General features: G+C 37.4%; 4 protein-coding genes and 1 long non-coding RNA gene across 11 annotated transcripts; 2 read left to right on the top strand and 3 right to left on the bottom strand.

The window, feature by feature from the left end:
- Positions 1–4,694: 4,694 nt before the first annotated feature.
- LOC118436783 lies at positions 4,695–5,307 on the top strand. Its single transcript, XR_004835702.1, has 4 exons — positions 4,695–4,858; positions 4,927–4,988; positions 5,049–5,185; positions 5,277–5,307. It is a non-coding gene; the product is annotated as an uncharacterized LOC118436783 (long non-coding RNA).
- Positions 5,308–10,847: 5,540 nt separating this feature from the next.
- Positions 10,848–14,193, bottom strand: LOC118436659. Of its 2 annotated transcripts, XM_035855172.1 has the most exons (3): positions 14,146–14,193; positions 13,901–14,070; positions 10,848–12,916 (listed from the first exon to the last, which is right to left on the bottom strand). In XM_035855172.1, the coding sequence occupies exons 2-3, from the start codon at positions 14,051–14,053 to the stop codon at positions 11,546–11,548; spliced, it is 1,524 nt and encodes a 507-aa protein (XP_035711065.1). In that variant the 5' UTR covers positions 14,054–14,070; positions 14,146–14,193; the 3' UTR covers positions 10,848–11,545. The 2 variants fall into 2 exon arrangements, with proteins under 2 accessions (XP_035711065.1, XP_035711064.1); XM_035855171.1 differs by having other exon boundaries at positions 13,901–14,172.
- A 524-nt stretch (positions 14,194–14,717) lies between these two features.
- On the top strand, positions 14,718–16,373 carry LOC118436800. Of its 2 annotated transcripts, none has more exons than XR_004835710.1 (3): positions 14,718–14,868; positions 14,985–15,062; positions 15,931–16,373. XR_004835710.1 is itself a non-coding variant. In XM_035855409.1 (3 exons), exons 1-3 carry the CDS (start codon positions 14,845–14,847, stop codon positions 16,325–16,327), a joined length of 405 nt encoding a protein of 134 aa, XP_035711302.1. In that variant the 5' UTR covers positions 14,718–14,844; the 3' UTR covers positions 16,328–16,373. The 2 variants fall into 2 exon arrangements, 1 of the variants encoding a protein (XP_035711302.1); XM_035855409.1 differs by having other exon boundaries at positions 16,025–16,373.
- A 2,131-nt stretch (positions 16,374–18,504) lies between these two features.
- LOC110854720 (venom serine carboxypeptidase) lies at positions 18,505–23,738 on the bottom strand. 2 transcript variants are annotated; one of them, XM_022103181.2, is made up of 6 exons: positions 23,455–23,738; positions 22,703–22,886; positions 22,460–22,606; positions 22,111–22,355; positions 18,770–19,205; positions 18,505–18,702 (listed from the first exon to the last, which is right to left on the bottom strand). In XM_022103181.2, exons 1-6 carry the CDS (start codon positions 23,689–23,691, stop codon positions 18,611–18,613), a joined length of 1,341 nt encoding a protein of 446 aa, XP_021958873.2. In that variant the 5' UTR covers positions 23,692–23,738; the 3' UTR covers positions 18,505–18,610. The 2 variants fall into 2 exon arrangements, with proteins under 2 accessions (XP_021958873.2, XP_035711366.1); XM_035855473.1 differs by lacking the exon at positions 18,505–18,702 and adding an exon at positions 20,165–20,217 and having other exon boundaries at positions 19,056–19,205.
- Positions 23,739–31,936: 8,198 nt separating this feature from the next.
- Positions 31,937–35,210, bottom strand: LOC110854649. 4 transcript variants are annotated; one of them, XM_035855334.1, is made up of 5 exons: positions 34,973–35,192; positions 34,844–34,846; positions 34,708–34,771; positions 33,704–34,284; positions 31,937–32,689 (listed from the first exon to the last, which is right to left on the bottom strand). In XM_035855334.1, the coding sequence occupies exons 3-5, from the start codon at positions 34,759–34,761 to the stop codon at positions 32,080–32,082; spliced, it is 1,245 nt and encodes a 414-aa protein (XP_035711227.1). In that variant the 5' UTR covers positions 34,762–34,771; positions 34,844–34,846; positions 34,973–35,192; the 3' UTR covers positions 31,937–32,079. The 4 variants fall into 4 exon arrangements, 2 of the variants coding, with proteins under 2 accessions (XP_035711227.1, XP_021958807.2); XM_022103115.2 differs by lacking the exon at positions 34,973–35,192 and having other exon boundaries at positions 34,844–34,866; XR_004835680.1 differs by having other exon boundaries at positions 33,673–34,284; positions 34,708–35,210.
- Positions 35,211–72,089: the final 36,879 nt, after the last annotated feature.

The following is a 72,089-nucleotide window of genomic DNA, read 5'->3' as shown; positions in this document are numbered from 1 at the left end:
TAACCGAAATCATAACCGAAATCATAACCGAATCATAACCGAAATCATAACCGAAATCATAACCTAAATCATAACCGAAATCATAACCGAATCATAACCGTAATCATAACCGAATCATAACCGAAATCATAACCGAAATCATAACCGAAATCATAACCGAAATCATAACCGAATCATAACCGAAATCATAACCGAAATCATAACCGTAATCATAACCGTAATCATATCCGTGCTGTGATTGGTTGAGCCAGAAAGCCGGCAGCCAATCAGAACGTAGGAATGTCACGGAAAATTTGACGGAACGGACTTTTCGAAATTATAATATAGATTTTTGGGAAAGATGAGAATTTTGGGGTCAGGTGAGATTTTTGGGGTAAGGTGAGATTTCTCGGGTAAGTCGAAATTTTTGAGGTACTTTGAAAATTTTGGACAGCTGGATGGCTAGGGGGTGTGCCGGACGGCTGGATGGCTGGACGGCTGGACGGCTAGGGGTGGTCGGCTGGACGGCTAGGTGACACATCATGCCTTGGACTGGAGATATATGCAACAATTCAGCAACCAATGAGTCTAAGAGTACTAACTCACCTTTGGAAATATTGCTTACTAACAAAATTCGGACTATTTCGTTCAGAAGCAGAAAGAGAGACCACTCTTTGTAACATGGGTCCAAGAAGTCTCCAAAAATCGAAGGAAGGAAAAGGACCTTGCACATGTTCTGTGACGCCTTTTGTCCAGATTGTGTTCATGAAGGACGGTTTAATTTGTGAAGGTCGACTGAAGGTGAAGGTTTTATTGTAGGGTAATGTCGCCCGAAATTAAACGATTCTATTCTATAATTCAAGGTGTCAATAGTCATCTTCTTAGAAGAAATTCGATAGTTAATTACAGCATGAAATAAATCTATCACTTAGAATTCCCCTAATCAGATAGTTCCAAATTAGTGTATGAATTGGAACAAAATCAGAATGTTTCTTTCGAACTTCTGTATTTTAAAATACGAAGTTGTTCACTATCCCGTCAGAAAAAGTCCAGAAACTGTTTGCCTTACACAAAAGTCTTGAACAACCAGTGGAGTCAATGCTTCCACAAAATTATTTCCAAACTCCAATCTTAACGATGTCAGCGATTTTTGCATCCTCATCTCCAACCTTGTCCTGCCTAGCGTCTTACATTCCAAAATCCACTTCGTGCTCACATTGTTTATTTGGGCGGTCGCCGAAAAAAGGAATATCGAAAAGGTCAAGATAGTTAGATACGTTTGGACGAATAAAAACGCCACAAATTTGCTGATCTGTTCCGAATGAACTGCTTGCATTGCCGTGTAGCACAGCAAAATTTGCACACCTGGCATTACCAGGGCCATGATGAGAAATAGGCGCCCTTTTGTGCAATAATTTAGTAGTTTCTCGTATACTTTTAATTTCTTGTAGGCTATGATACCTATTAAAAAATTGTTATCAGAAAGCATGCGCTACTAAAGCATAGTACTCAGCACGGTTTTTTCAAGCTAATCGGAAGTTTCGCGATTATTTCAAATCTCAGGGCGCTATTACTCTCAGGTACGACATTAAGTAGACCCATCCTATACAGATATATGGAGAACCTTCCAATTGACGCACTTACTGGGATGACTATGTTTAGCCCAAATATTGTTATACTAACAGCCTTTCTAGCCAGTCTATCCACATCTTCATTACCCCATGAACCCCAATGAGATGTGATCCAATGTAAGGTAATGTCTTTGTGACTAAGTACTGCAGAGCCCTGTTAAGCTTCATCGTCAACGACGACACCAGCCGTTCATTCCTAATTATCCGAATATGCCGTAATAATTAAATACGACGCTAACATCTTGCCGTGTCGCGTGAAAAAATCGTCCTGAGTACTAAGCTTTAGCCCAGATAGTGCCGACATGACAAGTACCTTCGACAATGCTTCCCTTGGATTTCCAACTCTTCAGAAAGGCTTGACATGACATCCATAAAAATGAGATTCCTTGCAACATTACGGTCAAAAAGTAATACAGAGAGCCGACCGTCATCTGCTGAAATAGGATGAATTCAACCAGCCCCAAGAATACCTGAATCACTCGTTTTGTCAAATTCCATTGTATACAGCACAAGAAACTGTGGTTGGGGCAGCAAAGTAGAAAACTGAGCAGGATGGGTTGACACGGGCTGAAGTAGGTGAGGGCAACGACAACGCCAGAAATTAAGTGGCTTGTCAATTCCGCTGATAAATAAAGAAACCGGACGCCTAACTGGAGTTTGGAGGTTCTTGGGCCTAAACTTATGGAAAAGAATTCATTATAAAATGATCAAATTAGATTCCGCTAATGCTCCACACTCAAAATGATGTACATAGATGGAAACTAAATTTTTGGAGAGTTGTGAGTATGTATGTATAAACAGAGAATGCATGCATACTTACCATACTTTTCGACGGGTTGACGGATCAGATAGTTCACCAGGTGCACGGCCCCATGATCGACTGGGATGTCCAACCTGATAAGGAAACTCATCGCGTACGATGCCATAGCTATGGCAGCCTCGGCCTGCTCAAGCAGGTTTAACTCGTGGCTAAAAATGATGAATATCCGAGCCAATACTGCGAACGCATTAAGCAGTAAACTCCAGCGGACCACCCTTTGTGCCTTCGGGTCCCTCACGACTATCTGGTCTTGATTCGTGTCCCATTTTACGGGTAAACAACGATACATGGACCCACACGAGAGATTATGTTTAATTAAATTTACATCCTTAATATCCATGTTGTAGGAGTTTTTTGCTTTTATAAATTTTTATGTTTTCCAGATACTTTTTGCATCTTTCTTCAAAGTTCGAAATTCGGGTTGTCGATGAAAAAATTACAAATCTTTAGGTGACAGTATCACGAAATCCGTATTCCACTTTACGATTTTTGTGATTTAGACCCTCTACAGGCAGTGGAAAAATCAAAATGTAGATTGCGTCACATAAAATTAGCTCTTCAAATAGTTCAAATCTAAATAAAAGCAACTTTTCGTCAAGCCTCAGGTGTAGATTATGGTTATGCATCCGAAAATTTGTTAGAACGCAGGCTCAAATTGGAGAAAGAAGAGAGTGGCGAAAATATGGGATTGTGTGTAAATAGACAGTAAAATAATTATCGTCGCGGGCTGAGAAATGCTGCCTTTAATAATTTATTTTATCAGCACGCTGCCTAATGAAAATGTAATACATATTGACTATTGTATGATTGGCATGTACATATATATGTATGTAGCTTTGCCCGGACATTAATGTAATTAAAATGTGGATCTTTATTACTGACTTCCAATTCATATTCATTCGTACAGGTACAACAACAATTGTCGACCACTGGTAAATATGCCATACAATTAATTATACATACCTATGTGTGGCTAACTAATAAATTAAATAAATATAATTAGTTGCACGTTTTAAACGTTGCACGTTTTAAACAGAAAAATAAAATCCTAAGCCGAGTCAGAAATCCACATTGTAGCCAATACACAAAATTAGCCACGTTCATCCCCCTCCAGTTTATCCAGTTTATCCTCTTCCTCAATACGTATTACTTATACACGATTCATGATGATTCATGAGTCATTGATTAAATATTTATTTGTATGATCAAGTTGATTTCGTAAAGGATTTAAAATTTTCGCAAATTTACACAATCATTTTTCATAATCAGCATGCCTGCTAATTTCAATAATGTTCAATCTCCTTATGAAAACGAGGACACTACTGTTAGGACACGCCCAGTTTTGAGGAATCAATTAGTTACAAACAGGATTACCAGAAAGTGTAATATTGCACTTATCTTTATGAATCAAATTTAAACCGTATACATACTGAAGAATTCTGCCAACCCCAAAGTCGTCTTTAGAAAGGACATTATAACAAACTGCATTGAATGAATGAATCAATGAATGGTTTATTATACTGGCTTATTAGCACAAGAAATACAAAAATTTATGCTTAACAAACTACATTATTAAGTTGGTAAAGTAGCAAACTACTACAAGTATATTGTAAGATAATGAATTTATCTACGTTCCAACTTCCTGCCAATTTGTAAATAGTTATCTACGGATTCTGGCAATATGGATAAAGTGCAAATTTACATTTTAGAAATTCAGTATTTTTATTATTAATGTAGATTTACAACATTTAACACAGTGAAGAATATTATCGTTCATGTCGACATGTCGTACACTGCAAAAAATCTGGTGTAAAAACTAAGGATAAATTTACACCGAACTCTTGGTGAGAATGATTATCCCCAATCTGGTAGCATCTCACCCCAATGCTCACCACCCCGCGGGGATAGAATTACACCAAGCTGTGGTTGCACCGACTTACCAAGAAACGGTGTAAATAATTTCACTGGCGGTGTAAATTCATCACCGTTTTGGTGACAATAGACAACGTTTTTATTTTACTCCCCCGTGCTTCTCACACCGCCATCATTTCTACTGCCATCACCATCTAAACTATCAGCATGACGAAATTAGTGAGAATTTTTAATTCTGGGAGACGTTACAAATTAATTGTTTGTGAAACTACTGGTTATCACGATTTTATGAATATGGGTAAGTTGATTTGTCAATAAATGTTCTTTGAATTATGTAGTAATTCGTCGACTTTTTAGTGTTCCAATAAATTATTTATTTTTTAGTTAGGACAAAGTTCTTGCTGCCGGAGGAGGCAGAATTGTCCCTTCAAGACGAAGCAGGCGAGGTGGATGAAGAAGTCCTGCAAATTCTTCTCGAACAGGCCACCACCCTCAATCTTATCTTCTATGTGAAAGGAGAAGACACAGGAGCGACAACATTTGAAGTCGTGATCTTGTAAGTAATACAAAAGTCACACAGCTTTTACATCAATTTTTAGTTGTTTAATAATTCCCTTTTCCTAGATGTTAGCTCAACCTCGACTTCAATTTTCCATAGTGAACAGGACGGGAATTTATTCAAACAGGTGAGCGAGGAAGCATAAATTTATAGAGTATTTTTAAAATTAATTGATTTCTTGTTCTAGGTGCTGAACAATTTTCTGGAAGAAAATCAACAACTTTCTGCCGTCGTTTCCGATTGCAACAAAAATGGTTTCGTTGATTCCAGTTCTTCTTCCTACTTAATTAAGGAATTTGTTGAAAAACTTGTTCAGTATAAAGGGTTAATTTATAAAACAGGTTTTTCTCCATAAAACACTCAGTTAATATATTACTTAATTATCTATATAATTAATATTTTGTTTTAATTTCAGCGAGACTCCGCCTACAAAGGACTAGAAACTTCGTGCTTTAGCAATTGTGGAAATATTGCCGTGTCGGGGATTCTCGTCGAGTACTCAAGGAATCGTCAGAAATTTTGAAAATGTCAATTTTTTAGAATCAAAATAATCAGTTTGTATTCGTTGCAGGATTTACTCTACGATGACACTAATCGCTCCGGCCTGATTGAGGCAAGGCTTCGCTTGATTCACGGGAACTTGAAAGGAAAAAATAAGGAACTCTCGTTCAGGGGCACCGGCTGGGGCCACGGTCAACAAAAGTCTCGACCAGGATCGCCAAAGTTTCGAAGATTTGTTAACGAAATTAAACGGCCTATCCTCTAAGGAGGGGAGCTTGCGAGGTCGATAATAACAGATCTTGGTGCCCTTTGGATATGTGGTAGGGACCCATGAGTGTACTAAAACCCTGAAGTAGTTTGACTCCATGGCCACATTTGCGCCCGCCACACCCACTCAAAAATGCCCAAAAAACGCTTTCACCCCAGTTTTCACTCATTCAAATCCACGCCAAAAATCCAATTTTACTCGGATTTTGAAATTTCTTTCACCATTATACTCCCAGATAGTTGCTTTCTTCAATCCAATATCAAACTCAATTTTATTGATGATTATTTCGCAAACATAATTTGTTTTGTTGATGACTACAACAATGCTCATTCAGAATTTTAAATTTTAAAAATACTAAAAATTTCGAAAAAATTGAGTTTGATATTGGATTGAAGAAAGCAACTATCTGGGAGTATAATGGTGAAAGAAATTTCAAAATCCGAGTAAAATTGGATTTTTGGCGTGGATTTGAGTGAGTGAAAACTGGGGTGAGAGCGTTTTTTGGACATTTTTGAGTGGGTGTGGCGGGCGCAAATGTGGCCATGGAGTCAAACTACTTCAGGGTTTTAGTACACTCATGGGTCCCTACCACATATCCAAAGGGCACCAATATCTGTTATTATCAACCTCGCAAGCTCCCCTCCTAAGGCTGAGGTGCAGGAAATTCAAGACTGCAACGCTACCACATAGGAATCTACTTCGTTCTACCAACGAGCTGTCCATTCTAAAGCCCTACAATAAGTTTGGCGAATGTGATTTCTTGGTACTATTTAAAAATAATTTTACCGTTAAATATTGGATATTTTGACTAACCAACAAACTTAATTTTTCATTTAGGTAAACTTCTCTTCTCTTCTACATCCTGATTCAGAAACCAACTTCCTTGACACTTGGCCGTCTCTCTCCCAATGCATCATAGATAAGACGAAAAGTTTATGCAAACCCCCTTCACTCCTTAAATTTATCAATAAAGAGTCTGGTAAACTTGAGTTATTATGGGGATTTGAAAGCTGCGAAGATTTTGATGATGAGACCTCAATTTTTACAACAAACCAAGTTTGGTTTCGGGGTTATGATTAAAGATGCAATTTTGTTGTATATTATGAAATAGGACCAATTTTTCCCCAGTTCGGTTTAATTTCCGAGTTAATTGTACTAAAAGATAATTCTTCTTTAATTCTAATTAATCCTCCGAAAGTACAATATTTTTGTCTCGAAATGTTTGCTTATAAAATTGCCCCGGTACAAGAAACGTTTAAATTAATTAATATAAGTAGTTTAGTAATTCATGACGCCGTGGAAATATAAACTAATTGTAAATTGGGCGGTATGTATATTATTTTAAGACATCATTTTCAATTAATTTGTATGCCAATAATAACAAGTTGTATTTAGATTTATGAAAATGTTCATATAATAAACAAATATATGAAGTGAAATATATAATTTAATGTGGTTTTATTTCAATAACACTAAATTTGCACAGAAAATGTCACCGGTTAGTGAAAAATCAACACCACGCAATATCACCCAACTCGTAGCAATACAGGTGTGGAACGGTGCTGAATTGTCACCGTTTTGGTGTCAAAACTTTTTTACACCAACCGTGTTGATTTTACACCAAAGCGGTGTAGCCACATATAGACACCGCGCGGTGTAGCCACATATAGACACCGCGCGGTGTAAATCTGGTGACGATATTTTTTGCAGTGTACATATTAATGCAGTACATAAGCAAGATTTGTAGGTCTTCAAGCTGTCATTTACAAATAGCCACACACCAGTAAGGAAACTACTCATTGTCGAAATATTTTATTCTCGTCATATCAAGCATTCTACACACTACTTGCCGTCAATCAATCATTAAATGTAAGGACGACTTGCTATAAGTACTTGTTTCCAAACCACCCGTGCGGGTTGTATGCACATATATGTACATAAACGGTCAGATAAATTATCGGTACATTTGCAAACCTATGAAATAACACTCACAGTGACGTAAAGAGCATTGAAACTGTCAAATACAATTTCCGGTCCTTAAGTTTCTCAATAAATGTAAACTTTTAAAAAATTCTCGAGTTACATATTACGAACTAACAAGATTATATATCACATTAACACACCAAACATTCCACCAAATCGGTTCATTTTTAATGTCACGCATTTACATATTCTTTAATCTTAAAATAATTATGCAGTTTTCCACAAATCTTTATTTATTTCTGTTGCTCTTCGTTCAAACATTTTGTAATTGCTCATTTCCAGAAGGGACGCACTTAACATTAACATACCTAATTTGCCAGTACGACACATTTATTAATGTAATCGTGAAGGACGGGAATCAATTCTTGCATGCAATTGATAATATGTGCATTACACAACGAATCTTGGTCACCATGGAGAAACGGGTAGTTTCTAAGTACCAAAGAAAATATATATTTCCCATTGTATACTTTATATTCCCAGAAAACCTTCCCATTGTTAACGATTACTACGGAAAACTTTTAAAAAACCTTAATGCAGTTATGATTAAAGCCTGGTTATCTTATGTCGGTCTCGTGCATCTTGTAACCTTTGACCATTACGATCAGGATAATAAACCTTCAGTAATGTCGCATTCTGCTCGTCTTGAGTCCCACACTTTATTCATAGTGGCAAAATCTCAAATTACGGATCACTCACTACTGGAACAAATCACGTCCGGATTTAGTGAACAAACCATGGCTGCATTTTTGGTTAAAATTGACATCTTAAAGGTTGAAAAGGTCCTCTATATTTGTGATTTTTGTGCTCCAACATTCTTCATTGGGGTTCTTCTTAATCCGCAAAGAATCCATGTTCCTAACTTCGTGGAAATTATGCAACTAGAACTTTCCCAGCATACAATTTCCATCGGTTTGGCTGATAACATAGTGTTTACTGGAATTTCAACTCATTCAATTTATAATATCGTTGAAAGACATTCCCAATATCAGGGACCTAACATGATGTGCAAAAAATGTGTCCATGCTGCCATTCTGCTCTTGTTACGGGACAATTTAAACACTACGTTCCTGCAAAGCACCTTACCTTCCCGAAACGTGACATTAATTGAGTTCCCATCTCTAATCAATGGAAATTGAATGTTACTACTCCTTTGGAGGGAGCGAGCTACAAGATACACAGTGTTCCACCCGGAACACTTGATTGTTTCCAATACTGACTCGTACAGTTTCATAACTTGCAATGGAGTCATGATTAAGGGAGCGTCAATCCTGTTTGCTTCTTACACTGGAGATGCCTTAATTGCGACACTTACTTTTGCAGCACTTTGTCTGCTAATCCTAACGTGGGTCGAGTCACAGGTCACAACACCATCCTCAATCGGGTCAACCGTTTGGACGAAATTGTACCAAATGGTTACTTATATTTTAGAAAATGGCGACCTACAAATACAGAAAACTAGTGGAACATACAAATTTTGGCCTCGTTCTATGATTAATGTTACGTTAGCATGCCTAGCCGTATTTTTCTTCTTTGCTAACAATTTCTATAAAAGCTTTCTCTCAGCGGACGAGGTTCTTCGGCCCGACTATGTTTCAACTGTGCAGAATTGGCGGGATCTGGTTGGATTTCGGATAGTAACGCCAATTGATGCCGACAGAGCAAAGTTGTACGGCATTGGCCCCAACCGGTCCACGGGCAACATGCGCCTAACGAATTTTGGCTTCGACGTATACCAGTTTTATGCGTCACTCGGAAACCCAAGCGACTACAAAAATCCGCATGTGTTCAAAATGGCCAACGTTCCCCCGGGGAATGATAATCTAGATAATTTAGGTTTCTTTTCACACAGGAACGATGCGTTCTTCGAGTTTATTGAATCCTGTGATAAGACGGCCTTTATATCATTGAATGATGCCAGTGACGAGTATTTGAACTATTTTAATGATAAAACGGATAAAAATAAGTGGTTTGTGAAAGGAATTGATAGAATATTAAGTATCCCAAGCATTTACAGGTTCGAACGTTATAATGCGGGTAGTCGAAGCCATCAAAGGGTAAAGATGAAGCTGGCATTTTTGGTGGAGTCTGGCATTGCCGAATATTTTAGTGTGTTATTTTCAAAAGGGAGTACTCATATCATGAAATCAACTTCTGCTCTAAGCCTATTGTTTTATCAAAGACTGAAGTTAACGAGTCAAATTGTGGAATTGTTTAGTGTTTGTGGTGTATTGCTGACGGTGGCTTTACTAGTGTGGGGATTGGAAATAATTTTACCTGTGGTAGCAAAGCAAATTTACAGGCTAAATTATCTGTATTATCTTAAGATATAAAACTTACATTTAGAACTTACCTATACGTCTCATCGTTCAAGATCCAATTGCTGGAAGTGTTTATGTAATCTATTATTTTGGTGTGGATTCTTCAATCCTAATTTTTAATTTAATTTTAATTCCAACATATTGAGTACTACAAGGGTTAACTAATTTGCTTTCAAATTACTTATTTATTGACCAATGAAATCTACTCATACCCCAATCTTAAGCATATGTACGTATATAGGTCCCTACACATATATTAAACTAACAAAAATTGTTAAGTATTCAATTTCTGATTCTGCACAATTGCTCCTTTTTGGGCCCGAAGAGGCTGCGAATAAGGAATAAGCAAGCCATATTTATTCCAGGTTCAAACCAGGTTTGGCTTTAAACAAATTCATTAATTTTTAGCCACTCACGTTTTGCATGCATGTTTATGCATGACTCGTGCGCACATTTATCTATTTGTATGGATTGTTATCGGTTTGTTCTGATGAATCCGTATGTACCTCCCAATGGGTATGTTTCCCTGCTGATTTGAGTATACAAAGTTGTGTGTCAACTGGAGCGACGGTGGCGCACATACCCATCTGTGTATTATTTAGTTGCTAGGTGAGAAGTGGTGGCGCTCGGGTGCAACACCTACCAGTGTATTATTAGTTGGTGAATGTGCATAGACGGCGCTCATAGTGTGGCTACTATCGCTCGTCCAGTACTCCTTCTAGATAGAATAGTATAGTTCTGTGGTACCTCCAAACGAAGCCGATAAATAATACACAGAGAGCACAGTCATTCTCTACATTTGTAAAAATCATTTTACCCTTCAGAAAAGGCAATGGCCTATAATACTGTACATTTGAATTATTACGTTCGAAATTTTATGATCAATGAATTCTTGAGCATGACAATACAAACCTTGTTTTGGTGTTTTTTATTATTTAAAATAAATCTATTCAAGCATCAATGCCAAGCAACATTATACATTACATCAGTAATGATAAACATAGCCTGTAACACAAAAATAATCCGTTAAAACTTTTCATGCCTTAGGGGACGTACATAAATAATGGAATATATTTTCGGAGACTTTTTACCCCTAGCCCTCCCCCATCGTGTCCCATGTTATAATTAACACGGTAAGGATAGGATACCTTGAATACCCTTACCATCACTTAAATCGTTAACATGCTTTTTATGGTCCCAGTAGATCAAAAATATTCAAGGATGTATGGACTGGGTGGTTTAAATGTCAGGCTACACTGGAAACTTTTACAAATGGAATACCCTAAATCTCCATCAGTTGCAAGATTTAGGTATTAAGAACAATGGAACACTGATGACAAAATTCTTAAAATGTTGAACTTCAGAAACAAAATTTCAGTAACTTACGGAAATTTACGATTTTTTCGCATTGAAAAATTTGCAATTGTAGCGTGACATTCAAATCACCCATAAGTACCGAAATACATGCGTTTCGGTACATAAATTATGCATAATTTATCCTGCTAGGAGACACCCAGAAACTATGTACATATGTCATGGAAAAATCGCGGTTTTCAGATCCCACCCATTAACATATTTTACATATGTAGGCACCAAATCACGTGACACAATTTATGGGTGGTCCCCCATCTGCATAAATGTGTCCACCTGCTCTCCAAATTTTGAAACCCATTCGCTTTTCAAACCAGTACAGGCATTCATAATTTGAAATACATCTTTAAAATATTTTTCCATCAAGGTCCTCATTTTACTCGGCGAAATTGCCCCGACAAAAATCTGCTCAACGTTTAACTGCGCTATTTTCATCGTTTGTAAATTTCTACAGCTTCCCGCCAGCTTGAAAAACTCTTTAAACGTTTCCTTTTGCCAAAACAGATCTTCATCGTCCACATACATCGCTTCCCACTCGGGATTTAAATACAATTCCCTCAGCTCGGGCAGTATATAGTCTCCCGGTAAAATTTCGACTTTTGTCCATTCACAAAACGCTACAGAAAGCAGTCTTAACCTGGGCAAACTCTGTGGCAACTTAAATACCTCATAGCTTATCTGCGGTAATGGTAAGGTTAACTCGGTCAAGGTTTCTGCATGTTTTTCCACCAATAAGGTCAAATATTCCCCGCTGTTCAATCCATCCGATCGGAGTGTACCTTTCGTATGAGGCTTCTCCCAGCGGGAATCTACCCGATAAATGGTTAACACTTGTAACTGCCCGTTAAACTCGAGCAGTCCATCCAAGTTGGGGTGTAACCTCCGAATTCCGAGCTCAAGATGGGTCAAGTTTGGAAACGAGGGGGGCCTTAAGTCCCAAAGTGGAATTAGAGCTTCCCCCCGTACCAATTTTAATACTTCAACAGATGGCCACGCTGCCTTCAAGAAGCCATCAAACCAGGCGGGACAATCGGAATAAAGATGCCCCCATTCCGGATAGGGTCCAAAATCTACCCGTAATTCGGTCAACGAGCTAAACCCACTAACCGCCACGCTGGGCCAGGGTACCGTCCAGTTTCGACAAACTAATGGGTTAAATACCAGCTCAATGGTGTCCAAAGTGTGGCAAAGTTTTCGAAATAGGTTAAAAATCAAAAATTCCCGAAGTAGGAAATCATTCACGATTATTTTAACCGATTTAACCCCAGCGGAATAATCTTGCCTCCGGAAGTGAAGGATTTCTCGCTTGAAACGGGTTTCTCGATACTTTACCATCAAGTAGGAAGAATAATTTTCTAAAATCCCGCAGGAGGGTACGTCAAACACCCAGTTGTTAAGAATGAGTGGGCTTTTGTGCGAGTGGAGTCTATAGTTTTTTAGAAACTTGGCAGGATTTCGGGAGAAGTCTTCCCCAGTAAAATAGGCACTGGAAAATCCTTCCTTAATCAAAATGGATAAAACTTCGTCATTCCAAAGGTTGCAGACGAGTCGGCACTTGAATAGTTCGGATGGGCAGGTTTTCCACAAGTGGTTAAATATTAGGGTCAAAACCTAGGTAAATACATACATAGATAAGATTTCTTCATACAGGGTGGTAAAAATGTCTCGCTAATACTCCTGAACCATAACCTCCATCAAAATTTTGAACACATTTACCCCGGTTTCTTTACTTGTCGCCGCCCACTCAACCTATTTCCCCGCTAGCATGTTCACCTCACTTTAACCACGTTTGTTGAAGTTGTAGGTACGCGAACGTGCCCAAGGTTTGCCAAGGAGAATTTTTGCAGGGGAAGATGAGAATGCGGGCTGAAATGTGTTCAAAGTTTTGATGGAGGTTATGGTTCAGGAGTATTACAATGGAAAATTTTGCAATCGAAAAAGTCCTGACATCTCCATTAGTTACGAGGAGTTGGGATTAAGATTTTCATTAATTGTTATCAAAACTAATGGAACATTGGTGACACAGATCTTCAAATGTTGAATTTCAGAGACAAAATTAGGAAATTTACGAATTTTTCTTATTGGATAATTTTCCATTGTGGCGTGACATTTGAACCACCCTGTACATATGTGAAGGACCCCCGGTCACTTGCATAATTTCTTCTGGGTACATGGATAACTTCCATTTTAAATAATGGCCATTTTACATGTTGAGTACACTCTAAATAATTTAGAGACTAATCATCACCCGAGGAGCAGAGTAAGGAAAACCCTTGGGTATGAAGGTGGTCAGGATTTTCGATGTAGTCAGAGTTTGAGTAGGTTATTTAGGTTCTGAATTTGCGAAATTTGACGTTAGTACGCTCAATATTAAAGCACTGATTTTTATAAAAAAACGACAGCACATTTGCTTGACTAATTTCCCGTCGGTGACAAAACATGTCGTTAATCACTACCAAAAATGCAGTACTATTCATAGTACCCTCGTGGGTTACTATTTATCCCCAAATTATTTAGAGTGTACTGTACAAATACATAAATAACTTTCCAATTCGTAATCAATATGCTCCTTGACGAATTTAATATTAAACCTACCAAGCTTGGCAAATGTGGAATCATGTCGGTTTGTCCTCCTCTCACCCTGTTAAGGCAACGAGTTACAAATTTCCAGTGGAAAAGTTCACTTAAATTGGCACACTTGAAAGGATTCCTTCTTCGTGACGAAATGGAATCCGGCTCCAGATTCATGATAGACTCAACCTTATCTGTTAAATTTGACACATTTAAATATCTACGTAAATGTAAGTAAGACAAAGTCTATGTATGTATTTTCAGGATACTTGTTTTTGTACACGTGTCCGAGGAGAAAGTCGCCAGCTGTGAGACAAGGCTTTCATGTGTGAAGGTTAAATACTAACCTCGGGAGATTCCGAATTCTCCGGAGTGAGTACACATAAAAAGAGAGAACACTTTAGCAATGAAAAGCGTCGTTTAACACCAAACGGATGACTCTCTTCCTTATAGATAAAATTATTTCTTTTGGCCCAAGTTAATACTATAATGGAAACAGCTTCTTTGTCCTCGACTGTTTAGAAATACTAGGCAGCAATTGTACACATCGGTGCATCATACATAAATATGTACGTCCAAAGAGAAGTTTGAGAGTCTCCATTTTCACGTTTTCACCCACTTTTCATGCAAAATTCTGAAATTAAGACTTTTGCATTAAAGATGATGCATGATTTTTGTTGTACATATGCATGTACTGTGCTATAAACATCGTTAATGAGGAGAAGTGGACAACCTTCTATGTATGGAGATTACAACAAGGAAAGGGTGCACAAAAGAGAAAGGGTTGGTGGTGGTGGTCAGTCGGATGAAATAAATACTTGCATATTTTACTTCAGTTAGATTTCGATTGAGGGAACATCTGTAGTAAATATTTAGAAATTAACGCAACCATCAAAAAATTATCAATTAGAAGTTGTATGTATATTCGCAAGAAATTTGAACTTTATTTCACTGCCACGTGATTGATTATGCTAAACGAGGAGAGATTAGAAGTAAGTTATTAAAAATCTAAATTTTGAAGTGTTTATTGTTTTTATTAATTTAATAACCAAGTAAGATTTACATACGCATATAAATATGTATCTTGTTGGACTATTGATTTTATCAGGAAGATGTTTCAATGCGGGGTACCTCGCCCTTAGAAAATGCAGACGATTCCTACCCTGGGCCTTTATTACATCATGAGGTAAAACTAATAACACACATTTGTTTGCCAGTATTTCTGTTAGAGGGTGTGCCAGCCTGGTCCCTCACAATCAGTGAGAGATATGGCTCGGATGTGGCGCATCCCTCCAAACCATGGAAAGTCAGCGATTGGCTGTTGGACTTTTTGGCTGCACACTTAAAAATGTAATGGGACATACTATGATATCGAACGGATCGAGATAATGGAGATTGGTTTGCGGCATCATACATACGACCCCAGGGGGAGGATCCAATCAACTTTTGGGGTCAGTCGGACCACCCTACCATGGGGTGTGGTCGGGAAAAAAAGTAAATTTTTACTAAATCGAATCTATAGATCACTTCATCCCAACGCCAGCTGAGGAATACTTAATTTCATTGTATTGCATGTACAGATTCAATTTCAGTAAAATCTCATATTGCCCCTGACAATACCCCCAGGATGGAGGTGGTGTGCCACACCGACGGAATACTTAATATCACCGTATTTCATCTATAGATTCGATTTAGTAAAAATTTACTTTTTTCCCGACCACACCCCATGGTAGGGTGGTCCGACTGACCCCAAAAGTTGATTGGATCCTCCCCCTGGGGTCGTATGTATGATGCCGCAAACCAATCTCCATTATCTCGATCCGTTCGATATCATAGTATGTACCATTACATTTTTAAGTGTGCAGCCAAAAAGTCCAACAGCCAATCGCTGACTTTCCATGGTTTGGAGGGATGCGCCACATCCGAGCCATATCTCTCACTGCTCACAATTGTTTTTTTGCAAGATGTGCATATTCTCCACGTCTGCTTATGTAAAAGAAATAACGTTTCAAGAGGGTGGGTGCTAAAATAGAGAATTTTTCATCATGTAATAGATGGATGGCCCCTTTACATGTTGCAAAAAAATCTAGGAGGACGAAGCTTATTTGCACACCCATTAAGATTAATAATCTCGCCATGATTAAACAGATTGTCGGCCACCTCTGCAGCTTCCTGACAAGCAATGACATCAAACAATGTCGACTCGTCTCGCACGTTTGGAATTATGGGTCCACCCCCAAACTAAAAGCAAAGACAAGAACAAGAATCTCCTTATGTCGAAATGATACTGCTATTTTCGATGTTATCGACAAACTGAAATTCTCCGCGGTCAACGTCCTTTTACAAGTCATAGCTGTACCTGCACTCAATTTGCCCCCCATCGACCTCGAAATATTCCCCATGATGAGAAATGCAGGGTTCGGAAGAACCCAGGGTTTTAATCAAAAATGATAAAACCCATGGGTTTTAATGGGTTTTACCATGTTAATTGGGTTTTATTTGGGTTTTAATGGGTTTTATTGGGTTTTATTGGGTTTAACTGGGTTTTATTGGGTTTTAATAGTTTTAAGTAATAATCTAATAAAGATTATTCGGAATTTGTATCTATTCGGAAATTATTTTTGTTTTACAACACTTGAAATCTGTGATGCTAAAGAATGGAGTCAATTGTTGCTTTGTTCCGAATTTTCATATATTATGATAGTAATGAAATAAACTGCTTTAGAATGAATTGAGATAACGTCTTCTAACGTATAGGAGATGTATTTAACTTTTAGAATATAGTTTTAAGGTAAAACTCGATTAAAACCCATTAAAACCCAAATAAAACCCACTTAACATGGTAAAACCCAGTGGGTTTTATTCATTTACAACCCATTAAAACCCATTAAAACCCAATAAAACCCAACCCATTAAAACCCAGGTCGGAATACCCTGGAGAAATGTTAAATTCGTGAATGTCGCATACGAGCCCGGAGATGAATTGAAATTTCCGGGAAACTTGGGCAACAAGATTATCCTGGCAGCTTCCCCCACCCTGAAAGAACTCGAGTTCGACGGACATAGTTTTTCTAGCCTGGCGGGGACCGTATTCCCAAAATTGGAGAAAGTTACGACATACTGTACCCTTTATAAAGTGTACGACCGCGAAAGATTTGGACAAGGTGTGACAGATTCGTTTACAAATTTGAAATATCTCAATACCGCGAGCGATCATTTGATAAGCATGCCAATGATGGGAAAGCTAGAGAAGCTGCCAGTGTAAGTTTCATGTTACTTTTCGGAGAGTTTACATTATTTTTAAGAGTGTAGTACATGAAATTAAGTGAAGTTATTAAAGGGTGAAGCTAAATCCCTTTATGGAAATACCTTGTCTGTCTGTCTGTCAGTCCGTCTGTCTGTATCAACCATGACTTTAGGTCGGATTCGAATTTCGACATGCGGTATTCGCCAACGTATTTCTGATTTTTGTAGCACGGATGAATTCCAAGATGGCGCTGTAGGTCATAAGGTCATGGCGCCGCGGGGATGAGACCAAGGGTCAATCGTGTCCAATTTTTTGTATTGATCGTTTTAGACGTAGTTTTGAGCCCGAATTTCAAAAATCGACACGACGCTTCACCACCTTATGCTACATCCAGTTTGCTTTGCACTCAAAATAAGGTAGTAATGAATCATTACCATGCGGAATGACTATGTGGCTCTACCACGTCGGTTACGATTTGTAGTAGAAATGGTAATAATAAGTTCAGGGAAATTCAAATTTAATACGTAATGGTATTTACTTCCTTAATATTTGGTAATGAATTTGAATTTCCCTGAACTTATTATTACCATTCCTACTACAAATCGTAACCGACGTGGTAGAGCCACATAGTCATTCCGCATGGTAATGATTCATTACTACCTTATTTTGAGTGTGGTTTATTGTAAATATGTATTTATTTCATTACAGATCACTCAATAGGTTGGTACTGCATGGAATTTCTGACACGACGGGAGGGTTGGAATGCCTCCTAGAAATTCCTGGCAGCTTAAGAGAACTCAACTTTTCCGTCGATTTCCAAATTGACGATCGGGTGGACGACATGCCCACAATTTTCTACACTTTTTTGAAAAAAATTCCCCCACTTTGGAAATACTTTCCATCTGCATGTTCTGGTTGGAGGGAGCGGCACAACTGGAATGGAAACTTCCCACATTTCCGAAATTGAAAAAATTTAAAATAGTTGGGAACATGGTGACCGGGCTGCTCGAGTTTGGAACTATGCCTGGATATTTTGGACCGATCGATTACGCCGAGTGTTTCCCAGTTGTGGAAATTTTGGAAATTTGGTCCTGTTCGGATGCATTTATTCCGTCGCAAAATCATATTCAGGTTGTCGAATCCGTGAAAAGGATAGATTTAGGGGTGGTTAGGAGGTGGAATAATGTAGTAGACTTTGCTAAGCTGTATACGCGAATGTTTGATATATTTCCGAACGCGAAAGAATCAGTTATAAAACTTCTAAAAGATTTGTTTTTCCTATAAAATTTTATGCTTGACGGAATAATACGATGAGAAGGAATTGAGAGTAATAAACAAAAAAATAAACAAATGCAGATTTAATTTTTATGAACTACGCATGTATTGGATCAAATTTTATTATCCAAATTGAAATTTGACGCTATATTTAGCCTCCGAATTAAAAATTTTAAAATCGATTTTCTAAACATATTGAAAATTATGCCAAATCACTTCACAACTTCAATAAACGAGTCTCCTTTAGTAAATCGGTTAACAAGGTCAAAACCCCATTCGGGCTGGTCCCCGTTGCATCCATGACCTAGGGAAATAATCAAATTTGAATTTTTTTCAATTCCCGCCACCCTCATATTCATAGTTTCACCTACCAGCATTCCTCATAACAATGTAGTTCGCGTTCCGCGCCGAATTCAAATAACCCGCCACTTTTCCATCCACCCGCCAAATTCCTCTCGTGCTATTGTTCAATTCGTCGGCTCCATCCCAGTTCAAATTCTTGACCATATCCGCAACCCCGGGAAGTCCGGCGTCCAAATTACCGACGTACATGATCGCTTTGTATCCCGCATTTAGCACGGATTCTAAATGCGATTTAACCGATGCCATGAAATTGTTGTGCATGTCGCTCTGAACACGTGGCGAGACGAACGAGAAGGATATATTTCCCACGTGCAAAGATCTTCGGCAGGGCTCCGAATTTACCAAGTCGGTAAAATTTGGGTAGTTGATCGTGTCCTTGATGATGTTGTACATTGGATAGAATCCCGCAGCGGCAGGAATCGAGCCAACTAATTGTTGCCAGGTCTGAATAAAAAAGTGGCAAGAAATTTATGTAATTAAAACGCTAAACATTTTTTAAGCTTTGACTGCTAAAAGCAGAAGAGAAGATGGAAAATCGAGGTATACACTCTTAAAAATTGATTTACCATTTTCTAAAGTTTAAATGCACCCTGACTTCAATAACTAACAAGGGAACATACCGAGGTGTCCAACGAGTTAAAGGTCGACACCTATACCAAAATGACCACAATACATGGTTTATTAAACAAACTGAGGGAATTTCCGTGTAAAATTCACTTTTCGTCAAGTTGTGACGATATTTGTAACGAGCGCACGACCATCGGGTTGCCAGCGGGAGAGGTCGGCCGCAAATGATCAGGTCGACCACAGAGAAGCGTCGTCGTCTTCACGTCTTCTTCAGAGATTTCAAATTCTTTCAAATTTTGAAAATATCTTGAAATTTTGGAATTTTGAGAAAATATTAAAATTTTGAGAAAATGATGAAATGTTGAGCAAAATTTTGAAAATTTTGAAAATTTGAGAAAATTTTGAAATTTTGAAGAAAATTTTGAAATTTTGAAGAAAGTTTTGAAATTTTGAAGAAATTTTTGAAATTTTGAAGAAATTTTTGAAATTTTGAAGAAATTTTTGAAATTTTGAAGAAATTTCAATTTTTTTTTCAAAATTTCAAGTGGTTTTCAAAATTTGATAGAATTTGAAATCTCTGAAGAAGACGTGAAGACGACGACGCTTCTCTGTGGTCGACCTGATCATTAGCGGCCGACCTCTCCCTCTCTGGCTACCCGATGGTTATGCGCTCGTCAAAAATATCGTCACAACTTGACGAAAAGTGAATTTTACACGGAAATTCCCTCAGTTTGTTTAATAAACCATGTATTGTGGTCATTTTGGTATAGGTGTCGACCTTTAACTCGTTGGACACCTCGGTATGTTTCCCTGTAAGTAAACTATCCTAAACCCACCTTGATGCTCCCAACAGATCAAAATTGGAAAGTTTACTCTGGATTTTTATAATCTGCCCAACACAAAATAGATAAGACTTAATTTTAAAAAGCATGTCATTATTTTTAGAGTGTGGCATTTTCTGAAAATTTAAAATGTAGACTAGGTTCACATAAACCGGTACATGGTGTGTGCAGAGTTGTCGGGAAACCAAAATTCGCTCTTGCACATGTCCAATAGAATCAAAAATTAGTGTATACGTGTAACAGCGTTTTTTCTCAATGTGCCCCAAAGTTTTCATATTGCCCCAAATACTGGAACACCACATTTCAACGTTACTAGTGGGTTAATTCTCTCCAAACTTGGCATGCTATCCTCATTTCGTATTCGTCACATCGCCCCAGAGAATTGGCAGCCTAGGTTAAAATTTGTAATGCCATCTACCTGAAAATTTTGACAATTTTTTTAATTTTTTTGAAATATTTTCGAAATTTATGAAATGGTATCTTTCTAGCTTCATATCTCTACAGAAACACTATATTCTGCTTCGAATGCCGTTTCATTGAACCTCATAGGTCAAATATTAAGGGTACTATGTAGGAAGATCGATTTTGGCAGAGGTTCCCGCTAAGTACCAATAATTCTAATTTTCTCCAGTAGTGTCGATGCGGTTTACCCCAACTTTTGATATGTTTTACATATTTAGTAGTGCAACAATTGTCAACCGCACTAACCGTCGAAATCGACCTGTATGACCTTGCTCTAAGGGTCGGGGGTAAAAGTTTGGAGGTCAAGTCTCACCTAACCCCTTAAGTGTGACATCGTTGAAAAGGTCTCGGTTAGAGGATTCAGAATATATATACTTTGTGGGGTCTATGACCACTCCGTGGATGTCTAGAGGCGGTTCAATGAGAATTTCTGATTTTCCAGAATTTAACACAGCACTAGATAGGAAGCTAACATGGCAAACAGATGGGCACAAACTCAAAAATAATCTTCCACTTCTGGAACACTAAGGAGTGACCATAGACCCCACAAACTATATATATTCTGAATCCTCTAACCGAGACCTTTTCAACGATGTCGCACTTAAGGGGTTATGTGAGATTTGACCTCCGAACTTTTACCCCCGACCCTTAGAGTAAGGTCATACAGGTCGATTTCGACGGTTAGTGCGATTGACAATTGTTGCACTACTATATATGTAAAACATATCAAAAGTTGGGGTAAACCGCATCGACACTACTGGAGAAAATTAGAATTATTGGTACTTAGCGGGAACCTCTGCCAAAATCGATCTTCCTACAAAGTACCCTTAATATTTGACCTATGAGGTTCAATGAAACGGCATTCGAAGCAGAATATAGTGTTTCTGTAGAGATATGAAGCTAGAAAGATACCATTTCATAAATTTCGAAAATATTTCAAAAAAATTAAAAAAATTGTCAAAATTTTCAGGTAGATGGCAATACAAATTTTAACCTAGGCTGCCAATTCTCTGGGGCGATGTGACGAATACGAAATGAGGATAGCATGCCAAGTCTGGAGAGAATTAACCTGCTAGTAACGTTGAAATATGGTTTTCCAGTATTTGGGGCAATATGAAAACTTTGGGGCACATTGAGAAAAAACGCTGTTACACGTATACACTAATTTTTGATTCTTTTGGACTCGTGTAAGAGCGTTTTTGGTTTCGCGACAACTCTGCACACACCATGTACCGGTTTATGTGAACCTAGTCTGTATCACTTTCTATTTGAGACATTGTCAACACGTGACAATTTTACAACCAGAATTTGTCTCATGTATGTATTCACCACAAATTTCGCCAATATAAATAGTGTAATAAATATGTTATTAATTTATGTAGGTTGAAAAATTGCATGCAATTATTCCTCCATAAATTACACAAATCGATGGAAATCTTTGACATATGTAAAGTTACAAATTGATCACATTTTATTACCGCGAAGGCACCCAAATAATTCCCTTGGTTGATCTGCTCCTTGACTATGTCAGCCGTAACGTCACATTCCCTTTTCGTCTTGTCATCAATAATGGCCACGTTATGGAGATAAGTGGAATAATCGAATTGTGCAATCGGATCAACCCACGGCGACTCGAGCAGGATTCCCTTCAAATTAATGGCAAACTCGGGACTATTTTGATTCTGGGTGTGGATGTAATTCGCCAGAACGCTCGCGTATGATGCTATTTAAGTAAAAAAAATAATAATTTTACTCTTAAAATACGTTTTTCAAAATGGGAACATTACGTATTTTTTAAATATATGAAAAACTGATAACATAAATAACCTCCATAAGAAACGCCTCCATTATAGAAATCATTCTGTGCCAGGTGAGGGAACAGTTGGAAAAATTGGAGCAAAAATTCGTAAATTGGGGGCGCCGCTTCTTCACTGGATTTTACGTATGCTGCGTCGTTCTGAGTGAAACTGAATCCTAAGGATTTAATTCGCGAATTTAATTTGCAAGATTTTTTCATAAACAATTTGCAAATTTGTATGTATACATATTCAAATTTATTTAAGTATTTACCCACGCCGACGGGACTAACCAGATAGATGATGTTTTGGGTCATGTGCCAGGAATTATTTCGGAGCCGAATGTGCTTATCTTCCTCCAAGAAATACGGACCGTTGTGGCTGAACAGTGAGTGCAGGCCTGTGATCCCGGGACCACCCTCGCTCCAAAGCCAGACGGGCGCATCACTCGAATTATTCTGGATGAGCAAAAAATTTAATTGTGTGTAATTATCCTGAGTAAAATTAGGATGGTCGCTTCGCAAGTTTTTGGGAAATATGAGAAAAGTAGTACTTTCTCAAAAAGAACGCAAACCTCATTGAATTAAGAAAATATAAAAATTATTCATTCGTTCCCCATGATTATGAAATGTAGATATATTTTTACTCGTTGATTCAAACCTTTGAAAAAAATAAACTATTGCATAATGATGCAAATTTTCTACTTTTACTCAAAAACTCGCAATTTTTCATAAAAGTAAACCATAATATTTAAGCAATTCACGCAGTTATTGGTAACTCGTAAAATCCATGCATTTTCCAATTTACGTATCTTAAGATAATTTTGCAAAATACAGGGATTTCCTTGGTCTGCCTAAGTTCGCAAAAGATTGTGAGCTATAAGATTTCCACAGAAAAGTTTATAAAATTCGTTAAGAGCTTGGCAGTTTATAGATTTTGTAATAAATATTTCCAAAGCTTGCGCGTATTTCCTCGATAAATTTGAGACCATTACAATAAAATTAATTGTATATGTGCGTAAATTACCTGTGCTGAAAAGAACCAAAAGAACAAATTGGAATTATACTCTTCATTAACCGTTATGTATCCGGAATAGCTCGTGATTTCTGGGTACGCTAAAAATCCCCCGACTTTACTGAGCCGTTGTGCCTCTGTAATATTTCCCCTTTTAATGAGTGGGGTTAAAAACAAGGCGTCTCCATCCTGATGACACGTGGCGACGTAAATTTGGAGAAATAAAATAAGCACAAATTTAGACAGCATGCTGATCAACGAAATGAATCTGTAGGACTGGAACGTTTTTTAGAAAACTGCAGGTTTTTATGAACAAATGCAGATAGGAGATATATGAGTAACATGACAACTGGCTGTGTGAATGTCAAGGTAAATAGTGTGCTTGATTGGAGAAAAAATGTGTTACACAGATTTTTTATTTATGTAAATATTCCACCGTTTAAGTAAGTACTTTGCAAATAAGCTGTGTGAAACGAACATAAAGAATTAGCGTCAAACAGTATGGTAAATTAGGGACTCCCAACTTTGTAAAAAATAGTTTTTTTCGCTCTTTTCTCAAAAAGCTTTTTTGTCAATTGCGATGCAATTTCGTTCTTTTCTCACTCTCTTGGTCCAAAAATAAAATTATCTTAACCTTGATTTTATTTTTAAGCAAAAATATTGGAAACAATTTCGAAATCACGTGCGGAATTGAGAAAAAAGCGTTTTGTGAAAGAGCCAAAAAAGCGATTTTTTTACAAAGTTGGAACTCCTTACTGACACCAAATAAAAATTATGTGCGACTAAATGATCTTGGTTTAATTCGTCCCGATAGATTTTTGGGAACGGGTTACAAATTTCCGAAAATTAAAACAAAGTCAAAACAAAAGAGTTACTGGCATGATTAAGGTAAAATTAGCTATGAGTCTCTGATATAATGATTGACCTCGAAGCATTCACTGTTTTTGAGGTACGAGTTTTTAAAAATTGGCACGAGAAGTCGGGCAGAATTAAATCAACACCCTTTACATATGTAGTAAAGACATTGTGTGTATGGTGTTAATATCTTGGAGAAATTTAATTTGAAGTAATGACACTGTATATAAACATGAAGGTCACGTAAACGTGACCTTCATTTGACATTTGACCTCAGTCCATGCAGTGTCACCCACGTGACCTTGACCGCAGAAATCCTATTTCCGCAAAAAACTAAAAGCGCACTCGCACTACCAAAAATCGAGCTGGACTATTTATGTGTGTTACAGCGTTCTGAAGAGATACATATATATATATATATATATCTTGCCCCCAGACAAATATATGTATTCAAATACAGACGGACGGACAAAACGGTAATATAAAGCAGTTAATAATCTAGTATCCAGGTGGGTTCGAAATTTTATGACATGAGCTAATAATACCACAACAGGTGAGCAAACACCTCTCAATTTAGAATCCATTAAGTTAAGAGATTTAAAAAATGCAGTGTCATCCTAAGAGGGCTTTTGCATTATGATTTTTTATCGCATATTTTCAAATTGTTGGTTTGCAAACAGTTTATGTAACACTAAATACATATTAATTTACATAATATGCATGTTGTTTAAAGATATCTTAATCGTTTTTCTTTAGTTTTCCGTCGAGATTTTGGTATTGATATCATGCTTCATAAAAATTTAATCAATCTGCAAATACGCACAGAGTCATATTTGAATTAATTTTCCTCAGTAAATAAAAGCTGAGATTTAAGGAGTTATCATGAATTCTTTAACAATGGCCGAAAAAAGCTAACAAAATAAAACTCGGGGCCAGAATCCCCTGACAGTATTTATAAGATAACAGAGGCACATTGAAATTGACACGATATTACTGTTTGATGAGACGAGAATAAAATTAAAAGCATGTTGAAATGAAGAGAAAAATGGGAAGTATTTAGGTGTCATTCATTTATTATTCACGCAACATTTGTATAGTAGACTCCTTTACGTATTAAATTAATTACTATTTAAGTATAAAATTAATTTGTAATCAAATACCTAATAATCAAATAATTAAAGATTTATTAGTATACATATGTATACATACATACTTTACTAAATAATACTCTGGCAGACGAGATGTTTATATCATTAAAATTATCTGTCATTTTAATACAAACAGTCCTCCTGGAAATAGGGAATTCAAAACCGGACCCTTTTCTGAAAACCGGTTTTCGGTTTTTCCGGTTTTCCATCCACCAAAATCGGTGAAAAACCGGTTTTTCACCGTATTTCCAAAATAATATTTTGTGCACCAGAAAGATAGAAAACTTGAGTATGTGGGTATGGTAGGTTTAGAAGCCCAAGCCTTAAAAGCAACGGCCTGGCAGAAAGATTGCCGAAAAATGTCAAACTAATAAGAAATATATCTTCTCTAAATCTTTTAGTAAATATATCTTAAATTAATGGATTATAAAGAACGTCCGGGAATGAATGGGAATGCGCGCTCTAGCGAGTATATTGACAAATCAATAAACCCGCGAACTATAATAATTTAAATTTCTGAAAGCCCACTTCATTAGGGTCAATTTGGTATATCACTCTTAAATTTCAAAAATGGATAAGGGTAGAAGAAGCTTGTTTGAAAGGGAGCTGTTAGCAAAACGAGTGATGGAGTTCTACAACACGACAGCCAACCGAGACTCCAAGGTGACCTGGAACTTTTTTAAGCAGGAAGGAATTCCAAGTTCAAATGTGTATTCCTACATAAAAAAGTTCAAGGATTCCGAAAATGTGCAATTCAAGAAGCCAGCTGGTCGTCCGGCGAAGCTAGCGACCACTCGAGTGAAAAATAGAATTGAAAAAATTTTCAAAACCAAGCCATCAACGTCAGTAGCTGTAGCTGCCAGGAAAGTCAAAATTTCCAAAAGCTACCTGGGGGAAATTAAGGTCCATAAACTAGGAATCAAAGCAAGGACCAAAAAACCTGCACCAAATTACAAGCCCGTACAAGAAAGTCGGATCAAGGATTGATGTCAAAAATTGTTGAAGAAAATGCGTGGAAAAGTAGTGATCCTGGATGACGAAACGTATGTTCCGGTTGACCCTTCAAATCTTCCAGGGCGTCATTTTTTTCATAGCTCGGATCCCTCTGAAGTGGCTTATGAAGAAAAAGTACGAAAAAAAGACAAATTTCCAAAGAAATATTGCATTTGGCAATGCATCTCCAGTCACGGACATGTATCAGACCCGGTAGTTCTCGAAGGGAATATCAATCAAGATATTTATCTGAAAAATTGCGTCAAGGCTGGATTGGAAGCATTTATTAATAGGTTTCACAAAAATGATAAAGTTTTGTTTTGGCCTGACCTCGCCACTTGTCACTATGGAAAGAAAGTGACCGAGTACCTCAGAAAGAAAAATATTGATTTCGTACCAAAAGATATCAACCCACCTAATGTACCCCAACTCCGCCCAATCGAAAAATTCTGGGCACGTTCTAAGTCAGTATACTCCCGGCTTCAAGATGTGCCTGACACCTTTCGAAAATTCAAAGGACGATGGAAGAAAATCACCTCGGAAGTGGCAAAAACTTCGGGAAAAAATTTAATGAAAAATCTTCGCAAGAAAATCGAACTAGTCGCCAACGGGGGTGAGGCGGCCTTAGCTATTAACTAAATTACGTAGGTACGTATTTGGTATTATACATATGCAAAAAGTTTAAAATTCCGATAACTCATTGTGATTTTATGACCACATTTTCAGACCATTCCCATTCATTCCCGGACGTTCTTTATATTAACTTAAAATGAAGATGCCAATTAATTGTAAATATGTAACCGAAGCTTTATTTTATTCTAAAAATTATACGAAAGCACAATCAATTTCGACATGTAAGCCAGAAGAAAATACTACGTTCGTAGGAAATGAGATAAAAAATAGAGGCCAGTGTTTCATCTTTTAACCCATTTGCAAAGTTGTGCATTTTTGGAGAATGCCTATATGAACTATTACGAACAACCTTATACTGTAACATTTTCACTGGATAATGACGGGGAAATTTTTATCTAAATATTCATGGACAAGATAAGGATTTTCTTACATGCACAAGTGAGACCGTACATGCATACAGTTGTGCATACATATGTTTGACTTTTCAGAATACGCATTAATACAATTTCATCTAAAATTTAGCGCTGTTATGATGCTATAACTTCTCAGATTTTTGCACGTATACCGATTCCTAGGCTGGAACAATGCTCGAAGTTTATTCGAAAATATAATTTTTGTAAATTGAAACTTCTAGTATTAATTTATGAATGAAATACGAGATCGCTAAAAGGCTAAAAAGTGGTTATCACAGTAGGATGCGAACTCAGGAACTCTGCTAATAATTTATGCAGTTTTTCAAATTCATCACTCATAATTTGGTTGATCGTTTTTCCAACTTTTTAAATTGTGTAAAATCCAACGAACCAGCAAAATGCTGTTAACAATTATCAAATAGTTTTTCAAAATAATTACAGGCATTAATTTTAAGCATAGTTGTAATCGATTATGTCGAAATAGCATCAAAATTCCAAAAATAATACCGTTTAAAAAATTTAAAATGTTGATGAAAATCCGGGTTTTAGAATTGCAAAACCGGTTTTCGGTGAAACCGAAAACCGGTTTTTCTCCGGTTTTTCCGGTTTTGAAAAACCGGTGTTGAATCCCCTACCTGGAAATTGTGTGAACCTAAACTTTAGCCTTATTTTAAAAAAGTTATTCTCACAATGCAAATATTTAAAGTACACAAAATTATAAATCTATTATTTCGACAATGTTCAATTTCCTTCAAAGTCAGGGGTCAATTTTACGTGGTCACTGATTTAGGACAATGTATCCCACCTAATTTTCGCTTCTGGCCAAACCCTCCAAAAGTAGCAGCACTGTTCCCGCCGTTCTTTCCATTCTGCGGTTCCCTCCGGATTTTCGCGAAGAACGACCTCCCGCACAGTTGCGCACCCCGGTCCGACATAGTCCTTTAACTCGTGCGCCTTAACCGGAAGAAAAGAATCCACCAGGGTGAAAGTATCCACTTCCGGGCTACACTTTAAAGTAAGGCGGGTTAATTTAGGCAAAAATTTTGCATAGTCAATCTTCTCTAAATCATCCTCGTCCACCCAGCATATTTTGTAATCCTTAGGGACAGTAAGTCGCAGGGATTGCAAAACCGGAAGTGGTGGGAGCAAAATGTTTCGATCATAACATTCCAACGTCAAGCCAAGGTCGACCAGGGTGCTTTGATGTTTTAGGAGAAAGTGGTACAGCGAATCGCCACGTGGTCCCGGTTCGTCGGTGAATTGATGAAAGTGCAAATAATATGCAAATTTACATATGTACCTAGGGAATTGAGCACGTTTCTTCCTCCACAAATTCGTCCCAGCATAATCCATCTCTAACCGCTCCAAGTTTGGACACGTGCTAAAGAAAGTTTGCGCCACGTGGGATAATCGTTCCCACCGGAGGGAATATACCCCCAACTTTTTCACTTTCCTGAAAACCACCCCCTCCCCAAACCTCGGCCGGATGTACCCATCGTATTTCACTTCCTCTAAAGTTGTGCAACTTTTTGCAAATATTTCGCCAACAATTTGTACCTCCACATCTTTCATATTACTCCGTTCGCAGCCCGTGATCCATACACTTTTTAAATTCAGGTCCGACGGAACGATTCCTTCCGGTTGGCATGTTAATTCTTCTTCTTCCTTTATCGGAGTTAGCCCTCGCACAAGGATGGTCACGTGGTGCGGGCGAAAATGTAATTGCTCCTTAATTAAATTCAGGTCAAAATTTCTCGGCTCAAAATCCACGTGTAGTCGGGAAATCTCCTTTAATCGGTGGGATGCCCGATTATTCCACACTCTGCTTATCAACCTCGCATTTTTGATGTGTTGCAGGGGTAAATATTGGCAAATTAGGTTCACTACCTGGAACAAAAGTAAATGTTTTTTTTTAAATTTTTTTATTAATAAAAAAACTAATTGAACTAAACGATAATTTTGAAGCAGTGACCCGTTTCATAATATTTCAGGAAAATATGTATGTACTATATTTCATAAATGAACAAAAAATCTGTAAAATATTTACAAACCTTGGACGCAGTTTAAAAAAATTAGGTTCATTTACGAAATAATTGTTAATTTTAATCGATTAAATCGTCCTTATGTAACATGACTGTTAAGATTAAGCTTTAAAATGGTTAAAATTAGAACAATTGGAGGGGCTTAAAAAACCCTGAAAAATTTCGAGTTTTTCTTTCTTAATTTTATCTTATTTAACTATTTTATCTTAATGAGAATGGTAAAAAATTAGTGACTCCAATCAAATTTATTATTTACGCGAAAGAAATCTAAAAGTAAGAAGTAAAACTCCCTACGTAACATTTTTCAAAAACGGCGATTTATATATTTACTATCATTAATTTTAAGACCTTTTGCTGGAGACCGATCGGGGCTGAAGCATGAAAATGTTAATGAAAAATTTAAGGTGTTTTATAAAATCACTTAAGGGGAGAGAAACAACTGCCAGTTGCAGAAAAAATTTTTAAAGAACTTTTTCGCCCCCAAAATACAAAAAAGTGTTAAAAATGCCTTTTTTGGGGACAAAAAAATAATTTTTCGCGGTGAAACACATTGGACCGCATTCCCCATAATTATCTACATTTTTGACGTGAAAATCAAAATTTTGACAAAAATTGTTAAAATTAGTGGTTGACCTTCCCCATAAGTTGGATTGAGTAAAATATGTAGCACGCAGATGAGGCCGAAATGATAAGAAACTCGGGGCTTCCTCCACTCTCTTGTCGGGAGGCGACTGGAGGCGAGGGTTTCCTACTCATCCGCACGCTACATATTTTACTCAATCCTACTTATGGGGAAGGTCAACCACTAATTTTAACAATTTTTGTCAAAATTTTGATTTTCACGTCAAAAATGTAAATAATTATGGGGAATGCGGTCCAATGTGTTTCACCGCGAAAAATTATTTTTTTGCCCCCAAAAAAGGCATTTTTAGAACTTTTTTTGTATTTTGGTGGCGAAAAAGTTATTTTAAAATTTTTTCTGCAACTGGCAGTTGTTTCTCTCCCCTTAAGTGATTTTATAAAACACTTTAAATTTTTCATTAACATTTTCATGCTTCAGCCCCGATCGGTCTCCAGCAAAAGGTCTTAAAATTAATGATAGTAAGTGCATAATTAATTACCTCTTCTACAAGCCTCGGGGTCCTCGGATGTGCAAATCTTTGCTCAGTTTCCATCCCAAGATTATATTTTTTTTAACTTTAATTAATTTGTTTCTTCTTTAACAGAATTTATTAAACGTTTGAAGAGTTGTAAATTCACCGGTTTTTGTCATGATGCTATGTTAATACATGTGTTTGAAGATAGGTACGAAGGTAGACATGAATGTACAGATATGCTTCTATTGGATTATAAATTAGTTTTAGAAAGAAAATCTTGTATCTTATGTATGCATGTTACAAAGAAAGATGCAAAAAACAAGGTCGAGAAGCAGTCCATCCTCAGCGTCGTGTTAGGGGACTGTGCAGAATTAATGTAATTAATTTGCAGAACATTCCATCCCTCCCATGTTACATAGAGAGTTATAACATGGAGAGTACAGGTCACAGTCACCGGGGGTCAAAATCATTTCCGAAAATCGACCATATGCTTTATGTACGGCCCCTATGTGTGCGCGTATGTACATACATGCAAAGGTCCCCGACACTGCTAAAAATCAGGGAGAGCAACGTTTACATAACTGGTATTCATTCGGTAGTAATTTCTTACCAATTGAGTAGATTGGTTTTTACAATGCGATGGTGCGATGTGTAATGCTCCTATTTGGCTGAAATTTTAAAATAAAATACGTGGTCCAAGTCATTCGAACCAATGTTTCTTGAGGCAGTTTGTGCGACGGTCAGAGTTTGCCAAAATATTTTAGGTCAAAGTTGAAAAATGCGCAATTTTTACCAAGCTTTACGGAACAAACCGCATTCCAATTCCCCCTGTAGGAAAAAATCGTAGATTTTTCAACTTTGACCTCAAACATGTTGACAAATTCCCACCATCGCACAAACAGCTTCTAGAAACGTCCTTTCGAATGACTTGGACCACGTATTTTATGTTAAAATTTTAGCCAAATCTGAGGGTTACACTTGACACCATCGTACTGTTATTGGTGAAATTTATCATTGCAACATTTTAACGCATGGATAGTAAACCAACCGAACGCTCGTTTTTATCGTCCGATTTGGGGTCATACATATGCTCTGGTCCGAACTAATTTAGTACAAGTTTTCTAAGACGGTAAGTTTAAACTCGGGTTTCATTACTTATCCACAAGACCTCGTTGGAAGGAAGGTTTCCAGTGGAAACTTTTCCGATATAAAGAAATTTTACAAAAGGAATTACATATTTACATGGTGACTACGTATTTTGACGCGTGGGAATCTCCAAAGCTCCATGCAGAATATCATACATACATATTTTTCATTTTAAATCAAACAACTGGAGTTTCTTTGCATTAGTTTTATTTTCAGACAATTATCCCAACAATGTAACTCTTTCCAATGTAACTCTCAGATTTGGACAATGTTAAATTTCTTTCAAAATCAGCTGGTCAAAAGTGAGCACTTATGTATCCATATTGATTGGAGTAGTTTTGAACACAGTATGCCACTTGATTTCCGCTTCTGGCCAAACCCTTCGCAAAAACCCGTACTGATACAACCGTTCCATCAATGTTTCCGGGGTCTCCGGATTTTCCTGGATAAAAACCTCCCTCACAGTTCTGCACTCCGGTCCGACATAGTCCTTCAGCTCGTTCGGCACGAAGGAATCCAGCAAGTCGAAACTTTCCACGCCTGCGCCACATTTTAAATGAAGGCGGGCTAATTTCGGTAAAAATTTTGAATAGTCCACCCTTTCCGTGGGGTTGACCTCGTCCGCCCACCAAACGTCGTAATCCCCACGGGTACTAATATCCAGAGATTCCAGAACCGGAAGTGGGGGAAGGACGAGGTCTGGAGAATAACCCGTTAACGTGACACCGAGATCGGTAAGGGTGCCGTGATGTTTGTGCAGCAGCCGAAAGAACCAGGGTTCCGGATCGGTTTCGTCAAAGTATTGATAAAAGTGCAGGACTCGGAGAGGATTCGGGAAGTTTAAAAGTCTTTGGGCGAAATTTTTGGAAATCCAGGTATCTTGGAGGAATTCCGTGGTGAAGATTAAACTTGTTAAGGAGCTGGAAGCAGGGGGAATATATTTATTTTAGTAAGAATGCTGGTCCTACCGGATATATATTTCGAATTTACCAAATTAGTGCTAATTACTCATAAATTTAGCTAATATGCATACCTGTGCAGCTTCACTCAATTTCCGCAAATTGAAGCTTCATTCACGATGAGGGAGTGAAGGAGAGTGAATCTGAGTGAGGGAGTTGAAAAGTTTGATCGAGTGAGTGAAGGTGAGTGAGGGAGGCCCAAATGAGGAATGAGTGGAATGAATGATGAATGAGATGAAGGCTTCATCTCCTTCATCTCTCTCACTCCTTCTCCTCCGGGTGAAGGAATATAGGGTAGATAATTAGTTTACATACTCAAATAAGCGTCGCAATATTAACATAGTACGGTCTCATATTACCCCATGCAATTTTCGCCATGCCCCATTCCAATCTCACGCTGCCCCAACTCAGTCTCGCGTTGCCCCAACCCAGTCTCACATTACCCCAGCCCAGTCTCACGTTACCCCACTAGATGGCGCCAAAATACTTTAATTATGATGACTCGAGGGACTGAATTGACTGAAAGAAAGAGTGAGGAAAATAGCTGAGTGAGGGAATGAGTGAAATATAAGGAGTGAGGGAGTGAAGGGAATGAAGGAGTGAGAATGGGATTTATCAGTGAGTGAAGCCTCACTCAGCCTTCCTTCACGCGAGTGAGGGGAGTGAAGGGCAATTTGGCTCGAGGTGGAAATGAGTGAAGTTGAGTGAGGTGAGAATCACTTGCACAGGTATGCTAATATGTCATTTGCATAAAATAGGTTCAGCATCTCTCGCTACACGTGTATTTGCATCCAAAGAAGAGAAAAATCACTGTAAACTTTGCACTTTCAAGGCGTGTTTACCCCTCTTCGGATGCAAATATCTCAGCGAAACTGGCAAATTAGGATATCGTGCCTTTTGAAAATCCCAAACTAAAAATATTCTCCAAAATTTTGTAAAATCACCTCCAAATTTATTTAGTGTGTGCAAATTTACCCTGGAAAATGAGTAGGATTCTTCTTCCACAAGCTCCTTCCGGAATAATCCATCTCTAGGCGCTCCAAGTTGGGACACGTGTTAAGAAAAATTTGCGACACGTGGGATAATTGTCCCCAGTGGAGGGAACGTATAGCCAACCTCTTCACTTTTTTGAATACCACCTCCTCCCCAAATTTTGGCCAGATATACCCATAGTATTTAATCTCTTCTAGGGTTGTGTAACTTTTTGCAAAAATTTCGCCAACAATTAGCACCTCGACATCTTTCATATTACTCCGTGCGAAGCCAGTTATCCATAAACTTTTTAAATTCAGTCCGGACGGAACCAGGACTTCCGGTTGACATGGTAATCCTCCCTTCATCGGGGTAAGGCCTCGGACAAGGATGGTCACGTGGTGTGGTCGGAAATTTAATTGTTGCTTAATTAAATTCAGGTCAAAATTTTTATGGTCAAAGTCAAGATACAGTCGGGTAACTTCCTTTAGGCGGTACGATGCCCCATAATTCCACACTTTGCTAATTAACCTTGCATTCTTGATGTCCTGGACGGGCAAATATTTGCAAATTATGGTCACGACCTAGAGCAAATTAATAAGTTTTTTGATTAATTAATCAGAAAATTATTTTTGGTTTCTTATTAATAAAAACACCTAAACTAATTGAACGAGAAGATAATTTTGGAGGAGCAACCCGTTTGATAATATTTCATAAAAATAATACATTTCAGAATTACGTAATAATTTGTAAAATATTTTTACAAGGTTCATGTATTTAAGAAAAGATGTTTTCTATAAATAATGTATAATTTTAATTAGCAAATCGTATATATTTTACATAAATGTAAAGTAGTCGTGAAGATTGTAAATTGAAATGTATGAAAATTACGCCTAATTTTTTTTACTCTCTCTAAGCAAAGGAGAATCCATAAAACAATTATAAAGTAAAAACTCCCAAAGTAAAATTTCACAAAAAAAGAACGAATTATTTAAGTTAACAATTACCTGTTCAACAAGGCACGTGTTGGACTGATGTGTAAATCCTTGCTGAATTTCCATCCCAAGATTACTTTAAGGAGTATTTGCAGATATTTTAAATTTTTTAAACGCAGGTTCCAGTAATGTTTGTTTTAAATCTTACATTCTTTAATTAATTAAAAAATATAATTATACAAATGCAAAATGCATTCGTATAATTTTATGTAAAAAATTTTAAAAATTTTATTTAAAAATTTTATTTTATGCATTTTATGTAAAATCGTTCTTTAACCTTTTCTTAAATATTATTAGGTATTAATTTCTGAAATAAACGTATCTGTATTTATATTATCGTATCTGGTTTTGTGAAAAGCTGGGAGAAATATTCGACTCTAGGTTAGCGTAGCCTTGTTCCTCGTTTTTGTATTGCTGCTTGATGATACGTACATGCGAATATGTATGTACATACAGATTATCACATCTGTTTGTCTATCAAATCTGCATAGCATGTCTGTACGTTCACTTGCAGATGCTTTTGTGTGATGGCAGGTTACTTTTAGAAAGTTGACATCTTATACAGGTTACACAGAAAGATACGAAATACAAGAATGAAAGGCAATGCGTCTCATCGTCCTGCTCGGGGACTGTGCAGAAAGCATGTGATCGATTAGTGGAAAGGTAAGGGGTCATGGTATCCTTCCAATATACGAATTATAGCATAGGTCATACCGGGGGGTGGGGGTCGAAATTTCCTGAAAATCACATGCTTTAAGTACGGCTCCTGCATTGCCTGCATTGAACTTATGTTTACTACACTGCTAAAAATCTGGTAGGTCAACATATACTTGTACATAGTAATTTCTTACTGTAGTTTTGGCCTTAATTTGCTAGTTATTATCGGGGTCACAATTAACAAGACTTGCATAAAAGCATTAAATCTTATGTAAATATGATCGTTACGAAAATAAAAACCAATTATATAAAACATATACATTTTTAATTATCGCCTTGGACAAATGGAAGCGCTTGTGATTAACAATCCCTATTACCAAACACTTACCCGACCCGCCCCAACCTCAATCCTACAAAGATAACAGTTCAGCTAGGTACATACTTAATTCATGACTGGCCAGGCAGGTAAACAACCAATAATTTATGCGAGTGTTACGAAATTCTTACTTTCACTTTCAAAAGAGTAGAAGTTGTACATAATGCCCAGTACCCAGGACAGACTTTTCATCGGAAAAAGTTCAGCAAAAGTGGGAAAAAGAATCTTACGCAACATCTTGCAATTTATTTGAAGAAACACTCCAATAGAGAAATTCAAATGATTTCTGTGAAAGAGTGATTTATTTATACGAATAAAATAGCCTTCCATTCCGCGCGAAAAATTCATCCTGAGTACTCGGCTTAAGACAAGAAACTCTACACTGGAATTGTAAATACTTTCCTCGTCCGGCAAATATTCATATCAGTTCTAAAGAACATTCCAGAGAGATCGTTGGATTCGATAGTTCTCATTTGACATACAACCCTTATTGCGTAATACGATTGTATAACTAGGATTGGAGGTCTACCAGTGTATGCTCTTCAATTTTCACGAAACTAATACCCGTCGACCACTAATTTTAGTAATAGGTGTCAGATTTACAAAATACAGGAAATGGTCTCATTTTATAGAGATAATTGAATCCAAGGGTGAAAAGATGCGGTATGAAGCCAATAAATTTTACGCTTTCCAAATTCACTATGCGTTTTCACTTTATGGGATGCAAATATCTGTGCCAAATCTACACATTGGGAAATCCTGTCTTTTATACATTTTATATTAATTAAATGTCGATTGATTGACACCAACTTGGCCAAATTCGGAAGCATACGCTTGGAGGCCTCAATTGTTTGTTGTGTCAAAACAATTTCGTCAAACTCAAGTGTCACATAGTTTCAACATTTTGAATGGTGAAATAGCCACACATTTATTTCGCACTCGGATCACTGAATAGGTCACACTAAATTTGAGAAACCCACATTGACATTTTTAAAGAAAAAGAATTCTATAATTCCGTTTTAACTGGTTTTTTAAAGAGGGTACAATATTTTCACTAATAATCATTTCATGGTAACATGTTTCTCAAACGTTTAGAAAATCTTGTAAACCTTCAAATTTTATTTTCAAATTTCTTGGGGCTGTATAAAATTCGGTGGAATGCGAAGAAAACGAAATGGGAAAAAGTTGCCCCACCTGCTAGAATACATCACCGACGAATCTATTCCTCTAGAAAACACTGTTTCATATTGTACGGATTATTTTTGTTCGCAAATAATCTCAGGTTATACCAAACATTGAGAAAGTCTCAACTGCTCCGAAGTTCATACTGGGTTTTGACATTTATCGGATTTTCGCCAATTTATCTTGACCCGGCTCAATGTGCGGGAATGCTAAATGTGTTGCTTAGATTTGAAAATATTAATGGGCATCATTGCGCGCAGGATAGGTTCCCTTGTACTTCACTACTGAAATTGTGTAAGGTTTGCATCATAACTGTTCACACTCATTTATTCAATAGATATTGAATAAATTAGTCGTTCATTATTCGACACATTTATAATTTTTTTCAAAAGCTTTGAATGAATGAGTCTAAAGTAAATATTTATCCATTGCTTAATTATTCAATGAATGAAGAATTCATTTATTCTTCACGATTAGCTTAATTCACAGGTTAGATTAAGAAACCCATTTACTATTTAAAACCTACATATTTAAGGCTTTATGAATAAAAATGAATGAGTAAATAATCATTTTCAAATTTTGAACAAATGAATAATGAATGATGGGATTTTTCACAGGTAAAGGTTGGATTCTGCAAATGTGTTTTACTGCAATTGGTATCCCAATTTGTGTCACGGTGCTAAATTTGTTAAGTCCTTGCATGGTGCCAATGCTGAGGTCGATTTTTGTTAGCAGTCATGAATTCCAAGAGTGTCACGTGGAATTGGGACATCTGGAAATTGTGGTATTTCTGGATATCATAGAGTTCGTAGTGTGGTATTGGTTTGCCGCCAATGCTGCCTTTTTGGTGGGGACGACGTATGGAACGATATTGACCACGATTTTGGCATATGTGCAAATTCTGAATGGAAATATGGATCAAGTTGCAAATATTTGCAGGTTTGTCGAACAAATGTTCTATTTACATATATCGTTAAGGAAACATCCCGATGTACCAGAGAAATCGGCTAGAAAGCGGGTAGAAAGAGTAAAATCGGTTTATGTTCGGCCGAATTTACATACCTTGTCCGACAAATTCCCGATTTCGGGTTCGGTTCTAGCAAGAGTCGGATTTCGCAGTTCAATCCGATTTCTAGCCGCCTTCTTATCGAACTCTAGAAAAGTTGTATGAAAAATTTCTCAGCGGCCCGATGTCGGCCAGAAAGTGGTGGGCCAACTTCTCCATGCTCGATTTATGTACAGAGCACACCACCAGATAGAGTTGCCTGCTTCTCATTTCTTTCCCCTTCATCTTCCTTCTCCCACATTTCCCACATTACCATCAGCTGCAGAGTGAATAATTAAATAATTATTTCCCATCTATTTAAACATTAAAATAATTCGAGAAGTACTCATGTCACAAACAATTAAGTCTTTTGCTGTTGTGGAGTTTACTGAGGAACAGTCGGTGGAAGTAGTTTCATCAACGTGGATTGATAACTCAAAATCAATCTGTAAGTGGCCACCCGTTTCAGGGCCAAGGATAAGAAAATTTGTTCAGGACCACACCCAGCCTGACTCTGGTTGGTTCCAATATAAATGTCGAGTGCTACAAAATTGTGGTAAGTACTTTTTAGTTCCTGACTTGTTTTATTCTGTTATCTATTTAAATATGTATTTCGATTATGCTTAATATTATTGATTATTATTATTGCTGCAGATTCGTATATTAAGGCCCGTGGAATTTGCAATAAAGCTGAGGAAGACTCTGTCGTCGAATCAACAGACGCCGAGGATCACTCACAAAGGAGGAGGCGAGCCAATATTGTCAAAAATCAAGGCACTGGCGGACTTAAATTGATGAAAAAAAAGAAGACACCCAGCAGGGTTACGAAGACATCAATACCGGAACCACCGCTCTCACAATTATCTGATAGTGACTCAGATACAGAAAAACCTTGTAATTATTTCACTTTTCCCAGCTCCTCCTATTTCATGCTGAATGAAGATATAATTTCCGCCGGAAATAAAGATAATTCAGGTAACTCTTAGTCTAGAAAATCTGAATTTGCTCAAGATTGATTTTTTCATTACTTTTTAGAAAAGGACATCGATCACACTGTTGAAGAGCAGGAAGGTGGAGAATTTCAACTCGATACCTCGAAAAATTTAGAAAATAACTGTATGCTAATTTACAATTTTACAAATCTACATGATTTATTCTAAATTATTTAAAATTTGATAGACAATGAGTTAAACTTAGTGTCGGGTTCCACACCAATTCCAGTGACGGTTTTCGTCTCACAACAAGAGTCCTGCAACTGTGATGTGGGGACGCTAAAACACCAGTTTGAAGAATTTCAAGCTGAAACCAGACGTAAAAATTATTTCATTTGGCACATTTGGCACATATTTTATTTGTCACAAACCACTAATATTGTTCATTGATTAATAATATTTTATAGGGTTTCAGGAACGCGTGATTGACCGGCTGGTCCTAGTTAGCGACAGCCTTGCAGAGCTACTGAGCAGGACCAACATTCAAGGTCAACCCCTCCCCACGCTAAGTGGAGCGCCACAGTTACCACTCTCAGCGCCCGATGGTTTTCGAGAATTAGAGGCGTGGTTGCAAACAGACAGCAATTTTGTAAAGATTGTATGTGTAAATCAGTCAAATAACTTCTGGTTACCTCATTGCCTAAAGATAACTGTTTACTTTCATTAAAGGTTCAACATTTAGAAATTTTAGGGGGAAAGGACCTGAAATCCGTGACGGGACGAATCTTAAAGGCCACACTTACCAATGAGTTGGCCAAAAAGTTTTGTTTAACTGGACGGGGAAAGTGCTCTGAGCTTGGTCTACAAAATACTAAAGTGCTCGGAGCTGTATATGGTAATATTTGTTTAATTTCAATAGAAGATGTAGATTACGACAAAGGTTTATAAGAAATTATTTATTTTTGCAGAGTCGGTGAGGAAAAATTCCTCCACAGCAAAAGCTACAAATAGTGACATCGACGAACGCATCAAATCCTGGTTGAAGAACGCTAGTGACCGAGGCGGAGGGAGGCAGCGTCGTCGTCAGCAATGTCCGGATATTCAAGATGGACAAATAGGAGAAAGCGAGTAAAGAAAGTTGAAGAACTCATTCAACAAATTAGATCACAAGATGTTGATACAAATGTAACGCATAATAATTTAGATTTTGATATACAGAGTAGTATAGTTGATATTGGTGTGAGTAGTTCAGCATTAAATTTAGTTACTTCAAGTGAGGATGAGCAGGATACGCAAAACGTTGTTTTGACCGATGAGACTGAAAATATTTTAGAGTTAAGTAATGATAGCAATGACAGGGAAGTTACTGCAATGGAAATTAGCAGACAAGCCCTGGTGGAATGGTCTGCTCATCATAATATAGGTCATCTGGCTCTTAAAGATTTGTTACATATTCTTAAGCCACATTTTCCTAACTTGCCTTCTGACCCTAGAACATTGCGCAATACTCCAAGGCAACTAAATGTGATACAAATCAGTGGAGGCAGTTTTGTTTATTTTGGAATAGAACAGAACATTGTTAGACGCCTGCAAGATCTAAGCAGCATTTCTAACTGGAACTGTAGTATGCTAGCCACGATAAAAACAAAGTGCAAAAATCCAATACTCACGTTATCAATTGGAATAGATGGCATTCCTCTTTCACGTAGCAGTAAGCATGAATTCTGGCCAATTTTGGGAAAAGTAGATCAGATTAATCTGTCAGTATTCGTAATTGGATTATTTTATGGCAATTGCAAGCCCCAGAATTTAGATTTCCTTGACACTTTCATAGATGATATGGTAGCGATTGAGAAAAATGGCTTACTGATAAATAACATTTTATTTGATATCAGGGTTAGTTGCTTTATTGCAGATACCCCCGCACGAAATTTGTTAAAAAATGTAAAATCTTTTAATGGATATTATGGTTGCGACAAATGCAATCAATCCGGCACATGGATAGGTCGTGTAGTTTACTTAGAAACAGATATTTCTAAGAGGACGGATGAAGATTTTAATAATCAGACTGACGCAAAACATCACACCGGCACTTGTAGTCTTACAAAACTTGATGTAGGGTTAGTTACCCAGATGCCACTTGACTACATGCATTTAGTTTGTCTTGGAGTAGTTAGAAAATTGTTGCGTCTTTGGACAAAGGGAAGTAATTGTCCGCATAAATTATCCCAGAATATTATAAACCGTATTTCAGCAAATTTTCTTAGTTTCAAAGCGTATTTACCAAAACATTTTCAACGCCGCCCCAGAGTTCTGGCGGAGATTGACAATTTCAAGGCAACAGAGTTTAGGACTATAATGCTTTATACATTTTACCCAGCATTTTTAACTATTATCCCCCTTCGTTATTTTAAGCATTTTTTACTGCTACATTGCGCAATGTTCATACTTTTGTCTAAAAAGGCTGATGACAAAGAGTGGAATCATTTTGCTCATTCTCTTCTTGTTAGATTTATAGAACAGGGAAAACAAATTTATGGATTGGAATTTTGTGTTTTCAATGTACATGGGTTACTCCATTTATGCGATGATGCACTTAATTTTGGTGCCTTAGACAATGTAAGTGCTTTCCCATTTGAAAGTTTTATGCAAAAAATTAAGAAAATGAAACGGTCGAATAATAATTATTTGACCCAAGTTTCTAACAGGATTTTAGAAATGGAAAGACTTGAAATAGTTAACAGTCCTACTCCGGTTATGATGACATTTTCGGAAAAAAATAGTGATAATTGTTTAGCTTTGAAATCTGGAGAAATAGTCATTGTTTACAAAATTCTACAGAATAATAATAATGAATACTGTGTACTTTGTCGCAAGTTTAATGTTAAACGAAACTTAGAGCACTATCCATTTGAAAGCAGTAAGATAGGAATATTTATGGTTGGCAATGAATCACAAGAAATTAGATTAAAATTTTCATTGTCAGATATTTTATGCAAATGTATTTTGTTTCCTTGTAATGAAATGTATGTATGTATACCCTTAATGCATTCAATAAATTAATATTTTAAAAAAAGTAGAAATTAAAATCATTTCTGAAATTATTCGGGTAAGCGGTGGCTGAGACGCGGACAAAAGGTGGCAGAAAGTCGGGGTTGCGGAGGCTAAGTTACGGTTAAAAGTAGGGTCCCGACTACGGACCGCTTTCCGGTGTGGCTTCTAGGCCGCTTCGGCCATGGGTGCAAAACATACTTGCGGCCGAAATCGACAGCCAACTGCTACCCGAAGGCGGTTAGAATTTGCATGGTACACCGGGATTATATTTTTAACGAATATTAATGTATTTTGGTCTCCAAAATTTGGTTCCGGCTTTTTCTGATTTATGCACAGTTTTTTCAAATTTATGTAAGGAATTTGTTACTTATCTTTACTGACATTTTAAATAAAATCGTATTTTTTCTTAATTTTTACATGCAGGCGGATCCCCTCCCAAACTGGGTATGAAATCGACCTCCAGCTAAGGTTATACTCGGAAGTAAAAATTATAGAATCCATGTACAACGGTCACTTTCAGAATTTCCATCTCCAATTTTTCTACACGGCGGGCTGCCTCGCCGTAATACTTGGATCCTACATTACCATCTCGTTCGGGAATGAAATCTCGGAACAAATTGCGTTTCTAGTGTATCCATTAATTGCACTTGATGCCTTGGGAATGATACTTTTTATCTGCTATTCTTCCGGAAAGTCGAACCACGACTCGAAAATTTTGATAAAAAATTGGCTACGAAACGACCCTGCTTGCAGAAGAAATAATTGCTTTAAGAGGATTCAAGCTTGTTCCCCAATCAAAATAAGGTTTGGTCCAAACATCATGGAAATTGCGACTGTGCTGATGACTACGCATTTCTGTTTCTCTTCTACTGTGAATTTATTACTGGTGGGGAAAGGATAATTTTGTTCGTTCGTAGAATAACGGTATTTCAACTTTTATTTTAGTTTATTTCTAAGTTTAGATGAATTTTATACAGATGATGTATGTACTGCATATTATATCAATCTAATACTTATTAATAATTGTACAGATTGATTAACGGAAAATTTTAACTACTGATGGTGTCATTTTTCTTAAATCATGGATTACTATAATTAGTATTTAGCATTATTGTTTGCATTTTTAATCAGCCCTTCCTCGACAGCCGGCACCTTCGTATACATAATGTAATATTCAAGTATTGTTGTAATAAATATACCTAGCCAGTTAAATAATCTTGTGTTGTGATGTACATGTATTCACATCCATCAGTTCAATTTGTATATTTAGATATATCGGTAACCAACAACAAACTCGTAGATTGCTGTACTCATACAATATGTACACTGTGCGTTTATTTGTTGGGGAGCAGGAAAATGCTCCCTAACTTAAATGCATAAACTTCTCCCTCGACAGGAAAGACACGAAAATAACGCGAAAACAACTTGTAAAGATGATCAGTCCATCGGATCCGAGATCCTTCTTTGTTAAAGTTAAGCTAGGGTAGTTAGTTTGTAAGTTAGATTAGTTCTACTTGTAAGTGTGAATTAAGAATAAATCAACATTAGTTTAACTAACAGTGTTGTGGGTTTTGCCTTTATTAAGTATCACCCAAAGGAGAAGCTACGCATCCGCAACATTTTATATCCTTTAACTAATCCTAATCATTTTATATGTAGGTGCGTATTAACCTAATAGTTGAATTCGACCCGACTTTTCTCCAGTTCTGGCAAACCTATCAAGAATGTAATAGTATTATCCAGTATACTTAGCAAAAAGTAGGTCTTAATAGACTTGTTCAGCATGAAAAATGTGAACCCATTTAAGCCAGCGATGAACCGCATCGGGCGTAGTGCCCGAAATTGTCGCCGCAGACATCTCCGATTTGTGAACCCTTTTCCTTCCAGTTGCCCCACCCACTTGACCAGAGCTTTGGCGAAATTTTGGTACATTTTGGTACAAATACGGGCAGAAGCAGCTGTGAAATCCCGAAGATGGCGAATGTAAAGAATGGAAACATAACGTAGAAGCCTAGCGGGAGAATGTCGTACAACCGCATGCTTGCGAAGATAGATGCCGAACAGAGCCAGATTCCACACTCGATGAGCTGAAAGGCGAGTGTGGCCTCAAACCCGTGAAAAGAGACTTCAATGATCTTCATTTCGATGTAGTCCAAGTAAGTGCGATGGAGATACTCCTCCGTTTCGTCGGAATTTTGCCTGGAAATTTAAACCCGAAGTTATTGCTAAATAATAATAAATTCAACCTTGTTAATGATCATCCAAATTCGACGGAAAATGTTATACTTAGATTGAGATTGAATGAAATCAGTTGAGAATGATTTCCTGCTTTATCCAAGCATTTGATAAATTTCTAAGCTAATGATTTAACTGACAAGGATTCGTAAGATGGGGAAAAAATTGTTAAATGTTAAGTCACCGATGTAAGAATCTTCAAAACTTAATCTATTCAGAAACTAAGTGGAAATTTACCCCATTTCGCCGATGTCCCTTTGCGCCAATCTCTTCACGATCCGGGCCATCAGTTGGGTCGGGGCTATGGCAAGGATTCCCATAATTCCCAACATCCTACAACTTTCCGCAAAACCAATGTATGTCAATATTCCGGAGAAGAATTTGATCACAATTCGCGTCCAGACGAGGTTGACGACTTCCACCGGAAGGATATCATACCAGAGATATTGATAGACATCCAAATTTGCCGCCATTCCAAATACTGTCGCAAAAAATGGGACGGTAGAGGGAAAAGCATTGCGTATGCGGCTATCCCAAATGTGTCTAGTTCTCCTGAGGTCGTCTTCCATATGCGATGTGAGGACGAATTCATTTCTGGTGGAACAAAAATTGAATGTCCTAATCCACAAAGTTTGAAGAAAACAGTTAGCCTAGAAAGAATCACGAATCGCGCGAAATTTGGAACAAAAGCAAAAGAAGTTTCGACCAAAATTTTTGCAGAAAATTATCAAAAATTTCAACCATGGGTTTCTAATGTGCATCGTCTCAAATCAACCATGAATCCTTAGTCATTTTAGTCTATTTTGTAATAATCCTACGCTGTAATGACTTGATTTTCATTAAATTTATGCATATGCGTTGTGTATGTTCTGTTTATTTAGAAAGGAGCTCATGGTGATACGTACATAATCGTGTCGTACATATTTCATCGATTTTTTCCTAAGATAAGGCTTACAATAGGTATATGTAATATTTGAATAGTTTTGCGGTGAGCATTGTACGTCTAATTGACTAAAATTCGCTCAACATGCTGTACAAGAATCAGCATTTAATAATGTTTTTAAACCTTAGGGCTATTATCTGAGGTGTTAAAGCTGTTTACCCTTAAATAGGCTAATTCGTCATCTTACCCTCTTTCGGAAACATGTCATACCGCTGGATCAACCAATTGACCCGGTCCACGGCTTCTTGGCCGCTTCTTAAAACGTAGATCACCGTTCCCACCACCATCGTCCCCGCCGTGTTCATCATCACCCCGAGGAAAATGTGTTTCAGCTTGACGGCTGGGTTGGGCTTGACAACCTGGCGGACAATCATGTATGTCGAGTGGCCAACGCTGATGAAGTAGAAGAAGAAAAAGACAACGCTCAGCCAGCCCGCGTATTTGGAGAAGTTCGCCTTTGTGATTTTGGTGTAGCTGAATTGTTTCGTTTTTTTGTCAAAATCTAACGGCATCTTGCAAAGGTACTTGTTTGCCGAGAAATGTACGGCCACAGCCTTGTAGCCGAGACGGGTCGGCATCTTGAAGGCAGAAGACGGCTATGAAGATAGTAACGAGATTACTTATGACCAAGTTTCCGAGCACTTATGACAAACTTTGAGATAATTAGGATATTGGGGAGGTTTCCTGTCCATAATTAGTGCGCTGATACTTAATTTTCCAATTCCAAACTTTGCATTACCTCTTAGCTAAAGGGGGTTTGTTCTACATATTTATCATTTTACATAAGTTTAGTTAAATTGCATTAATGAATTTACCGATAAAAGTTGTTGTTCGTGAAGAAACATAAACAGTATGATATAGCATTTATTTCCGGATTAATACAGATATGTAAATTATGTAGATTATGGTCTACACAGGAATATTGGCTTGTTAAGAATTTGAAAGTTAATCTAATCTCAGTTCAAACAAAACCAACATGTTCTCCTTAATCTAATAAAATTCAAGTAAAATTGAAGCATGCTGTCGTGTAACCAGTTGGTTAATGTTTTATCTTGGGTTTAGCCAAGAAATGATCAACAAAATTAGGATTATAACCGGATTCGCAAAGTGAGCCTATCCACGCGTTAGTAAATTATTCACATAAATCATAATACACAATTTAAGTTCTATACCCAAGTTAGATTAATATCCTGTAAAATATGGAGATTGCTAATTAAGGATTATTACAATACACTCGTTTACTTTAATTTGAAATTCGCGTGGAAATGGCGAAAACCTTAATTCGCAATCCCTCTAATATCTATATGCACATTACTCTGTAAAAACCATACTAACACTTCTTTCCTTAAACCGACCAAACCGTCCCGACCCTGGGGACCACTTGACCATCCCGTCGTACGAGTATTTCGCAAGTTTGAAATAATTTCCCAAATTTTCGTCCCCATCATATTTTACGAGTAGCTCTTCCTCTAAAGCCTTAATGTTTTGGATCATCCAGGGCATTCGAACTTCTAAAAGGTGGGCCAAGCAGGTCGAAATACTCGTAAATTCGGCACTCTTTCCCGCCACGAGCAAGTAGTTGGACCCTTCGCCCTGTTCGACCTCTTTGGCGAGGGAGAAAATTTCATTTGCCAGCCCGGCCAGGGTGGCCCAAAGGTCTTCCAACTCTTTGAAAACGGGATCCTCTCGCTGTTCCGGAGTTATCACGATGTGCAAGCTGAGCGCCATTACTTCACAGCTGCACCTAAATCCGGACGTGTAGCGGCGCTCGGCGAGATAGGCGGCCACTGTTTTTTCCCTGGCTGCAAAGAAGTTAAATATGACGAATTATGCAGATAAATATTGTTCAAACCTACATGTGTACTCGTATCGGCCATTTCCCAATACGCAAAAATTTTTAAGCACCTCAGAAGATATTACCCAACTTCTGTCAGAAGTTGATGAAACTTTTTTATCTTTGGGTGATCGGCTGTAATTCCCTCTAATGATTCCCCCACCCACAAGCCGTTATCTTGTGGGAAACATTTATTGTGTCGCAAATCGTCCGATAGTTTAAAGGTTATTTAAATTTCGTGAAGTTGCCGGGATATTGTAAGTCAAGAAGGTGCAGAAATAACGGAGTGTTGTTTGAGGTGCGTAAAATTTTTTTATATGTACATACACCTTGTAATCGACTTGTTCGAACAAGATCGAACAGTTCGTTGTAACCGTAAAAGAAAGTAGAAATTCACAGAAAAATGTCACAGAAATATGAGAAGCCCCAATAATGTTACTAATTTCCTTAGTAGCCCAGTGGCCAGAGCACTTGACATGAATTCAAGGGCGCCGTGGTTCGATTCCCGGCTGGGCAACAATTTTTGGCATTATTCGGGATTTTCGTATTTGATTCCTAAATAGACTGACATAAAAACTTCATACATATTTACCCACCTGTACCCTCCAGGGCTTCTCTAAGTAGCCATTCCTTCACGGCCCCCCGCGCGGGTTCCGATTCGCCTTTAAAATTCTCCATCCGTTGCAATCCTCTTTTACAATCTTCCAAAAAATGAGTGAGCTTATCTCCCGTGTTCACCTCGCATTCATCCACGGACCAAATTCTAGCCGTCATTTCTAACCATGACAATCTTCTCTCTTCAATCCCAGAGGTCTCGTCCACCTTCACCCCTACCTGTTCACATTCATTATTTATGCAAAACAGAATTAATTCACTATTCATTAATAAGACATTCAACAATTTCATGAATAATGGTTTACTAAGTAGTTTGTCAAATTTTTTGAATGGGGAAATATTTTTTCATTTCACATTCATGCTGAATGAATGAATGAATGAATGAATGCAAAATTTTATTCACTATCCATTCTTCACTCATTAGGTGAATTGAGAAATCCGTCTAATAACGGGAATTTTAATTGACAAAATGAATAAATATTTACTTTTAAGTTTTAAATGAGTGAATAATGAATCAATATTTTTTTCTATTATTTATTAACTTGCTAAGTCCCACCTACCTCGTCAAACTTGTCGTCCACCAAAAATCCAAAGACAAACACGCCAACCACCGGAAGCAGGTTACCCCATGGAATCTCAAAATCGTTCGGAATCCCCCCGATAACGTAGAGTAAGGATTTTACCATCTTCTCCACTTTACACGTGTCCCCAAGGGCAAATTTGTCCACGTGCGAGGCAATGTCTCCCTCCACTTTCCGCAACATTTTCCTCTCAAACGTTCCTTTCCTCGAAATTCGGGGGGAATATTTTTGAATTAGTGGAATATCTACCGATAATAGAACGGTTTCACCGGTTTCCGGGATTTTTACGGGGCCCATGTCAAACCTTAGCTTTTCAGATGCGCCGACCAGTTCGGGATGAGTTTGGGACACAATTTCCCCCCGCAAACCGCCGAAAATGAGATCGTACGTGATACCGGGTAATTCGGCGGTGTGGTCATCCTTTTCGAGAAAAATTGGGACTTGAACTGTCCTACTGACTGACATTATGTATGGTTGATAGGCACGAGTGAAAGCTGCACCTTAAGGAGTGAAGTATTTAGTCCAGTCCAGTCTCACGTTGCCCCAGTCGAATCTCATATTGGCCCTGGAGGTCGCCAAAATATTTAAATTATGATGACGCCAGGGACTGACATAAATGAAAAGAGTGAGGAAAATACATGACTGGAGTGGAATGAGGGAAGTGAAAGGAAAAATAAGATAAGGAAAATACGGAAAATAAAGATAATAAGGAAAAGTAATTTAGATTTATCATATATCGTGGGAAATATTGCTGGAAAATGTTCATATTGACCTCATCATGTACATGCAAGAGGTAGCACGACTCGTAATAATTATACATAAGACGATTTTATTTATCATTAATTTCACTGTACATATATATCTCTGCATACCTTTCATATTCGTTCGTACAGATTAGGATCCGTAGAAACTGAACATGAATTTCCCGCAGAGGTGGGCAAGATCATTATCTCAGATACCAGATCAAGATCAAAGATCAAGATATTATCTTGATCTTTGATCTTCGGCTTGAGCCTTTGATCTTGTTCTTGATCTTGATCTATGTAGCTCGGTAAGATCTTCTATCTTGATCTTGATCTTCAGTTCAAGATCAAAATCACAAACATAAAACATAGCATTTTTAAACATTGATAATTTTTTTAAATAACCCCTTGATCAATTACTCAAAGTACATTCAAGGAACCGAAAAACACTTGCACGAGATTTAATTTTTTTTTACTGATTAATGGAACCAGTTCTTCAAACGTCGATCTATTTCCTAAATGCGAGTATTATTAACCCATCAAAAATTTGGCTCAATTTGTGACAACTTGATACTGCAACTATTGCTTAATTTACAAAGAAATGAAGTATAAGGGCCACTTAAAACATCACAGCAAACGTTTTGTTAGTTTATACGTAGTTTATAAGTATTTTATACCTATAAGGAATTATAAGAACGTTGATGCGATCAGCTTTGAATAACTAAAATTGGTTAGACAACCAATTTTGGTTACTAATCTAGTGTTTACAGCCTGCACAGTGCACACTACGTACATACATTACACATGGTTGTATTTATCGGTTTATGTATAACAAATATTTGCAACAGAACTAGAATTTATTTGATCTTGTGATCTTGATCTTGAGCTGGGATTTGATCTTGATCTTTTATCTTTAGTATTTGGCAGATTTATCTTGATCTTGATCTTTATCTTGCGTGGAAACTACGGAGATTTCTACAATCCCCCCCCCAAAAAAAAACTACGTCTAAAACGATGGAAACAGACAATTCTACACGTTTAACCTTTGGCGTCATCTCCGTGGCGCCAGGACCTTATGATCTACAACTTACAATCTAAATCGTTCGAGAGTTATCGAAAGACAGACGGACAGACAGACAGACGGACGTGACAATTACATAAGCCCTGGTTCGGGCTCAAAAATTGTACAACTGGCATTACAATTTGTAAAGTTGGGAATTTTAAATTTTTAAATTTGGGAATTTTAAATTTATAAATTTGGGAATTTTTAAATTTTTAAATTTATAAATTTGAAATTGTTGATAAATGAGGACCACATTTGGCTGACTATACTATGTTATTATGTAAATAAAGCTTTTATTAATGCCGAGAAGTAAAATAGAACACCTATTTATCCATTTCATTTCCCATTTACCTACATGAACTGGAGGCATGAACTGAGGAGAATGAAATGTGCTGGATATGATAAGTGAGGAAATGATGCGTGGGGGAATGAGGTGTGCCTGGTATGACATGTGAAGATATTAATTGTGGGGGAATGCGACGTGGGAAATGTAATGTGGGGGAACGATGTGTGGGGTATGCAGTGCCCGGACACCATTCCATAAATATGACAAATGAAATTTGCCCCTTTCAAATTCGATAATCGGTTGAGGTGCAATTGGAGAAAGAAGTAGAAGGCTGCTCTACTCAAAAACGTCTATTTATTGTTCTGAGGTTTGACCCCTTTATCCTGTCAAGGGCAAAAGGTCACAAACGTATACGTATTTATGTAGTACTAAAATTGTACACTATTAATATTAAACTTAACCCCAAGTATGCAGACCTCCATTTTGACCTGATGAATGGTCACTACTAATGGAACCTTTTTTCAAGCTACACCCTGATTGACTAACGAGTTATATCAAAAAATCAAGCCAAACATTAGCACTCCCATGGCGCTTATCGTTCCTTTAGATGGCCCCTTTTAAAGAAAAATATTGGGGGTTCAAGGTACCCAGGTGCGCCGTGCGTTTTTCCGTGTTTTTGTGTAGGAAAACGGAGAGAAAATTTAACAAAAACCTGAATTTGGCCGCAAATAATTATTTTTCGATAAAGGAGGCATTCAACGGAATCATAACCGTCATGTGATTTCTAATTCTTGGCTTGATTTTTTGGCAAAGCTCGTTATTCCGTGATTTCACTCCTTAGTTTCCTACATTTGTAACGGTTTATCCATCATTAGCACTAATCAGTTAATTGTTGTACACCTAGTTTGGGAACTTAAAACAACCAAGACTAAATAGTGCCATGTACTACATATATGCATTTATTACTGTGCGGGTTTGAGGGTCTCTTGCAAACTTAATTATTTCGTGGATAGGTACACACACTAACCTAATACTACCACTCAACCTGATTTTACTTTATGTAATTCTGGGAAACTAATCAGGAATGTAATCGTATTATCCAGTATGCCTCGCAAAAAGTAGGTTTTAATAGACCTGTCCAGCATAAAGAAGGTAAACCCGTTAACCGCAGCGATCAACCGTACCGGTCGTTGCGATAGATATTTTCTTCGTAAATACTTGCAATTTTGCAATCCTTTACCATCCAGCTGGCCCACCCATTTGGCCAGAGCTTTGGCCGAATTTTCATGCATACCGGTAATAACGGGTAAAAGTAGCTGTGCTATCGTGAAAATGGCGAACATAAAGAATGGAAACATGACATAGAAGCCGAACGGGAGAACGTTGTACAATCGTATAGTCGCAAAGATTGATGCCGCACAGAGCCAAATGCCACATTCGATAAGCTCAAGGGCGACTGTTGTATCAAATCCGTGAAACGTAACTTCGATAATTTTTATTTGAGTATAGTCCAAGTAAGTGCGACGGAGATTACAGAGGGTTGGGCCAGAAGAAGGAGCTAATTTTTGGGGTGGCGTGTGATGCACAGTCGCGGCATTTTCAAAATTTACATATGTCATACCCAGATAGTTAACGAAAATTTAGCACTATTCAGATTTTCCCTACGGTTAAAAATGCCCCTACAGCACCCCCCAGAGTGCGAGGCACGCATGAAAGTGTTTTCCAAAGACATGTTGAGCCAGAGAGCCATAGTTAGAAAACTTACTGCAAATGGATTTATTGTCGGTCGAAAGTAAGTTTATGTACTTAAAAACGTTGAAATCAAGCGGAGGGAAAAAGCGGTTAGAGCTCCACCCTCACGGAAAGGATACCCAAGATCCGCTTGAACCAAAAAGTTTATCCGGAAAATCAATTTTTCGCCAAAACTGTAAATCCACCAACTAAAAGTTGCATGGCGAAAATGTTAAACGTTAGTAGGAGAACAGAGTCATTCACAATGACCTACAGCAAGTGACTCGTGGTAAATCCCGAGATCATGCTCTCAACCCAAATTATTTATCACAAAATAGCAGCCTACGCGAAGGATTTTTAAAAAAGTTTGGGTATAAGAATTATTCCTACTATCCGTCTGCTAAGCAAATTTAAACCGTATCGTTATAAAAAAAATAAATTTATTATGCCTGACTATTCTCTTGACATGTGTCAATGGCGTAAAATTGGAATATCCCATATTGAAATTGTATTGATGTTGTATATAATACGGTAGCATAAAAGTGAGTGAAGGATAGCGCTCTACCGGTAAAAATTGTCAGTACCAATAAAAATGAGCATAATGCGAAGAGCTGTGACCCTAACTGATCTGATGGGGCGCAAGTTTTGCCCATTGGTTTCAACCAGTGACAGACGCGCCCGAAATCGATCTGGGCCGGGTCGTGCATCTTGGAGTCATCCTCTTGACTTCGTGAACATACGATTTCTTACTATATATCAATTGCTATTCAGATTAGTCTAATCCTAAAATATACATATTCGTACAGGTAATTACGCACATACAGATATATACCTAACACTTCAATTTGTCCTGATTTTTCTATAGTTCTGGTAAGCCTAGCAATAGCGTAATGGTATTATCCATAATACTTCGCCAAAAGTAGGTTTTAAACGACTTGTCCAGCATGAAGAAGGTGAACCCATTAAAGCCAGCGATGAACCGAATCGAACGAAGTGCTCGGAATTTTCGGCCTAAATATCCGCGATTTGGGAACTCATTTCCCTCCACCTGTCTAACCCACTTGGCTAGAGCCTTGGCCGAATTTTCATGCATACCAGCAATGACGGGCAGAAGGAGCTGTGAAATCCCGAAGATGGCGAACGTAAAGAATGGAAACATGACGTAGAAGCCGAACGGCAGAACAGGATACAATCGAATGGTCGCAAAGATTGACGCCGCGCAGAGCCAGATGCCACACTCGATTAGTTCAAGGGCTATCGTGGCTTCAGATCCGAGAAACAAGGCTTCGATAATTTTCATTTGGGTATAGTCCATGTAAGTGCTACGGAGATGAAGAAGGGGGTATTCGGAAGTGTGCCTGCAAATTTCAAGTATTCCTACACTCTTGAAGCCATTATTGCAAACTACTTGACATTCATTTATACACTTAAGAAATTTAACTTTTAAGTTTAACAATTTAACAAAATTATTACGAGAAATATGCGAATATATATATTATGTACATAAATAACGGTTACCCAATTTCTCCAATGTCTCTTTGCGAGGCCAAATATTGCTGCGAAGAAGGGAACGAACGGAAGCGGAGAGAGCATTGCGTAAGCCGCTATCCCGAACGTGTCTATTTCTCCGGATGTTTTCTTCCATATCGGTTGCGGCGACGGGCCATCCATATCTGGTGGGAACAAACAGATAAATATCCAAAAATGTTTTTAGGCAAAGTTTGGAAGGAAACAATTGAACTAGACAAGTGGACCGAGATACATACGGACATTCTGAGGTACAAAAAGTTGGAATTAACGTTTGGTCATCTTACCTCTTCCTTGAACGTGTCATACCGCTGAATCAACCAGTTTACTTTCTCCACCGCCTCCTTGCCACTCCCCAAAATTTCTATCACCGTCCCCACCACCATCGTTCCTGCCGTGTTCATCATCACGCCGAGGAAAATGTTTGTGATTTGTACGTCTGGGTTGGGCTTGACAACCTGGCGGACCATCATGTACGTCGAGTGTCCAATACTGATGAAGTAGAAGAAAAAGAAAACCACGCTCAGAAGCCGTGTACTTGGAAATGTTCGTCATGGTGATTTTCGTGAAGCTGAATTGTCTCGTTTGTACATACGTCAAAGTCAACTGGCATCTGGGGAAGGTAGGAGTTTCCTGAGAAATGTAGGGACACAGCTTTGTAGCCGAGCCGGGTCGGCATCTTGCTTCCTTCAGCTGAACAGAGCTGATGATAGTTACGTGAAATTCATAAAAGTCAAAGATAATGAAGGCATTAGGGATGTTTTCCAATCCATAATGGATGCGGTGCAAATTTTCCAAGTCTACATTTGTCCTTCTGACTTACTCAAAGGCAGCTCCTTTCAAATACATAAATTTGGTAAAATTGCATTAGTGAATTGACGTAAAAGTTTGGCATTTCGTGTAGGACCGTACGAACTATCCGTAGTTCGTTGAATTCATTACCCAATTTTGGCCAATTTGGAATAAGTTAGGTTCCAAGCTATGTATTTACATGTGAATCTATATTATGTAAACTGTAACCCTAGTTCTTAGGAAACCTGAGTTGACATAACAATCTAAACATAACTTAAACAAGACCAACCTTGAACCATAATATGAGTAAAATTAAAGGTTATCGATATGAACAAATAAATTTATTATGCGTGACATTCCCCTGAAATGTCTTTATGAGAGATTCATACATAGTTATTATGGTTATTATGATCATCATGGTTAACTTATAAATAAAACCTACTTTCTCCATTATGCTTAAAAAAACTGGTAATTAATAGTCTAATAAAATTGAAGGCAAGTTTAACCATACCGTTGAACGCGAATATCTTTATTGTCGATATTATGAACTAATGTGGTAGCACGTACACCATAATTCTTAGGATATGTAACTAAATACTTACGAGCAGAAACTCTTGTCCAGAAAAAATTTTGTTCAAGGGAATTAAAGAACTACAATTTAGTGGGGATTAGTGGGGAAAACTGAAATATATGTTTGCATATTCAGCCTATGGGTATGTGTATGTGTATTTTAATAATAAATACTACTGGAGCATAAGCCAGTTTCTTTTGTGACAAAACCTCTCACCAATGTGCAAAGGTACTAATGAACCATGCATACATATTTATATTTTAAGGATTATCTGTTTCAATTTCATTATGAAATGGGAATAAAAGACAACAAGTAATTATCAATGATCCAAATATTGAAGCCATTCCACGTGTACTGTGAATGCACACCTTCTTTAAGGAAATTGTATTTCTTGATGTGCAAGTGATTGAATTCTCTGCTTTTTTGTGGCGCAGGGACTGGCGTGATGGCGGAGGAGGCGAGGCAAGAGGACATATCAGAAGCCAAAACGTATCAAACGTACATATGTTTCAGTGTTCCAATTTTCGCTACGGTGGCGATTTTAGACCTCAAACCTTTCCTTGGCGAAAAATTCCTGTGGGTGTCAAAAAAATCGTACACGGTCCGACCAAAGCTCATTTTTCTTCAAAACGCATGCTGCATCCGATAAAAAATATTGCAAAGTTCAAGTAAAATTATTCACAAAGTTTTTTTTTTCGACCCCTCAAATTTTGTCTGAAAAATAATCTTGACCTTTGACCTGTGTGTGACATTAAAAATCGACGACGAGGAAATTGACCGTAGATACCTTCTAGATTTTTGGACGGAGTTTCAAATTTTTAAATTACGAACTCATCTCGATATAAATAAAATGCGATCGTATCATTAAATAAGTTGCATACTGTACTTAGGGAATATTTTGCAACGCCAGTAAAATTTAATGGTCTGCATGTCCCAACTCAAATTTTACGCACCCATTCATGAATACCTGCATATGAATTTATGTAGTAGTGTTGCCGATGAGTTTTAAATGAGTTGATGAGTTGGCCTTAAATATAAATAGTATAAATAAATATATAGGTTATAACAAACTTGTGCAAAATTTAGTTTTTAGCATTTACGGACGGGTCCAGTTTTTCCTAAACAGGTTATTAACGGTTTGTTTGAAAATTGAAAGAGTCAAAATTTGTGTATTTACTTGAAACTATCTCGAGACCATCTCGACCAAAATTTAATAAACTAAGATAAAATTTTGTACAAGTTGGTTTATTTATGCCACATTTATGTAAATCCAATTCATCCCAACTCATTTACAACTCACAGGCCACACTAGTATTTAGGAATACAGTTGAAGTTCATTTCTCGGCCTTCATCCAAAGGTCGGTAACAAGGATAAGGAGAGTGATGTATATTAAGTAGTAAAGCTTACTTAATCGATGTATGTATTTAGCGGTGTGATCAGTAACACCACACATTTTTGTAAATGGACTTTTTTCAGCCTGGTCCATACTCTTGGAAATCCGGTGACGAGTATAGCACGAAAGTAAACGTATACATATTTATGACTGTACCGACGTAATTAGAAATTTGTCATTAAATTATACGTTTATCTAACTGTAGGTGAGCCACTGTCAACAATTTATAGCAACCGAGGACAAATCATCACCACGGGTCATAACCCTCAGGTTACATCTATGTAGTCGTAACAGGATTTCTAAGAGTGTGTACATAAATATGTAAATAGCATTCAATTACTCTCTGTCATGAGGTGATATGAAACGCTGTACCTTCAACAATTTCCGTGTTACAACATTCTAGTCTATTTGAATCGAAACCAACTTAATGAGAAATTTTCGAAATTTATTTCCATATTTTTTATCATAGTGGGCATAGGGTAATGTTGGACATTTCGTAATAATTTTGTACATTTCAAAAATATGAAAAATTACGATACACAGTAGTAATAAATGTTTAACTACATTTGTATATTTTCCGTAGATTTTATTGTTCATAAAATCGATTCAGATTCGTCTAATCCGAATAATTGTACAAATATTTTTATGACATCCATAACCAAACATTTTGATTTATTTAATTTTGATTTAAGATAATTTCTGATTATCATCACTGCTTTTTTCCTACATATTTGTAAATCCTATAATTGCATGTGATCATAAGAAAGTTTGACTATTCAAACTATACAAACTTAACTGTTCCTTTAAAATCATTAATCGACTTGTTCCCCCACCTCCTCCCTGGCGTTCGTCCAGTAGGAGAAAATTCTTATTATTAAATTTTCCGCCAACATTTTTTTCAAACACGGATTTCAACGGAAACACAAGTTGCTTATTATTCGAAATGTTTTACTTAATTTATTGACAGAGTTCGCTCCAAGGTTCCCATGTAACTTGAAGTAAAGCTTTTATTGCTAGTGCAAATGTGGTAATTTGCAATCTATTAGCATTACTGCGTAAAAACCATGCTCACGCTTCCTTCCTTAAATCGACCAAACCGTCCCGACCACGGAGACCACTTAACCATCGCGTCATACGAGTTGTCCGCTAGTTTGAAATAATTCTCTAAATTTTCATCCCCATCATATTTGAGGAGAAGCTCTTCCTCCAAAATCTTAACTTTCTGTATCGTTCGGGGCATTAGAACTTCCAAAAGATAGGTCAAGCAGGTCGAAATGTTGGAAAATTCGCCACTCTTTCCCGCCACGAGCAAGTAGTTGGACTCTTCGCCCTGTTCGACCTCTTTAGCGAGGGAGTAAACATCATTCGCCAGCCCGGCCAGGGTGGCCCAGAGGTCTTCCAACTCTTGAAAAACGGGATCCTCGCGCTGTTCCGGAGTTATGGCGATGTGCAAGCTGAGCGCGAGTACTTCACAGCTTAACTTAAATCCGGATGTGTAGCGGCGTTCGGCGAGATATGCGGCAGCTGTTTTTTCCTCAGCTGTAAAAAATTAATTTAGTGGTTCAGAACGTTCCCTTCCTTCATGAATTGAAATTATGATTTTGAAATCTTTTGAAAATCCGTGCATTTTTTTAAATTCAGATTTTATTGCATCCAAAAATCAATAATTTTTGACCTAGTAAAATTATGAGGTTAGAATTTTGGGGGTTTTTGTTGATGATAAGATATTTAATTTTTACTGCTTGCTTGCCGTCTATTTTATTTCGATTTTATCATTGACGAAAAAAATCATTCTAACATCTTAACTTTGCAAACTTAAAAATTTCTACATTTCCATGTCCAAGATAAAGTTAATAAATATAATCCTACGCTACTATAAGGTCATGCGATTTCGAATCTTTGATTTATGCTTGCGTAGAAGTTTTATGCGTATTTTTGCATGTAAGCACTTACAAAGTAATTAAATTACACCCTTAAATAAATTTGCTTACCTGTTCCCTCTAAAGCTTCTCCCTCTCTGATCAACCACTCTTCCACCGCCCTCCGCACGGGTTCCGATTCACCTGGAAAGTTCTCCATCCTGCGCAATCCTCGTTTACATTCCTCCACAAAACGAAACAAGCTGTCCTCCTCGTTCACCTCGCATTCATCCATCGACCGAAATCTCGCCGCCATTTCGAACCAGGAAGATTTACTCACGTCCTCTCCCTCTTGTACCTGTTCACATTCATTAATACAGATGTAATACTTATTCATTCATAATTCCTCAAATTCATGAATAAGGACGGATAATTTGTTTAAATCATTGACTGAATGAATATTTATTAGTTCATATTTATTAAGGATAAACGAATTATTTTATTCATTTGATAATTTTCCACGCTACGCTTGACACAAAACATGAGGAATATTGGGAAAATCCGTCAGATAAAAACAATTTAAGATAAACTGAGTAACCAATGGAAATTTATTTCAAAACTTCGAACGAATTTTTTTAATTTCAATTAACACACAAAGAAGAATTATTATTTATTGCCTAGCCTAGCCTCTACCTACCTCATCGAACTTATCGTCCACCAAGAATACAAAGATAAATACGTCCACCACCGGAAGCAAGGTATCCCATGGAATCTCAAACCCGCTCGGAATCACGCCGGTAACGAAGAGAAGTAAGGATTTGCATAGCTTCTCCACTTTGCGGGTATCCGCAAGGGCAAATTTGTCCACGTGCGAGGTAATATCGCGCCCCACTTTCCGCACCAGTTGTTCCAGTGCAGACACCGGATATCGGGGGGAATATGTCTGAATGATTGGAATATCTCCCGCTAATCGGACAGTTTCACCGGTTTCCGGAATTTTTACGGGGCCCATGTCAAACCTTAGTTTTGCAGATGCTCCGACCAGTTCGGGGTAAGCTTGAGACAGGATTTCTCCATTCTTGGAGGCCAGCAAGGCGCCGGATGCGATGTCATACGAGACACCGGGTAATTCGGCGGTGTGGCCATTCTTTTCGAGAAAAATTGCAACTTGGACTGTTTCACTGGATGACATTTTGTGTGAATTGTAGGGACAAGTGAAAGCTATGTACACCTCTCGGAGTGGAGTATTTATATGAATGAATGAGTGAATGAATGAATAAAAACTTCATGCATTTTGTCTTATTGGGTTATATAATTTTAATTGTGTGTAATAATTTTAGTAACTTTCCTCGACTGGATATCTGTTCCATTTCGACACAAATAATGGAGGTATCACAGTGCATGCTCTCGGATTTTGAGCAAATTAATATCAACCCATCACGAAGTTAATTACTTATCACATATGGAGTCTGACACTTCATCAATTCTTCAGTGTCGGCAGTGACAGGAATTTTGGTTATTCTTAAGCTGAACTGCATCGAACTTGTTAACGAATAGAAAATCAGATATATCGGCGACGGCGCGTAAAGTTCTGAACTGTGCCGAACTCTGGTATTACATTTAAAATAGGCAAAATCCGTTGTAGAAATAGTGGGTTCCAAAGGGTAGAAAACGAGTCTAAAATTTTACAGAGTAAATTCCCGTTTTCTCCTCGTAAGATGCAAATCACGTTGCCAAGCAAGCCGATATATTTGTATTATTGGTAGCAAATTTCATAATAAGCAAATTTGCGATGGATTAAGACTAGCTTAACCAAAATCCGAGCGCATACGCGGGGAGACTTCCCATTGTAACAAGATTTTCATAGTTTTTATACTTGGAATATATTTGCACATTTATATATCTACATATTTAGATTTACTTGCTTAACAATTTTAAGTACATAACATCAACTCAAACCTATGTATTTATAGCTTGCGGTTACATACATTTATAAATTTTATTAATCCGTGATAAAATTTAACATCACAGAATTGGTTATGCCCAACTCTTCTGAAGACCAGGCCACATACATACATATGTACTTTTCGAATGCTTTGCAACTCGCCAAGGTTATGTATGTACATACCTATTCCATAAGCCACTTAATGTCAAACTTTAAGCAATTTTATATACATAAATTTGTACATACATACTTATACATGCATATGTATCTAGAGATAGAGTTTAAGATCATCTGCGATCCTTCACCCCCTCTTCCAAAGGCCAGCAATAAGGATGAACCTAAAGAAATAAAGCTTATTTAACCGATTTGGTGGTGTGATGAGTAGCACGTAACATTATAGTAAATGGGCTTTTATCCTAGTGTTGCCAGGCGGTTGTACTTAAATAATTTGAGTACTAAAAGTAGTCCCAAATGGTGCAAAAGTTGATTTTAAGCGTTCTTGGAATCTAATATAAATCTAAGGTGCAAAAGTATGAAACCCAACGAAATATAAAAATTGTAAGTTGATAATTTTTAGGCCAGCTTATGGATACGCTATTTACTCCAAATTCCTGGCTCACTATCGGTGAGCATTTTAATAATTATTTTACACTGAAAGTCATTCATTCCGATTTCTGGCTGATGATTTTCATTCACAATCAGTAATTTTCTTTCAGATTCATTCCTCTTCGTGGGGATAAATTTCTTGCGTGGAGTAGGTTGATGCAAACATACAGCAATCTAATATTTGAATTCAATCTGACTCTGGTCCACCTCGGGCAATCCAATCAACAATGTTATCGTATTATCCAGTATACTTCGTAAAAAGTAGGTCTTGATCGACTTGTCCAGCAAGAAGAATGTGAACCCGCCAAACCCAGCGATGAAACGCACCGGACGTAGGGCTCTGAATTGTCGGCGTAAGCACCTGTGATTGTTGAACCCCTTTCCTTCCAACTGTGTAACCTACTTGGCCAGGGCTTTGGTCGAATTTTCATGAATCCCAGCAACGACGGGCAGAAGAAGCTGTGAAATCCCGAAGATGGCGAACGTAAAGAATGGAAACATGACATAGAAGCCGAACGGGAGGATGTCATATAACCGAACGGTGGCAAAGATTGATGCCGCACATAACATTAAAGTCCTTAAACTTATACTGCCATAATGTTGTAATTAGTGTTTAAATTTTATTTAAATAAAAATTTACTCTAATTATTTTGAAACGAACCAGAGGATAATTATTCTAAATAAATGCGTGAAAAATGCTCATAAATTATGAACATTTTCATCAACTGCTGGGAAAATATTGTTCAAAAATTGAATAAAATTGATTCTATAATTAGGCAAAATTTACTTAATTGAAGAGTTATTTTTACTCAACTAAGGTGTAGGATTAAATTACCCCATTTTTCATTTCACTAACTAGTTGAGTAAAATTTACTCAACTATTGTGTGAACGGATTAATCAACCTGTGAGTGAGATTTATGCACAATAGTTGTGTCATCGCATTTTGGCATCAACAGTTGAGTAAAATGTGATAAAGGTTGGGTAAATTTTCACCATATTTCTTTAGCGTGTGACGACAATTCATCCATATCTGGCGGAACACAAAACGAAGTAATTATCAACTTCCCAAGGATTCGAGGGAAGCAATTAGACTAGAAGATAGGGTTGCCGCGGGTAGCGAAAATGCTACCCGTTACCCGACCCTCTACCCGCAGCACCACTACCCGTACCCGCACGGGTACCCGTTACCCGCTATCCGTTATGAGAATTAAATTAAAAACTAACCAATCTTCAGAATAAATTTGATTTAATCAATTATTTACCCATTTGGGTTGTTCAGTAGTTTGAGATAATGCTGTGCAAGTTACGAATGCCATATTTTGCTAGATCTCATTAGCATACCCCGGACAAATATTTTTTTATCCTACCCTACTCGTGTTGAGCTCAACATGAGTAGGGTAGGATAAAAAAATATTTGTCCGGGGTATGCTCATTAGATGTTTCTGAAACCAGACTTTTTGGCAGACAATGGAACCTTTTTCAAGCTACACCGGAATTTCTTAGCGAATTATGTAAAAACAATCAAGCCAAAAATTAGGAATTATCACTTATCTTTCCACTGAATAGCCCGTTTAACGAAAACTATTAGGGAACAGAGTTCAAAGTCCATCATAGTTTTCGTCCCGTGGAAGAAAAAGACGCAGAAGATTTACTTAAAATTCAACTTTGCCGCCAATATTAGATATTCTTCAAAGTGGATATTCAATGGACAGTATCATGCGTTTCCTAATTTTTGGCTCGACTTTTTGATGTAAATACTCCCTAATCCATCCATCGTGGTGTGCTTGAAAAAGGTAAAGTTTTAGTTTGACTTTTTGACATTTTGATTGAAAAAAATTATCTACAAATACAATTTTTGCTTTTAATCGGATTCAGGTTTTTCACCTTAAAAACACAAATTAAAATCTCGTGAGTCTTACATAAATACACCCAAACACAAGTTAAAGTATTACTGATATTTTAGAGCAGACAAATTATACTTGAGTTACAATAATTTCTCCGCATTTCGTGACGAAAAAAGCATTTGAGGCTGCCGTAGGCTTCTATGACCTCCGGAAAGACACTCGGTGAAAACGCTAGTTGCTGGCAAATGGCAAATTTTTAAATGGATAAATAATAAATTGACGCTATTGTTGGTATATGGACTAACTTGCTGCTAAGTTTCATTGTGAACTGATTTATGTCCAAAATTAAATAAAAGCTGAACTACCCGTTACCCGTGCGGGTAGATCTCGCTACCCGCAGAAAACGGGTACCCGCAAGAATCGTGCGGGTATGCGGGTAACGGGTACCCGACCCGTTACCCGCGGCAACCCTACTAGAAGTATTGGTAGAAGTGCAGATTGGAAGTAATTTGGAATTAAAGGGAGTACTTTGCAGTGACACAAGTCACCAGGGTGTCTCAGGTACTTTCATTATCAAGAAACACATTGATAGACACACAGATGGCAGGCTGGCAGCCAGAGAGACAACGATTTACAATTGCGTTTTATTCTATAGTGAGTAGTGTAATAGTGCAACTTACCCTCTTGGAAGAACTTTTCATGCCGCCGGATCAACCAGTTTACCCTATCCACGGCTTCCAATCCGCTCCAAAGAACGTAAATCACGGTCCCCACAACCATGTTCCCCGCGGTGTTCATCATCAATGCGAGAAAGATGTGTTTAATCTTGACGGCCGGATTTGGTTTGATAACCTGACGGACAATCATATACGTCGAGTGCCCAATACTGATAAAGTAGAAGAAAAAGAAAACGACGCTCAGCCAGGCCGCGTAGTTGGAGAGGTTCGACTTTGTGATTTTCGTGAAGCTGAATTGCCTCGCATTTGGGTCAAACTCTACCGGTATTTTAGAAAGGTATGAGTTGGCCGAGAAATGTATAGATACGGCTTTAAAGCCGAGACGGGTCGGCAGGACCTGGGCCCTATTTCACCACACCATACTCTGCACTCCAGATTCTGCACTCCGCACTTTACAAAATATTCGTTCTAATATCCTCCTGTGTCATGTCTTATCTGGGCTCCGTCATCCAAAAGGAATCAACTACATTGAAGCGTTTGCGTATCGTAAAATCGAGAAAACTGCTCGGCTTAAGATAATTTTCATACAACTGCACTCGAATGTCAATTATCTTGGGGTTCCTCCTTACCTGGAATGCGATCACTTACTCTACATTTCTTACACAGCTTACAGACAGGAATTTGTTTTTGGTCAAATCGGGCCTCACAAAAATGGGCAACAATGCCTAAATCGTCATACTGAATCTTTAGGTCCCGCGAAGCTAGTCCTGTTTGAGAACATTAAGAACTCACCCCTACTGATCCCATGTTTAACGTGTGATCCAATAACATTCAAAGAACTAGGCAGCATCTCATTATCAATTATTCTGCAAGATTGGGAAGCTCAGAATAAGGATATGAACAAGTACACGGCCCTCATACGATCACCAGTTGAAGGAAGGTGTGGCTTATTCCACCGAGGATTGGTCAATTTTACAGACTCCGATTTCTGTTCAGTAGCCACCATTGCGGAAAAGTATAATTTGACTTTACATAAATTCGACGGGAATATGATTACCTTACCTGATAGAAAAAGTTTTGGGTCCGTATTAGATAGAAAGTTTGAAGAAATTGGATCACGGCAATTCGTATACCAGGTAAAATTTGTACCAATCAACTTCATAACGGTCACCATGCCACCGGGGTGGTCACATTTGTTTCCCCGTTCGACCTGTCTGTTAGTCAGCGTTATTTCAGTTTCGGGATTCTTAGAAATATTGACAATCAACGAGGCAAGCCAGAACTCCTTAACGTGCCACCTTGCCACCATTGTAGATAAATTTATCGCCGTGACCTGCATATTTCTCGGGCAGGATGGCGAGAGTTCTGGGAGTGCTTGTCATACTAGAAAAATCACCATGATCATTCTTATCATATGGTTATTTGGGAATTTCATCCTGATGTCAAATTTTTATCAAGGCTCGATTTATTCCTGCCTGGCGGTCTTATTCCCACCGGAGACCCCGCGCGATGTTGAGACCCTTGCCAAATGGAATATTCCGATGGTGGCGATGGACAAGTATGACCTTGACACAGGCGAACAACAAACCTTACTTCATGATGATATTATCCCCAAGTTGATTTCTAATGGTACTCAGAATCCGATATCTGTTAAGTTTTTAACCGAATTTAAAGCGCAGCTTTTGTCTTATAACAACAGATCAGTGTTACATATGGTGAACAAAATTCTGTACGAAAATTCTACCCTACCTTATCCCATGGTCGCGTTTCTTATTGCGAACGACTGGTTGGAATTTAATCAAAAATTGGTAATATTTTCGGGAAACCGGCACGTCGCCAGAAGTAAGGGTGACACTCCTTTCCAATCGATTTTCTGGAAAACTGGAAGTAAGAGCTTATTGTCTCCGTATTTCATGAAGGATTGGAGAAATATGTTGGAGTCTGGTTTGCCAAAAGTGTGGACCAATTTGCACATGATAGCTGCCACGTTGCGGAGGCAAAACTTAAACTTGATGCATAATCAACGTTTTGGCTTTGTGCAATGTTTATTTGATAGTCTGAAAGAAGCCGCGACATTTCATGAGGCTCAACGGGTTTCTTTACTTCTCATTATGCCGACTTTCTATCTATGCGCTGTTGTTCTAGGCTTTGGGGTGATTGGATTCGCTGTTGAAAATACGAAATCCTTCAAACACGTCGATAAAACGATAGTCATATCTAAAATCTTTAAGGTATTCTGTCGCATCGAGAAATTTTGCAAGGATTAAAAAAATGATGACTCTGTGATGTTCCAGAAGGATAGTTTTGAGTTTGTGCTACTGACAATGCAAGTCTTTTACGTGTACAACTCAGATCTGGTTGGGACCAATTTTATTTTGTTTACCACAAAAAATAAGCATACCCGTATTTTTTCATTTTTCATAATGCGCTAATTTGAGCGCGGGGCGCGAATTTTAAAACATTTTTCAGCCAAAACCTCGGTTTTTAAAAATTCTGTAACTTTTCAAATTTTACCCCGAATCCAAAAATTCGAAAACATGTCTCTTCAGAATGACTTACCTGACTTATGAAAAATCCCGTTGTCTCGAAATTTGATTTTCAAAATTTTTTGCCAGTTTATGAAATTCATTAAAATTATTAAGTCTTTCAAATTTTTAAATTTTCAAAAAATTATGCATCTAGATTTTTCATAAGTCAAGTAAGTCATTCTGAAGACACATGTTTTCAAATTTTTGGATTCGCGCTAAAATTCGAAAAGTTACAGAATTTTTAAAAACCGAGGTTTTGGCTGAAAAATGTTTTAAAATTAGCGCCCCGCGCTCAAATAAGCGCATTATGAAAAATGAAAAAATCCGGGTATGCTTATTTTTTGTGGTGAACAAAATAAAATTGGTCTCGTCCAGATCTTAGTTGTACACGTAAAAGACTTGCATTGTAAGGGTAGTCCACATCCGTGAAAACGATTTTGACCTTTAATATCTTTGGCGCAATTGGAAATCTTGAAGTGAAATTTTTACAATTTGTTCACCTTATAGGCAGCATTATGGGTGCAAAATTTCAATGCACTAGTCTAAAGTTTAGACTCTAACTGTGCTTCACTCAACAAAAAAATAACTTGTTCAGAAACACATTCACGATAAAGAAAATTGCTTACATGTTTATTTGTGCCGAGAAAATAAAGACATGAATATGTACATAAATATGTATGTAAGTTTTTTCATCAATTTTTTCATAAATATTTACATATACATAAAAATAAACAAAATATATCAATATTCTACAACGGCTATCATGTATTAAATTACTTCGAATACAATATTTATTTACAATTGTATCCAAGCTTATTCAATCCTTAACTCTATTTTTCCGTACTTACCACAAATCCCGGTACACCCAATAGTAGCGCTACCGTTGCAGAACTAACCTTTTCAAAATAATCCATCCTTATATCCTCATCAATGATGAGGATATAAGGGTTTAGGAAACATTAAGGTGTTCGTCTATGATGAGTCATCATACATGAACACCTTAATGTTTCCTAAACCCGTAAAAAGCAAAATTGGTCTCATCCCACGTAATTTTCTCCGCATATACTTCCCTGAAGGTCCTCCTCTATGCGCCGCGGAAAAGTCGCACTTCTTCAAAAATCTCTTTATACACGCCGTTACCGTAGGGCATGATGGAATTCATGAAGACCAAAATACTGGCTGAAATGGCGGGAAACACGACGTAAATCGGCCCCGGTAAAACATTGAAGCCCTTTACGGTCACAAAATTTGCAATGGCACAGACCAACATCCCCAAACAGATGGCCGTTAAGGTTCCAAACTCTTGAAATCGGGTGTAATACTTGCTGCCTATAAAGGTCGAAGTGTACGCGAACGTTAACCTTTTAAAAGTTATGAGATTTATGTTTTTTTTAATTTGCTGTGTTAAAATAGCTCAAATATGTCCCACTGTGATAAGAAAGTAGACAATGATAAGACAGATGAGGCAGTTGAGGCGACACATTTCATACGTGTTGATGAGTAAGGTGCCAAACCGGAAAGAATGTAGGATCCAAGTGGAAAAGCAATTCAATCCAAGAGTACTGGAAATGGATTGCACGATGAAATAATAATTGTCGAACGACATCACCATCGAGGAGAAGGTTAGCATGAATGGCAAGGCTCCATAAAATCTGATCACACAAGTAAGGATTATATCCAGTTTTGACGATATGGTGATATCCGGATATGGAAGTTCTTCAGTGTAATCTGAATATTAAGAACATTTGAATGATAAATCTACTTACATACGGTGGTACAAAACAGACTTGACTAGATTATTTGGATTATTTGGTGCACGTTGTCATTTTTATGGATTTCGAGTTTGAGCCTTTCTCTCAATTCTTCACATATTTTCAAAACCAGAAACGTTTTGAAAATTTTGGACCGTTTAAAAGCACCAGGCCGGTTGATAGTAAAATCAATAAACAATCTATGTAGGATACAAATATAATCAAATGACGCGTTTTTAATGCATGAACCATATGTCTAGTTAAGGAATTAAGATGATTAGAGCCATTGATTTATAAAAGGCTCATATTTTATAGAGTTTTTCAAATTGGATTAATTTATTTAAACTGTAAAAATTTTATTGAGCAAAATATGGCCATGTTAACCTTAAACTAATGCTCCCATCCTGAAGTAACTGCAAAATTCCGCGAAACATTCCAATTTGAAAACCTTTTTGAACCAGAGTTTTCCTTACCTGGATTTCTAAATTTTACGCTCCACTTCTTCATCTCGTTCCACCCGTTCACGGCTTCCTTTCCATAAAAACTTACAAGAAAATGCAACGTGAATGCGTAAAAGTCACAAATCGCAAAAAACCAAATCATTAAAGAATCCGTAAGATTCCCATGGTTTCTAAAGTATTGGTCGGATAAGACGTAAACGGAGGACCCAAGCCCAAGCAGATCCACAGTAATGAGCATGCTAATGTGCCACGCCAAGGTCGTTTTGCTATCAGAAATCTGCCTAAAAACTAAGCCCTCATTCTTTGAATCCCAAGTTATTGCGGGTTCAAAGAAGAGGTTAAATTTTGAGGAATATTTTCTAAACCCTGATGCCATACTTGGCGTCGCCATGATGCCCAGGCACACAATTTAAAAGACCTGGTTCATGGAAATTTATTAGTATTCTTCGGATGAACCGAATCAAACCTGTGTTTATGGACCATTTTTTTTAACAAGGTGAAGTTTAATAATGCCAATTTGTTTATAAAAATGCACTATTGAAAAAAACCTGGCTCATGTGAAGTTATCAATATTCTGTCGATGTTTCAGAATATTTAGAACGGCATTAACATGTATTTATTTCCTTTAATAGTTTTAAGTTTTGAAAACATGATAAGTTTTAATCGTATTTATGTATGTAAGTACGTATCTAGAAAAATGTATAATTTACTTAGACCTTAAGTTTAGTAAACCAGGCCGATTTAAAGTAATTATGTAGGCTAAATCAAGATATTCCAACATTACTTATGTACATTAATCGTAAGCGGGGACATCACCGAAAGGAACAGAACAGAAAAGAACGATAAAAATTAACGACAAATTTAACATTGTTTAATGAAAAATTAAACTTCACATGGCACATTTGCATCATACTTTTTTCACAAATTGGCCTCAACAATAATAAAAATAAATATATGGAATGTAAATAAATAACAGATCGGAATTCTGAAATTTGGAAACGTTTAGATCAATTGTTTCAAATTAAATATTACTGATTGCATACTTTACTGAAAAAAGTATTCGATCAGAGTTTTTCGTATGTATTTATTTACAATCGATAATCTTTGGATTAAAGGGTTAGACACACGTGTTAAGCATTTCCATTCCAATTTAAGCCATTCCCGTTTCAAAGTTTAAACAATCCTCCTATTTCACTAAATACATAGTGTACAAAAATTATCTGCCGGTTAAAAGTACATTCTCTAACCATTGTGGTTCTGGAAGTTCTGGAAATTTATTTATTTACAAGAACTAATTAACGCAACCGACATTAGTTTAAATATTATTTTCTAATTTGAACAAAATGAATTCACAATTTGCAAAATGTTAAATCAAATTTGATTCAAATTTGATTAAATTTAAAAGACTGTTTGCATACTCACCACAAAGTCTGGTACACCCAAGAGTAACGTGACCGTTACGGAACTCACCCTATCAAAATACTCCATCCTTACATCCTTATCATACACGAACACCTTAATATTTCCAAACCCCGTAAAAAACAAGAAGGGCCTCATCCCACGCAACTTGCAGCGCATATATTTCCCCGCAAATCCACCCTTCCGCGCGGCGTAGAAGTCACACTTTTTCAAGAAACCCGCCGTCGCGATATACACCCCGTTTCCATGGGGCATCGCGGCATTCACAAAAACCAAAATATTGCAAGAGAGAGCGGGAAACACGACGTAAATCGGCGTCGGTAAGATATTAAAGCCCTTAACGGTCACAAAATTGGCAATGGCGCAGAGCAGCATGCCCAAGAATATGGCCACCAGGGTTCCCAGTTCCTGAAACGATGTGTAATATTTGCTACTTATAAAGGTCGAGGTATAGGCGGATGTTAGCTCTTTAAAATTTCCGAGATTTATGTTTCCACCAATTTTCGACGTTAAAATAGAGCAAACATCTCGCACCATGATAAGAAAGTAGACAACGATAAGACAGACGAGACAGTTGAGGCGACATATTTCATACGTACTGATTAGTAACATGCCAAACCGGATACAATGAAGGGTCGAAATGGAGAAACAGTTCAATCCAAGAGGAACTGAAATGGACTGTACAACGTAAAAATAATTGTCGAACGACATGATCATCGCGGAGCAGGTGAGAAGGAAGGGTAGAGATCCGTATAATCTGATTAAGTTGGTGAAGAGTGTGTCCAGCTTGGAAACAACGGGGTTTTCAAATTTTTTGGCGTAATCTGGATAGTAAGAAAATTTAAATGAAAATACTTCATAGGGTTGTTCAAGTCGGACATTAAAGGCATTTCTTGTGGGATTTCAATTAATTCAGAACGGCAATATTAGCGTAAAGGTAAAATATCGAATATTTTGTCATAAAAATTCTTGCTAACTTTCTGTTAATTTAAGAATCCCTAGATTAAAAGGCAATTTTACTCGTTAATTTTACTCTAATAATCCCGTTGCGATTTTGTGCGATAGCCAACGGAAATTAGAATTAAATGGCAGGAAATATATTTCTAGGAAACATTCGTGAACAAAAGTAATCCTTACCTGGATCAGTAAATTTTACGTGCCACCTTTTCATCTCGTTCCACCCATTGACGGCGTCCTTTCCATAAACACCAAACAGATAATGTAACGTGAATCCGTAAAAGTCGGAAATCGCAAAAAACCAAATCATAAGAAAATCCGTAAGATTCCCATGGTTTCGGTAGTATTGATCAGACAAGACGTAAATGGAGGACCCAAGCCCAACGACGTCCACAGTAATGAGCATGCCAATGTGCCATGCTAAGGTCGATTTATTGTAAGAAAAAGGCTTAAAAATTAAAACCTCGTTCCTTGCATCCCAAACTATTGGGGGTTCGAAAAAGAGGGCAAATTTTGAGGAATATTTTCTAAAAGAGGATACGATACTTTGAGTCGTCATGATTGGACTATAAATAATTTAGAAGACACCCGGTTCATGGAAATTGTTAATCGTTCTGCTATGGTTAATAATAGTACGGCCTACATCAACCTGTATTTGCTACTCATTTTTGACAATCTGACAAACTTTAGTCATGCATTTCCTCTGTCCCCACACTTCCGCAGCCACTGTAATCAATATTTAAATAAGACCACTCACGGCATCCCGCCTTCACGATAGCAATCCCTATATTCGCAAAGGTCTTGGTCCTCCTCAGAATAGTAGTGGCAGGAATTATCCTCACCCGTGCAGTAATCGCAGTACGGAGGGCAGGTCGAGTTCGACCCCCCTGGAAATTCCCCCCTATGGACGACCTTGGTGGCAACTTGAGCGAAGAAGGGGGCAAGGTTGACCCCCCAGAAAAGTGTCGACTTCATCATAACCTCTGTTCTGGATGGATAATAATTATACATATACTCACAATGGGACGATTTTAAGTGTAACACTCGAATTTGGTTGAAATTTTTAAATTTTGTAAAACGGAAAGTTGAAAAATTGGCGATTTTTATCAAGTGCGATCTCAAAAAATTTTAAAAAATCGGACTATGGCGCACACTTCTGGTTGTACAGATTGATTATGTAGGACTACAGAATTCCAAAATTTCAATAAAATATAAGTTTGTATAAAATTTCACACCATGACATTGTGAGTAAAAAAAAATGTACATGCAGCTTTACATGGGATGAATGGAGGAATTGAACTGCAAAGTTATTGTTGAAAATTTATAAATATGTTATCATCTTCTTGATAAGGAGATGATAACCGGGATCAAACGCTTGGATGACAGAGCTTTGGCTTGATTGAATTTTCTTGACGTAACCGGTTCGGTGATTTATATCGTAATTTCGTCATTATGCAAACATAAATGATGTAAAAATTTACATTAATCAGCTGGAGAACCCAAATGATCAGTATGAAGACTTTTACTGTGTGAAATTTTTATTGTGTGAAAATAAACAGCACATTTTCCGGTTTTCATACAATTCGGTGTATTGCCTTTTCATGAAATAGATAAATGACCTAATAGCTCTGTTAATGGAAAAAATGTCTTTTCAAAAAACCCAAATGTAATATCAAGACAGATGGTGGAGTTTGTTAATTGTGTATGATTTCTTTCTAAATGACACTGTCATTTGAATGTCACGTTGTATTTGATCACGTGATATGATGGCACCTTGATTCAGAC

This window comes from Folsomia candida, unplaced genomic scaffold (genome assembly GCF_002217175.1).
Source record: "Folsomia candida strain VU population unplaced genomic scaffold, ASM221717v1 Fcan01_Sc010, whole genome shotgun sequence".
NCBI classification, from domain to species: domain Eukaryota; kingdom Metazoa; phylum Arthropoda; class Collembola; order Entomobryomorpha; family Isotomidae; genus Folsomia; species Folsomia candida.
This window is presented reverse-complemented; position numbering and strand designations above follow the sequence as displayed.

Coding starts and splice junctions, on each gene's coding strand:
- LOC118436800 (XM_035855409.1), top strand. CDS start 14,845: ATGCTAAACGAGGAGAGATTAGAA. Junction 14,869..14,984: donor TAAACGAGGAGAGATTAGAA/GTAAGTTATTAA, acceptor TGATTTTATCAG/GAAGATGTTTCAATGCGGGG. Junction 15,063..16,024: donor GGCCTTTATTACATCATGAG/GTAAAACTAATA, acceptor ATGATTAAACAG/ATTGTCGGCCACCTCTGCAG.
- LOC118436659 (XM_035855172.1), bottom strand. CDS start 14,053: ATGAATCTGGAGCCGGATTCCATTTCGTCACGAAGAAGGAATCCTTTC. Junction 12,917..13,900: donor TTCCACATTTGCCAAGCTTG/GTAGGTTTAATA, acceptor GTATTTACCTAG/GTTTTGACCCTAATATTTAA.
- LOC110854720 (XM_022103181.2), bottom strand. CDS start 23,691: ATGCTGTCTAAATTTGTGCTTATTTTATTTCTCCAAATTTACGTCGCC. Junction 22,607..22,702: donor GGTTAGTCCCGTCGGCGTGG/GTAAATACTTAA, acceptor TTAAATCCTTAG/GATTCAGTTTCACTCAGAAC. Junction 18,703..18,769: donor CATTGTTATGAGGAATGCTG/GTAGGTGAAACT, acceptor TTATTTCCCTAG/GTCATGGATGCAACGGGGAC.
- LOC110854649 (XM_035855334.1), bottom strand. CDS start 34,761: ATGGAAATTCAGCAAGGATTTACACATCAGTCCAACACGTGCCTTGTT. Junction 34,285..34,707: donor ACACGTGCCTTGTTGAACAG/GTAATTGTTAAC, acceptor AATTTGCTCTAG/GTCGTGACCATAATTTGCAA. Junction 32,690..33,703: donor AATCCTACTCATTTTCCAGG/GTAAATTTGCAC, acceptor CCCTGCTTCCAG/CTCCTTAACAAGTTTAATCT.